The following is a 72,089-nucleotide window of genomic DNA, read 5'->3' on the forward strand; positions in this document are numbered from 1 at the left end:
ATCTTTTTTATTCCTCTATTTTTTAAATTAAACTTTTTATTTTGAGATCATTGTACACTCACATGCAGTTGTAAGAAATAATGCAGAGGGATTTTATGTACTCTTTACCCAGTTTTCCCAGTGATAATATCTTGCAAACTTGTAGCACAGTATCACAGTCAGAATGCTGATGTTGAGACAGTTAAAATGCAGAAGGTTTCCATCACTATAAGGATCCTTCATGTCATGCTTTTAATCACTTGATCATTCCCAGGGCCTCTTTTTAGCCCCTTATCTGTTATTTTTTTTGTCCACTTTTTGCCATTTCAAAAAAGTTAGATGAATAGAATCATATGGTATGTAAGTTTTGGGGACTGGCTTTTTTTCACTCAGCCTAATTCTCTGGAGATTCATCCAGGTTGTTACATTTATCAATAATCATTTCTTTTTATTCCAAGAGTAGTATTCCATGATACGGGTATACACAGTTTGTTTAGCCAGCTCTTTGAAAGGCATCTGGGTTGTTTTCACTTTGGGGGAATAATGAATCAAGCTGCCGTAAACATTCAGGCTTAGGTGTTTACATGAAGAGAACTTTGCTTTTCTCAAGAGATGTGCAATTGCTGGGTCATATGTTAGTTGCATGTTTAATTTTTTAGGAAACTGCGAAACTGTTTTCCACAGGGACTGAACCTTTTCACCCTCCAGCAGTGTAAGAGTGATGCGGTATTTCCTCACCCCCATCAACATTTGGTGTTGGCACTACTCTTATTTTAGTTATTCTGATAGGTGTATAGCGGTATCCCATTGTGGTTTTCATTTGCATTTCTCTAGTGGCTAATGATGTTGAATAATCTTCAGATCGTATTTTCCATCTGCATATTCTCTATGTTGAAATTCTTTTCATGCCTTTTACCATTTTCTATTTGGATAGCTTGATTTTTTACTATTGTATTTTTAAACACAGATATAAGTAATATATCATAAAATTCATCCTTTTAAGATGTACAATTTAGTAGTTTTAAGTATATTCAGAAGAGTGTACAACCATGACACTTTAGGTAATTCCAGGACATGGTAATCACCCATGTTTATTAGCAATCACTTTCCATTCTCTCCTTCCTCACCCCTGGCAACTTCTAATCTACTTTCTATTTCTCTGCATTTGGCTATTTGGGATATTTAATATAAATAAAATCATATATAACTTTACGTGACTGATTTGGGTATAAGGTGCTCAAGGTTCATCCATATTGTAGACGTATCAGTGATTCATTGCTATTTTTATTGCTGTACAATATTAAACTGCATGGATATATCATATTTTGCTTGGCTAGTCATCAGCTTTTGGACGCTGAAGCCATTTCTGCTTTTTGGTGAGTGTGGATAATGCAGCCATGTACATTTGTTTTGTGCACACATATTTTCAGTTCTTTGGCTATACACCTCGGTGCAGGATGGATGAGCAACATGCAGGTTCTATATGTAGCACTGTGTTACATTCCCGATAGCCATTCATGAGCATGTAGGAAATACAAAGGTTAAGCAAGAGGCTCTGCCATCGCAGACAAGCTATTTCACTGTGGGCAACTAATTATCCCTGAGCCGAGCTAACGATTCTGACCTAGCATTGCATCATTGCCGAGGAGCCGCATGTGAAGTGATATAAGTGACGGTCACTCAAGTGTCCTACACAGACAATGAGCAAGCGGGTATTTTTCACACTCTTCCCAGGAGCTGCTACCACACTTTTTAAATGTCCCTTGGAGCTAGTCCTCCTCCACAAGAATGCACATCAAATGCTCTCTCATTATCACATCTGACAAAGCAGATCCTAGCTGTTAATGACAAATTAGAGCATACCAGTTACCCTTCTTTCTAAGAAAGTGGTGCCCCTCAGCTCTGCAGGGAACACTTGTTTTTCGCAAGCTAGCTTTGGGATTTGGAGGAGTGAGCTGGGGAGGCGGATTCTGCAGAGGCCTGAGGAAGTACCCTTGCTTGCTCTCCTCTCCCAGATATCCAGAATCTTAGGCACAAGCAGACCAGGAAGAGGAGGGCACAGGAGGAGGCCTAGGGCCTCTGAGAAAAGACGTGATTGTCTCCTGTCTTCTCCTGGCCCTGAGAGAGGCACTAGGGAGGAGCCTAAGGAGACTTGGGAGCAGGGCACTTGGGGCCCTGCAGCAGCTACTGGTCAGCAGCGGGGCCCCCGGTGCCTCAGCTGAGCCGCGCCACAGGCCACCCTGATGGACAGCGTGCACACAGGGTGCTCCTCACGGAAGCCTCCGCCCTGGAACCTTCCCACACCGCGGCTACCATTTTTCAAAAGGAGCTGGGTCAGCCACAAACAAAGGTTCTTGTAAGAGGGCAATAGGGGTGGTGAAAGCTCCAGAAAACAGATCCCAAGGAAAATGCCTAAAGGAATAGAGGCAGTTCTGCCTGGAAGAGCAAAAGGCAGAGGAACAGGACGCGAAAGGCTGTTGTATGGAAGGAAAGAGCCCACTTAGTCTCTGTAGCACTGAGAACTCAGCTAGGACCAAAGGGTGGGTGGAAAGCAAAAGTGTTGGGCTCAAAAAGGTTCCAACTAGTTATTAAAGCTGCCCAACTTGAAGGACTCACAAATTAATGCATTCTTAAAATGCTCTATTCCATGAGGCTTTCACATAGCCACATGGGTCTCTCAGCAAAATCGCTGAACTGTCTATTAATGGCACTGTGTACTGTGAGAGGGAATAGACTGAGTGCGTATTGCCTCTATGTAGCTATGCTCAGAGGTAAGCCTAATGGACACACTCACGATAAAAGAAAAGAAGACCCTATTTTCTACTCTAATGTTCTATGGGCTTTTCTCCAGGGCTGCTGGGGTCCCAAGGACTCGAGGGTTGGAAGCCTGCTGTACAATCCCATTTCTCACCGACCTAGGTCCTCCTTTCCTGTGACCACTGATGCGGCTGGACAGAGTTATACTGAAGTGTTTAAAAGACTCTAGAAGAAAAGAATTATCACTAAAGAGTTTTGACCTTGAAAATCAAATGAATGAAGTAAAGGCTCTAAGAATAATTACCGACTTAATGAATTTGCAGCCCAGGAAGACCAGTCCCTGAGACCTTCCTCCTGTTTTCCTGTGCAGTCAGGGGCTCGGGGAACCACTTAGTCTCAGTCTTCCTTTCCTTTCCCCATCAAGATTCAGTCCTGTTGTGTTCCCTGGGAGCCTTGTTCCCTGAAGCGCACTAAGTTTATGGCCAGCAAATGTCGAAGCTTCTCCGTGCAGAATAATGGGAGAATTCAGGCATTGTGGCTGGGGGAGAAGTACTTCTGGCCAAAAGTGAGTTCCTCAAAGCCCAGGATAGAGGTGGTTATCTAGTTCAGAGATGTTAAAATATTTTTGTTCTTAAAAAAGAGAGACTCTTGAGATTTCCCTGGTGGCCTACTTGTTAGGAACTGGTGCTTTCGCTGGGGAGGCCTGAGTTCAATCCCTGGTCAGGGAACCATCCCACATGCTGTGCAGGGTGGCCAAAATGCAAAAAAATTAAAATAAAAAATTTGGAAAAGAGACTCTTAATAGAGTATTTCCATCATGCAATTTCTAAGTTAACAGTAAAGTTTTTCATCCTAAGTTTAAATACTTTCAAAGGTTATAATTTGAAACATTTCTAACATAAAAGTTGAATTTCTTTCATGAATGTATGCAATCAAGTCTAAACACCGTGGCAACTGATAATCCATAATTTCATTTTTTAAAACAATGTTTTAACTTGCAGAAATTTGATGTTTTTTTCATGAACTTAAATTTTTATTTCAGTTCCAAGTGTTGTAATTAATAAGATTTTTATAAGACTTTATTGATCACCCTATCACATTTATCTGCAGTAAAAAATGTATCTAAATTTAAAAACTTTTATGTTCCATGATCATAAAACTATAAGCATTAAAACAAGCTGGTTGTATGAATTAGTGTTATTAGCAATTCACTACTAAAACTATATTAATATATTTATTATTAAACACAAAAGTTTAAATTAGTATGAAAATACACCTTAATAAGATGATGAATTTTTTCAATTAGTTCAAGCATCTGTAGATGAATATTACTTAGTGCTAAAATGAGACACAGGTTCTCATCAATTCTATTTCTTTTGTATGTTTTTAAGCTGTAAACTGTGGGGACTGAAAATGTTTTATGATAGTAATGTAATTTAACTCTTTGAACTCCTTCCATGTTCTATGCCAAAATTCACATGATGATCTACTATCAAAACATATTTTCAATCTTCTTTCACCTGACAACTTGATTAGGCCCTTCTGCATTTTTTTAATAAGCAACGAATTGGAAAGCACCCTGACTTGCAAAGGGATTTGTTCTCATCATTAAAATCTAATTCACTTTCTCAATTTCTGGGAAGGAAGATCTTTGCTAAGATTTATCAAATGATTGTTAATTATGTTGTAATACTTTCACCTAAACCCACCTTTTAAAATCCCATGTCTTTAGAAATGAAAGGAATAATAGATGTTAATTTCATTACACTTTTGCCAAAACAATGTGTGTTGATAAAATATTTTTTTGTCATATTTCTTGCCTTAACCATATTATCATTACCTTAGAGTCACAGATTTAGCCCATTAACAGAACTTGTCCATCACAAACATCATTGGCAGAGCCAGTCTTCACTGTCAAGAGTATTAGTCAAATCAGATACACTCTCTGTAGAAAAAAACTTTGAATTCATTTTTCAATTCAGATAGTTATTTTGAGGATTATTATAAAAAATGAATGAGAATTAAAGTCTATATTGTGAAACTGACCACTGAAACCAATCATAATTAAAATGATATGAACCTAATATAATTAATTATTCCATGTTTAAATAAATTATAAAAACAAAATTATCCATACACTTTCTTCAATCAAATAAGAATGATGAAAGGCATGACATGTCTCTAGTAAAACTGAATGAGGCTATTGAATGCTGCTGCCTGACTTTGGAGGATAAATAAGAACTTGTGAAAAAATGGGAAGTGCCACAAATAATAGAAAGGTTTTAGGCTTCTAATCAGTCTAGCAGCACACTAATATTTTTGATGATGTTATAAAAAACATATTAAACATTTTACAAGATAGGATATGATGAGAATTGACTTGACTATAATTGAAACAAATTATATATATATATGTATATATATGTAATTGAAACAAGTATTTTATGCTATGGTTTGATGCCACAGGTTTTGACAGTTTTATTAACTAATGCACATCAAGGCTGAAAGAGATCATATGAAAATTTTTTAATCCTTGAATTTTACTCATTTTATCTTGTAAAAATTGAGTATTTTCAAAAGGCATCCTGATTACATTTAAAGTAATCAGCAGTGCAAACTTATACTGCTGTAGCTGTTATAGGCTACTTTCTTCCCAGGTAAGAAATATCCTAGGGATGAGTATGGAGACCAGTGGGGGAAAAGTGCTTAAAATCACATGAACAAGCCATTTTGGGTATTCAGTGTTTCCTACTGATTTTCTCTTTGCTTCCCTCTCTTAGGACTCTCCCTTAAGGGCGAGGCATTTTTTGACAAGAGTCAGGAGAAGAAAGCATTAAATAAAAATTGTCATTATTTCCGTCACTGCATTTTACCAGGTATCTGAATTCAGACGGTAAAGCGTCTGCCTGCAGTGCGGGAGACCCGGGTTCAACCCCTGGGTTGGGAAGATCCCTTGGAGAAGGAAATGGCAACCCACTCCAGTACTCTTGCCTGGAAAATTCCATGGACTGAGCGGCTCCTCAGAGCCTGGTAGGCTACAGTCCATGGGGTCGCAAAGAGTCAGACATGACTGAGCAACTTCACTCCACTTCTTCACTTCACTGAATTCTGAAATCCCATGAATCCAAACACCTCATTTCTGTGTTTTCTAATCTATCACTTTGAATGTGCATAAGAAGGGAAAGCCCAAAGCACCATGGATTTATGATTAATCATTAAAGGAACCTTCCTCTTTGCCACATCTGCGGTTTTTGCGTCATATTAAGAACAATGTATTGTATTAAGAATTGGGATGTATGAGACCTATATCTTTTTAAAAATCATGTGGAGAGGACTATTATAAACATAGGCTCATTCTCAGCAGAACAATCTTAGGAAAGAGTCCAGTATGCATAGAGGATCTAGAAATGAGTTTCCTTACTATCTATGAGCCCAGACTCCTGGGAAAGACTTCACATGCCCTGAGGTACACATACCCTGGTTTGAAGACCATGCTTTTTTCAAACCTATATGTAGTCTAACCTGACCCAGTCCACGGTGTTTTAGCCTGGGACTCTCAGTCACTGGGGGAGGGTAACTCAAAAGTTGAGGAGGGCCTGGAGATGCAGAGGTAACTGCAGGAGCCCTGTCTGGGGACCAGTAACAAGAAGCCTCTGTTTTCAGTCTGGTCTTCACAACTATCAAACAAAGATCTTAGAAGGTCCTCTGACCATTTGTGGGTGCAAATCAGCATCTATGAAATTAGAAGACTCCTGTTGCAAACTCACATGCCGACAAAATGAGACAGGAGAGATAAATGAACAAAGCAGACAGGGTACGAGAACCCAGCAGAGTGAGGACTGGATGTGTGAGGGGTCATGCCTCATCAGAGATGGAGGCTGCTACTCAGCTCTCATTTTTCAAGGGAAGCCCCAAACCTGAAATTTCATGTGAAATCTTCCAATTTGTAAACGGTGGAAATTAAATCAACAATTTTATAAAACACATTTTGCAGGCAAAACAAGTCTGCCAGTTATATCTAGTCCATGGTTTTTGGTTAGCAAGCTCTGCCCGAAGTCCACAAGGTAATATTTTTACCTCTAGAGAGAGGACTAAGCAGTCTTTAATCAGAGTTTGGGTCTCCTGCTCTGACTCTGGCTAGTGCTCCAGTTTCTTAGCTATACTTCAGCAGTTTATTCAGTTCGGTTCAGACACTCAGTCGTGTCCAACTCTTTGGGCCCCATGGATGGCAGCATGCCAGGCTTCCCTGTCCATCACCAACTCCTGGAGCTTACTGAAATTCATGTCCATCGAGTCGGTGATGCCATCCAACCATCTCATCTTCTGTCGTCCCCTAACTCTCCTGCCCTCAATCTTTCCCAGCATCGGGGTCTCTTTCAATAAGTCGCATCAGGTAGCCAAAGTATTGGAGTTTCAGTTTCAGCATCAGTCCTTCCAATGAATAATCAGGACTGATTTCTTTTAGGATGGACTGGTTGGATCTCCTTGCAGTCCAAGGGGCTCTCAAGAGACTTCTCTAACACCACAGTTCAAAAACATCAATTATTCGGTGCTAACTTTCTTTATAGTCCAACTCTCACATCCATACATGACTACTGGAAAAACCATAGCTTTATTAATCCTGAGCTGATTTTCACAACATGGATCCTGCAAATTTACGTTGAAATGCATGGTCAATTATCTAGTTTCAAGCTTCATAGGGAACGAGGGAGTTGTCATCATCAAACCCAAGCCATTCAGTTGGATGGAACTTTAAGCGTCATTTATTCTAGCATCCCTGTTTTGATAGCTTTCAATAGCAGTTTCTAAATATTCCTTTCAAAGTCAATAGCACTTGGGTTAAGAAACAGTATCATAGTTCCTGGATGCTCTCCTCTTCTGCCTTCAGTCTCTGGAGCTCCAAGGATTGCAAAACTTCTTCAATCAAAGAAATAACTATGAGTCTACTGTCAGCCGTGCTCACTTTCAGCCCCCGGCCTACAATTACCCTGAGGCTTTAACTTCAGATGGTGCGCTGGTTTTCAAATGTGTCCACAAATTTTTGGATACTCCTCCCTTCAGGAGGTACAGCTTAATTCCCTCTCCGTGACTGTGAGCTATACTTAGTGACTCGCTTCTAATGAATAGAGTATGATGGATGATGGTGACTTCTGAGAACAGGTCACAGGCATATGGCTTGCTCCCAGCTCTCTCTTAAATTACTCACTGTGGGGAAAGCCAGAGGTCATGAGCACACTTGAGTGGCCCTGTGGAGAAGCCCATGAGTGGGAGAACTGTATTCTCCTGCCAACAACCATGTGAGTGAGCCACACTGGGAGCTGACTCTCCAGCCCTGGTTAAGCCTTCAGATAATTGCAGCCTGCTGACCTCTTGACTGCAAACCCAGAAGAAATGCTGTGCCATAGCCACTAGCTCAGCTACTCCTGACCCCTGACCAATGGAATCCAGGAGACAATAAACTTCGATTGTTCCAAGGTATCAAGTGTGGTTGTTAAGATAGGTGGCAAAAGATTTAGATAGAGGGGCATAAAGCAACCCAGATGACCACCCCCTGGCCTGGCCTCATCATGTTTTCTGTTCTGAGTTTCACAAGAGCAAGAAGGCAAGATGTAACCCCTCACAGCTGTGATACACATACAAGGGATGGGAGCCTCCTGAGTGAGGAAAATGGTAACAGCGTAAAATGAAAGGTAATTGTATTTGAAGAGCACTTCTCTTACATTGGGTTTCACCAGAACAGGGGCTAAGGAGGAAGTAGTAACCTCGGGTGGGATTACCAAAACAGTGTAGCCCCATTTAAAAATTTTCTTCCAAGTTGAGCAAATTCCGATTATTTGGTAGGCAGTTGAAATTTTTTCTAGTAGGCAATTCTGCCCTAAAGCTCCTTTCTCTTAATAAGATTAAATGTTACGATAAAATAAGAATCTTAACCAAAATCTGAGATATGCATTAATTTCAAAAGCAACTCCCCAATTTAAAATCCCTCCTGACACAAACAGAGGTGTCAAGAACCAAGATTCCCCAGACAGCATCTGATCCCCTTTCTCCAAAGCCTGAACTCCCAGCTTGGGGCAATGCTACCCTTGGCTCCTCTCCTCATCCCAATGAGCTCTGGCTCTTAGAGATCTACTCCTTAGCCCCTGTTCTGGTGAAACACAAATAGCTAAACCCTACCAGTCAATTTAACAACTTGTTTTAATATGAAAACCCAACTGAAGTTTCACAGATAATAGATGAGGAGGGACCAGCTGGCATTTCTCATACATAGGGAGAGAATAAATTCCCTGAATCGTTGGGTTTCAGCATTCCAGGATACCTCCAGAAGGTTCTGGTGATGTTTATCTTATCATTTGCTAGATTACAGGTAGCTGGGTACATGTGAATTCACGACTTAAAATTCTATCTCAAAATTCTACCCACTTACAAGACTTTTCTTATACATTTATACATTTTTGTGTGTATGTGCAAATATTCCATGAAGAAGCAAGGTTGGGTATCTTTTGGTACAGGTAAAAAACACCACAGAGTAAGTCTTTATGGCAAGGGCAAAAAAGAATATTTTGAGGTGTGAGGGAGTGCACGGAAAGAGAAAAACAAAAGTACAGAAATAAAAGGGTCTTGGTTTAATCCTCCTTTGTATCCATAGGCAGCGCTACAAATACCATCCCAATGAGCCGTTGCCTAGGCCCTCATCTCATAAAACCCTCGGAAGGGAAAATGCATGAAAGACAGAGCTGATTCTATCTCTTTTGATATTTGCCCTTGGATCTACTCTTGGGTCTCTGAGAGCACACGAATTAACATGAGACAGTGAAAGTATTCCAAAGTAGGCCTTTCCAATGATGAGCCAAGCCAGTTACCATACAGCTTGCATATTTATTGAACAAATACTACTAAAATAGCTAAAATACATTGGGTACTTGTCGTGAGTGCATCAGTAAAGATCACATTGTTACAAAAGCCTGCATATTCAGCAGTACACAACTGCAACTCTACGTAAATGCCACAGATGCAGAATACTGTTTTCTTGCTCTATTTACACAGCGGAAATACCTACTCTAACAAAGGAGGTAGGGGGCAAATGCACAGGAAACTCAGGCCAATGGGGAGCGAGGAGAGAAGGAAGAAGTGCAGCGCATGCGTCAGTCGGCGTGTAACAGTCAGAAGCGGAACAGTTCAGAGCAAAGCCTGCCCTGTCAAAGGAAGAGCTAAAAGACAGTTATATAAAAATCAAGGTGGGCTTTCAGACTGGCTAACACAACAACATTCCATGAGTTGATGGTATTGTCTGATTGTATTTTTGTTTATCCATTTCATTGGGAGCAAGGACAAAAATGTAAAATCTACACCTTGCTTATCAGGACTGTTGAAAAAGAGTGCTCTGCCTTTTAAAAAAAATTTTTTTTTTTTTTTGTAAAGACATTTCCTTCAACCTAATTTTTGGGAAAGGTGTAACTTTCATGTTCCTACTGAAATGCTAATTTTTTTCCCCAGAGGGCTTTTATAAAAAGAAAAAAAAAAAATTTGCCCCTTTCCCCCTGAATATTTTTTCAAATGAAAGAACCAAAAGAGACACCTAAAAACGCCTGTCAAATTATTGCTTTTCGTTCACTAAGTGAGGCAGGCGAGGCTACCGAAAGGAAGGGATTTGGTAAGGAAATTACAGTTTTGTGATTGCTCCCGCTACAGTGACTGCGCGTCCGGGAGTGCCAGCCCGTGAGACGGGCGTCTCCTGCTCTGCGGCGGCACTCGCTCAACCTACAGCGCTGAAGAAGAAAGCCACACTGAAGACACAAGGACAAGTCAATCCAGTCTAGAGAACGACATTCAGGGAGACAGAGTACCAACACCTTCTTAGAACATGAAAATAAAAACTAACTCCATCAGAGCTACCTCGCCAAGGAGCATGTTGAAAGTCCAAAATAGCACCATTCATCAGTGTCTCGGGCCCTGTGGCAGCATCTCGGTCACTTACCACAAGGAAACAATGAGTTTCAAACTACTGCTATACATCAAAAGAGTACATGGATAAAATATAGAGATATACAGACAGTTGATGAACATAAACTACTAGGCTTGTTACATCTAAATGAAAAAAAAAAAAGGGGGGGACTCTCAGCCTCTGCAAGAGCAGTCAGGAGCTGTGTGAGTGAAAAGGCAGAAGTGGACCGGTTGTGTGAGAGCAGAGGGAGTTTGAGTTGTGGAAGACATCGTCGTAGCAAACCAGGCCTGAAGGCCCACCTGTAAGGGTTGTAAACGTGGATTCACAGTGTGAAATTCTGAGCGTTTTCACTTGAGTCAGAATGATTAAAAACTGGTTTGATGATACCTATTTGTCCACTGTACAATCTCTAAAGCAAGGCTCAGAGTCCCATAGTTTCTTCTTATACTTGATGATTTACACAGAAAAAAATCCCATATATGATACCATGACCTCATCAATACCCATACACCATATGTAATACAAATGGAGGTGATTAAAAAGAGTGGAGGTAACTGGTTCCTGGGGAGTGGAGTTCATTGCCGCCAAGTGGAGTCAGGGAGGCAGCCCCGATCCCGCCATCCTTCTTACGGTTCACCTCCTTGGGGACGGGAAGTCTTCCCTGAAGAGCACACAGACAGACACACACAGAAAGAATCACACTGAGTCGTGCTTTGAAAACCATTTGAACATTTTTGCTTCTTCCTCCCAGCTTTTATCCTTGAACTCCCAACAGTTTGCAGAGTTTACATATTAAACACAGTTCACCTGAATGTAAATATTAGGTCTGTGAGGGCATGAAGTAATTAAACACTAGCTACCTTGGCTGCAGTAGAATCAAGTGCTTTTCTAAGGGCTGAGCCCAGCCATGTGGGAGGCAGCATTCCCCAAAGTCAGGTTTCTAAAGACAGTTTCTGAGATCAAATATGGCCTGACAGAAGACTGGGTGAGAAGTGTACCTAGGAGTGTTAACACTTTGGGTTTTTTTTTTAAGAGTTGAATGGCTGTGGTGGAAAGGGATAATTGTTTTATAATACATAGTAAAAATATTTAAAGCATATCACAACTGCAACAAATATAATTTATGAACATTTTATTCTAGAAGCAAGTGGCCCAGGCCCTACAGGCCTTACAGTGAGGACCAAAAGTGGGCACTAAAGACAGGCGAGTGTTTGGGAGGGAAATCATGTGGGCGGGGGCTGGGGAGGCGACGAGAGGGAAACCAGGGCCAGAGAGCGGGAGACTCAGCTAGTTGGGACTGATGGCAGCTCTTCTAGTCTATCCTCACAATCCTGATGAGCGAGGATTTGTGTATCTGACTAGGAGAATCCAAATACACTGTGACTGAGGACCCACTGAGCGCCCACAGGGAGGCGATCCCCACCACAATCACACAGCAGGAGGACAGGACAAGGGGGCCCATCTGCCCAAGCGATGACACAAAATAAAGGTCTTATCAAAACCAGATGTTATGCCCCACTCAGGAATGAAAACACTGAACATATGGCAAGAGTCTCTTTTAGCCTAACCATTAAGTACAGGAATTTTCTTGAGAAAAAAAAAAAATCCATTATGGTTTTAAAAGATCTGTTGGGATTTGTTGTTGTTGTTGTTTTCTTTTTGTTAAGGCCACATGTTCTAAAAGGATAGTTATAATAAGCCAATTTGACTGGACATAGGTACTTGGGTTAAAGTGATAATCATGCTTTGTAATTTACAAATTACCATATTTGAATCTTTTTAAGAAACTCGACTTTCAAAAAACTAAGACCATGGCATTCGGTCCCATCACTTCATGGCAAATAGATGGGGAAACAATGGAAACAGTGACAGAATTTATTTTCTTGGGCTTCAAAATCACTGCAGACGGTAACTGCAGCCTTCAAATTAAAAGACACTTGCTCTTTGGAAGAAAAGCTATGACCAATGTAGACAGCATATTAAAAATCATAGATATTACTTTGCTGATAAAGGTCCATCTAATCAAAGCTATGGTTTTTCCAGTAGTCATGTATGGATGTGAGAGTTGGACCATAAAGAAAGCTGAGTACCAAAGAATTGATGCCTTTGAACTGTGGTGTTGGAAAAGACTCTTGAGAGTCCCTTGGACTGCAAGATCAAACCAGTCAATCCTAAAGGACATCAGTCCTGAAAATTCATTGGAAGGACTGATTATGAAGCTGAAGCTCCAATACTTTGGCCACCTGATTCAAAGAACTGACCATTGGAAAAGACCCCGCTGCTGGGAAAGATCGAAGGCAGGAGAAGAAGACGACAACAGAGGATGAGATGGTTGGACGGTATCACCAACTCAATGAGTTTGAGAAAGCTCCAGGAGTTGGTGATGAACAGGGAAGCCTGGCAAGGTTCAGTCCCTGGGGTTGCAAAGAGTTGGACATGACTGAGCAGCTGAACTGAAGAATTCAGAAATCAGAGACACACAAACAACTTGAAACCAAATTGTTCAGTTCACTCAGCAACCCCAGAGTGAACTAAATGTAACAGAGAATTCAGCTTTAAGAAGTTTTATTTACTGTACAGAGTTCTCATATTAAACATCTGTTTTATATAAATTTTTAAAAAAAAAATCTCAGACTTTTAGAGCATGTAACATTTTCAGAATGTATATAAAATCCACTCTGTATGTACTTTAATGTTCCAGTGTTAGTCTGTGATTTAGAGGTTGTTTGGTATCATTAAATGCCAAAAGGGCCAAACCAGAAAATTAAAATTTTATTCATCATTTACATGCCCTAAAGGATCCAGAAAAATATCCAAAAGCATTATATCAAGCCATTCCTTTCTTTTGTGAAAATAATTTCAATTTTGAAATTTTGGCATGCAATCCCACTATTTAAAAAAGAAATCCACTGAAACCCGATGTCTTTAAAATAACGTTTGCTTCTCTTCTTGTGTCAGCCAGTCAGCATCACAGTTCTGGACATGACAAACAAGTTTTAGACAGATGAAGAATTCAATGCTAACTGTCATAGGCCTAGAAAAGGAAATCAAAAGTTCCTAACACGCTTCACTTAACATCATGGCTGGCCTTAAAACTGCCTACTTCAGACTTACTCCCAAGTGAATGTACAGAACATCAGTTGGTCTTCATATGTGTCAGCCCTACTACTCTCATATTTCCATGAAAAAACAAAAATCAAAATGGATGGGAGCTGGGTGGGAGCTGGGTGGGATATGGGTAATTTGGAAAGAAGTTCTTCCAGGAAAACAAAATTCGAAGGAGATTCTATTTGAATTGACCATTTTTTAGTATTTATTTTCTCTCTTTCAAGACCCCCAAATATTCAGATGTATCCTGCCTTCATTATTCACATTCTGCATGCCTACTATGGACTGAACATTCTATTAGATTTTAAGGCAACAGAGACAAAAGCAGTCCCTCCAGCCTGACCTGAAATTAACATGCTATATGGGAGCCACCCAAGTGACTGGGGGTAACAAGAGCAGTGGTGACAAGCCTTGCAGGGAGTTCTGATATGAGACACCCTGGGGAGCTTCTGGGGAGCTAACGTTCTGTGCATCCTTCCTTTGGAGGCTGGAATTCACTCGATTTCAGTCCCTACCTCCTATTCATTAATAAAAAGAGAGAGAGAGAGAGAAAAAAAGATATCTTTGTGCCCATTGAAGGAATTTCAAGCTTCTGCAACAAGAGAAGGAGGTATTTCAAAGAGGAGACAGGAAGATGTCTTATTTCTACAGGTTAGACCTTGGAAGAATTTTATGCAAAAATTGTCCTATTTTCCTCCATCATCCTTCATATAATAGTCCCTACAGGACTGAGGAACTTGAATAAACCAAAAGGCTGGAGAAGGAGATACAGATACGTGTCCAGGGGCCCCCTGAGACTGTGCTCCTGGGTGGCTCTCCCTGCTGATGACTGTTAGTACATGAGTCCCCCCAGTTACTCAATAATGTGTTTTGGGCCAAGTAAGCCAGGGTTGTTTTTCTTATGATTATGCAAAGATGTACTTTTCCAGAAGGCAACAGCTAGAAAAAGGACAAATATATTATGCTTAAAATACTATTCATATATTTAGAGAGGAAAGAACTCAAAATAACAGAAGACCTGAATTCCAGGTTCCACCAGCCCCCTGGAGCATACCTCAATGCAGACAAGGCCCAGGACTCAGATGCCCTTTCAAGAGGAAAGGGAGGGATGCTGACTTCACTGAAGAATTTGGCCAATCTTGCTTGTCTGGTTGATGCTACCAGTATCAAAGACAAGAACTCTGGACTCCTGAATGGGGCAAAAACTAATGAAAAAGCTATACTCCCCCTCTTCCCTTCCACGATCACATCTTACCCTCAGCTACTCAGGGAAATTATGCCCTGAGGTGGTCCAGCAAAGAATGTCTAGACTACTGCAACCCTGGTGGTGCAGTGGTGGGGTGTGAGTGTGTTTTAAATAAAGCTCCTGTAGTTTTGCTCACTTCCACTCCAACTCTACAAGATCAGAAAAAGTCTAGCCCAGGCAGGGACCAAATCATTTAGTTCACATACTTTCTTGCCAATGATTTCGACCTTGACCTTCAGAAATTCTCTGAAAGATTAAAAGTGATTTAGGACTGTTTTCTTTCAATGCAAACTGCCAGTCAACATAATCTCTTTAACTAATGTCTGCCTGTCAGTAAAAGGTAGGGAACTGCTGAAACCATTAAGGGCAAGTAAGATAGTTTGGGCTTCCCTGGTGGCTCAGACGGTAAAGCATCTGCCTGCAATACAGGAGACCTGGGTTCGATCCCTGGGTCAAGAAGATCCGCTGGAGAAGGAAATGGCAACCCACTCCAGTATTCTTGCCTGGAAAATTCCATGGACTGGTAAGCTACAGTCCATGGGGTCGCAAAGAGTTGGACACGACTGAGTGACTTGACTTCAAGATAGTTTACCAAAGTTGAAATGACAGTAATAGTTGGGGAGTCCTTTCCACTGGTCAATTATACTTAAGAAATTTTTAAATGGAAATTGTATTTTCACTGGTCTCTATTTTTTTTAACTGCAGAATCAACAGGTCAGTGGTAAAAAATAGAGTCCTCCTTGCTTAAGGTCAAATGGAAATTTACCCTCACAAGCAAAGTTCAAAGGTATCTACAGTAAAAATTGGTAAATGTTTTTATTGTTGTTGTTTTGAAATGCTGCTGAAATCTAAAATGTAAATTTTACAAATTTTCTTACGGCAGAGAACTGTCACACTGCAAATGTCTGAGCAATGAAAGCATGTTTATAGAAAATACTTTGGTGCCTAAAACTTAGAAGAAAAAATATAGCAGCTTTTTAATATTCTTTCTGTTTTGTTTCATGGGTAATTTTATCAGATAGTCAGTTATTATTACCAAAAAAAAATTATCATCATCTATACTTTTAAGAGACCTTTTAGTTAGATATATTCATATTTGGATTTATCTACATCGGAATGGAACAAACAAATTAAAAAACCTGTAAAATGTATATTTGACAAATTGGTTCCACTGTTCTTAAATGAAAATTTGCTTTGGACTTCAGGCATCAAGAAAGAAAGCTAATATGAACTGTAAGAATCACAGGATATCAGGATATTTTCTTTTTTGTACTACATGTTATTTCCAAGATGATAATAGGTTATGGATTATGGTATCAGGTTAATGGATTATTATAGTAGACAGTAATGAGTATTAAAATGAGGAATAGCTGTTTTTGTTTGTTTCTATATTTAAAAAAAAAACAACACCACCATAACAAAATGTTAGCTGGAGATCTTACCTTAGGAAGCCTTCCCTCCATTTCCTTGTCTGGAAATGGTTCTTGACAGACCCAGACAGAAAGCTCTGGGTAATAAACCTAGAGAGACATAAAAGCATACACATTCAGATTAAAAAGAGGAGCCACTCTGAAACCTCTTGGGATCAGCTTAATGAGCTCAATTGTCCTCAATGGTCACTTATTTCCCAGTTGCAACTTAGAAAGCTGGGGAAGCCCATTCTCTCTTTCAATCAATGTGCATATTCCACACTCCGAGGAGAATTTTAGCTTAGTGTCTTCCAAGACTAAGTTCAAGAGAGCAGAGATATCAATCAGTGTTATCTTTAGCACGCAAACTGGTAGCATCACGGCCTGACTGGCTAAGCAAACGAAGGCACTGGGAGGCCCAAAGCAACCTGTGATTAGCATACTTGCAGAACTCCATGTTTATGAGATAAATGTGTCATGTACTCGCGCAACACTGTTAAGGGTTATCCTGATTCATTTATTAGAAGGCTCAATGATGCATAAAGCATAGGGAGGAGAGGAAGCTGCAGCCTGCCTCCTCCCCAGAGCCACAGGTCTGCCCAGCTGCTTGAAAGTAGCAAGGGTCTGACACGGACAGGGCGAGGGATGGCGGCATCGTCATGCATGATTCAGAGAATAGCTGATAAACGGGGAGCGGTGCAGGGGTGGATGAGATGGAGCGATTGAGTCCAACTGAGTAACTCTTTTTTCAATACTAAAAAGGGTTATTATCATAAGAAGGCTGCTGGCCAGCTGTTCTCTATCTCTGGTAAAGACAGGAGGAGGGAGATAAGGAAGCACTTTTACAAGTACAGATTTAGGTCAGCTGTAAGGAAGAACTTGGCATAAGAATTGTTAAATTACTGAAAGAATTTAGAGAGGAAAACTGTGAAATCTTCCTTAAGAAATTTAGAAACTGAATCCAATCACCATCTGTCAGGGCTAATTTACATTTGATACAGCCCTTCTTTAAGGGAGGGGAGAAAATTAGATGAGATCCCCTGCAGATCTGGCTCTATAAATGCTGTAAATAAGCTTTACATTTAATAAATGACATTCAGAATCTCAATTCATTAATCAGTTATCAAATACTTATGTGTCTTTTTTTGGTTTGTTTTTGAAAGCACTAGATGTGGTAGCCTAATCATTGGGTTCACTGCAACGATATCAATGTCCCAATGTCAGTCCATGTGGTCTGAGGCATGAAATGTGGATGGCTGTGCGGGTTCTGTGGGACAGTCTAACAGAAACTATCTTCGCTCAATTCCAGTAGCATTTATGGCACATGCCACTGAACAAAGGAATTTTGTGTACATTACCTAATTTATCCTGATTTTATAAGTTGTGAATAGGTCTTATCATTACAGAGAAAAGGAAATTGCAACTCAGAACGGTCACACAGTGTACAGGATAAGGCTCAAACTCAAGCCAGATTCCCAGTTCTAAAGCGGGATTTCAGTTATTGGCACCTTAACTGCTGCTGCTACTGCTAAGTCGCTTCAGTCGTGTCTGACTCTGTGCGACCCCAGAGACGGCAGCCCACCAGGTCCCCCGTCCCTGGGATTCTCCAGGCAAGAACACTAGAGTGGGTTGCCATTTCCTTCTCCAGTGCATGACAGTGAAAAGTGAAAGTGAAGTCGCTCAGTCGTGTCCAACTCTTAGCGACCCCATGGACTGCAGCCTACCAGGCTCCTCCGTCCATGGCATTTTCCAGGCAAGAGTACTGGAGTGGGTTGCCATTGCCTTCTCCAAAAGATGCCCTCAAATTATTCCAGAATGCAAACTGCCTACAACCTCTCTTTCAAAATTACACCAGCCCACAGCCACCATACACATTTAGGTCTTAAATATTGGAAAGCTCATCCTGCAAGAACTGGGCTTGTTTGCTGACTTTGGATTGGGCCTGCTTTCTGGGCCATGTGGTTCCCCCAGTCTCAAACTCCTTCCTCTTGCTCAGCTTTCCCCTCCTCTGCTCAGCTCCTTCTAGTAAAATTCCACCATCTGCCTCATTTGGGACAAACAGCCACTGCGACATTCTCTTTAACCAGGAATGGGTGAAGAAAACAAAACTGCAATCTTAGATACACTCGCTTTGCTTTGAGGCTTAAAAGAAAAGTCACAGTATACAAAATCCCACTCTGGGAAATTTTAGATCTCAGATTGGGATCCACTGTAAGTTCACTTAATATAAACAGATACAAGATGATGACATCTCTATATTACTGCTTTTAAAGGCATGCTTTAAGTATAATTAAAAACATGACAGGTATTAGCAAGAAAAAATATTTCACTGTAAACCAAAAATAGTGATAGAAATACATATATAAGCTTAGTAGGCATATGGATGCAATGAAAAGCAAAATCAATTAAATGTTATATATGTGTTCTTCTGCTTTTTTGTGATATACTATTTTAACAAAATGACACTACATTAGCATTTAACTTCTAGGTCCAAAACATCAATACTAAAGCATCCCAGGCTGGATTTGTAGGGGAAAATAGCTTGCCTCTCAGAAAGTCTTATACTTAGTCCCAATACTTATAATTTTTTCTAAGAACTTTCTTTTTTAAAAGCAAAACAGCTAATGATATTTGCCAATGAACTTAGGAACATGAGTATCTGTTAGCAACTCATGAGGAAGCAAACTTCCTTCCATACCTCAAATTTGCTCTTGCACAACATGTCAATTTAGCTATAAGGTGACCAAAGGCATTTCTAATTAGGCTTTTTTTTTTTTTTTTTTTTTAGTGTGTGAATCATAAAGTAATCATCATCGGTGTTAGGAAAGACAAATGTAATTTTGGCTTTGTGATAAATTCATATAGTCTTCTTCAGAGTCAGAATTTTAACCCCAAAATGGCAGAGACAGAAGAATCTCATTTACATTATTAACATCTGCCTGGCTGGTCTCTTAAGAACTCAGCAAATCCCTGGACACAGAAACCTTAAAGGGAATAAACTTTTTTTTTTGGTTTGGGGAAAGGATGGTAGATCATTGGAAATCCATGCTACCTACATAACAGCTTCATTCTTTCCTATATATGTGGTGTTTTGAAGACTCTAATCTGAATGACTTTTTTGAGCATTCTTTGGCATTTCCTTTCTTTGGGATTGCAGTGAAAACTGACTTTTTCCAGTCCTATGGCCACAGCTAAGTTTTCCAAATTTGCTGGCATATTGAGTGCAGCACTTTCACAGCAATATCTTTTAGGATTTGAAATAGCTCAACTGGTATTCCATCACCTCAATGAGCTTTGTTCATAGTGATGCTTCCTAAGGCTCACTTGACTTCACATTCCAGGATGTCTGGCTCTAGGTGAGTGATCACACCATCGTGATTATCTGGGTCGAGAAGATCTTTTTTGTAGAGTTCTTCTGTGTATTCTTGCCACCTCTTCGTAATATCTTCTGCTTCTGTCAGCTCCATACCATTTGTGTTCATTATTGAGCCCATCTTTGCGTGAAAGAGATACTTGATATCTCTAATTTTCTTGAAGAGATCTCTAGTCTTTCCCATTCTGTTGTTTCCCTCTATTTATTTGCGTTGATTGCTGAGGAAGGCTGTCTTATCTCTTCTTGCTATTCTGTGGACCTCTACATTCAAATACATATATCTTTATTTTTCGCCTTTGCTCTTGCTTCTCTTCTTTTCACAGCTATTTATAAGTTCTCCTCAGACAGCCATTTTGCTTTTTTGCAATTCTTCTTCTTGGGGATGGTCTCGATCCCTGTCTCCTGTACAAAGTCACAGTTCTTCAGGCACTCTATCAAATCTAGTCCCTTAAGTCTACTTCCCACTTCCACTGTATAGTCATAAGGGATTTGATTTAGGTCATACCTGAATGGTTTAGTGGTTTTCCCTACTTTCTTCAACTGAAGTCTGAATTTGGCAATAAGGAGTTCATGATCTGAGCCACAGTCCACTCCTGGTCTTGTTTTTGCTGACTATATAGAGCTCCATCCTTGGCTGCAAAGAATATAATCAATCTGATTTCGGTATTGACCATCTGGTGATGTCCATGTGTAGAGTCTTCTCTTGTGTTGTTGGAAGAGGGTGTTTGCTATGACCAGTGCACTCTCTGGGCAGAACTTTGCCCCACTTCATTCTGTACTCCAAGGGCAAATTTGCCTGTTACTCTAGGTGTTTCTAGACTTCTACTTTTGCATTTTAGTCCCCTATAATGAAAAGGACATCTACTGGGGGCGTTAGTTCTAGAAGGTCTTGTAGGTCTTCATAGAACCATTCAATTTCAGCTTCTTCAGCATTACTGGTCAGGGCATAGACTTGGATTACTCTGATATTCAATGGTTTGCCTTGGAAACAAACAGAGATCATTCTGTCGTTTTTGAGACTGCATCCAAGCACTGCAATTTGAATTCTTTTGTTGACTATGATGGCTTCTGCATTTCTTCTAAAGGATACCTGCCCACAGTAGTAGATATAATGGTCATCTGAGTTAAATTCACCCATCCCAGTCCATTTTAGTTCGCTGATTCCTAGAATGTCGACATTCACTCTTGCCATCTCCTGTTTGCCCACTTCCAATTTGCCTTGATTCATGGACCTAACATTCAGGTTCCTATGCAATATTGCTCTTTATACCATCAGACCTTGCTTCTATCACCAAAAATTCCAATTATTCCAATAACTCCAATATTCTATCACCAATATCATTCCAATCCCAAAGAAAGGCAATGCCAAAGACTGCTCAAACTACCGCACAATTGCACTCATCTCACACGCTAGTAAAGTAATGCTCAAAATTCTCCAAGCCAGGCTTCAGAAATATGTGAACTGTGAACTTCCAGATGTTCAAGCTGGATTTAGAAATGGCAGAGGAATCAGAGATCAAATTGCCAACATCTGCTGGATCATGGAAAAAGCAAAGAGTTCCAGAAAAACATCTATTTCTGCTTGATTGACTATGCCAAAGCCTTTGATCACAATAAACTGTGGAAAATTCTGAAAGAGATGGGAATACCAGACCACCTGACCTGCCTCTTGAGAAACCTATATGCAGGTCAGGAAGCAACAGTTCGAACTGGACATGGAACAACAGACTGGTTCCAAATAGGAAAAGGAGTACGTCAAGGCTGTATATTGTCACCCTGCTTATTTAACTTATATGCAGAGTACATCATGAGAAACACTGGGCTGGAAGAAGCACAAGCTGGAATCATTGCTGGGAGAAATATCTATAACCTCAGATATGCAGATGACACCACCCTTATGGCAGAAAGTGAAGAGGAACTAAAGAGCCTCTTGATGAAAGTGAAAGAGGAGAGTGAAAAAGTTGGCTTAAAGCTCAACATTCAGAAAACTAAGATCATGGCATTTGGTCCCATTACTTCATGGGAAATAGATGGGGAAACAGTGGAAACAGTGTCAGACTTGATTTTGGGGGCTCCAAAATCACTGCAGATGGTGATTGCAGCCATGAAATTAAAAGACATGTACTTTTTGGAAGGAAAGTTATGACCAATCTAGATAGCATATTAAAAAGCAGAGACATTATTTTGCCAACAAAGGTCTGTCTAGTCAAGGCTATGGTTTTTCCAGTAGTCAGGTATAGATGTGAGAGTTGGACTATGAAGAAAGCTGAGCACTGAAGAATTGATGCTTTTGAACTGTGGTGTTGGAGAAGACTCTTGAGAGTCCCTTGGACTGCAAGGAGATCCAACCCGTCCATTCTAAAGGAGATCAGTTCTGGGTGTTCATTGGAAGGACTCATGCTGAAGCTGAAACTCCAATACTTTGGCCACCTGATGCGAAGAGCTGACTCTTTTGAAAAGACCCTGATGCTGGGAAAGATTGAGGGCAGGAGGAGAAGGGGACGACAGAGGATGAGATGGTTCAATGGCATCACTGACTCAATGGACATTTGGGTAAACTCCGGGAGTTGGTGATGGCCAGGGAGGCCTGGGGTGCTGCAGGCCATGGGGTTGCAAAGAGTTGGACACGACTGAGTGACTGAACTGAACAGAGCCGAATATGAATGACTTAGAAAAAATATCAATGATAGACATTATCTTTACTATCAAATAACTCAGAATACCTCTGTCCATGCAGGCATTCATCAGGAGTTTTTGAAATACTTGCTGTGTGCTAGACAGTTAGACTCTGGATACCACCAGAAAAGAGACAGGGTTCCTGTCACCTAGGGGCTCACATCAAGGGTCAGGGGAGGGAGACAGTGGGGTGCTGGATCCTTTAAAAGACCATTTAAACGTGGTAGGGGCTGAGTTGTGCTCCCCCTAATGCCTGTATGTGAGCTCCTGGCCCCTAGTACTTCAAAGTGTATCTAGAGATAGGGTATATAAAGCGCAATTAAGTTAAAATAAGTTCATATGGGTGGACCCTAATCCATGCGACTGGTGTATTTATAAGAGGAGGAAATTAGTACACACATACACACACGGAAGACACTTGAGGACACTGGGAGATAGATGGCTATCTACAAACCAAGGGGAGAGGCCTCAGAAGAAGCCAACACTGACTGCAGACCTCAAGACTCCAGAACTGTGGAAAGTAAACTTCTGTTGTTTAAGTCATCTAGTCTGTGGTACTCTGTTTTGACAGCTCTAGGAAATGAGTCAGTTCAGTTCAGTTACTCAGTGGTGTCCGACTCTTTGTGACCCCATGGACTGCAGCATGCCAGGCTTCCCTGTCCATCACCAACTTCCAGAGATTGCTCAAACTCAAGTCCATCAAGTCGGTGATGCCATCCAACCATCTCATCCTCTGCCGTCCCCTTCTCCTTCTGCCTTCAACCTTTCCCAGCAGAAAGACTGACTCTCTTCCAGTGAGTCAGTTCTTTGCATTAGGTGTCCAAAGTATTGGAGCTTTAGCTTCAGCATCAGTCCTTCCAATAAATATTCAGGACTGATTTCCTTTAGGATTGACTGGCTTGATCTCCTTATACATGACTTTCAAAAGTCTTCTCCAACACCACAGTTCAAAAGCATCAATTCTTCAGCCTCAGCTTTCTTTATGGTCCAACTCTCACATCCATACTCGACTACTGGACAAACCATAGCTTTGACTAGAAATAAACAGTGTGCTTTAGATGCATTTTTTTTTTTTAAAGTATAGGTTACGTCAAATGTAATAGTTCTCAGAATAACTATCAATAGATTTAAAAAACAAAACAAACATTTAGCAAGACATCCAGTAGTGCTGTCAACAGAGGAAATGAGGGTGGCAGTGAGCAGATCTGCAAGGGTATATAAAGGCTTCCAGATGCAAGCCAAGGAAGATAGAAGGTTGAGGGGCTTTCAAGTGCTGATAACAAGTAGGTCAGAAAGAAGGATAAGCTGATCTATCTTTTTGGAGGTCACTTGTTCTTGCTGGACGCCAAAGCTGCTCATTCTTCTTGGTATATGTCAAATGATGCTCTGTAAGTGGACACGTGGCTTAAATTGTTTCCCATATATTCAGTTTTCTGGATTGAAGTTTGTGTTCTTCATAAACACCTATTAAACCAACTTCCTTTTTTAAGCTTCACCAAATTCTCTCTTGGTGGTGGTGGCGTGAGCATCTCAGAAATGCAAGCACATGGGAATATCTTGTAAGAAATAAACCAAAGTTTCGGGCTTCCCTGGCAGCTCAGTGGTAAAGAATCCGCCTGCCAATTCAGGAGATGTGGGTTCAGTCCCTGGGTCAGGAAGATCCCCTGGAGAAGGAAATGGAAACCCACTCCAGTATTCTTGTCTCAGAAATCCCATGGACAGAGGAGCTTGGTGAGCTACAGTCCATGGGGTAGAAAAGAGTTAGACACGACTTAGCAACTAAAGAATAACAACACAGTCCATATACAGAATCAACCTAATTGACATGCTTCCTATCACTTCTACTATACTGCATGAAAATTTTGAATTATATCTATTTATTACCTGTTTCTAAATCCATATTTCCCTCTACTCACTTACCATCTTTATCAGTATTTCTTTGGGGAGACTGTTAGATGAGAACAATCTTCAAAGGCAGGATCATGGCTTTGTTTGGAGCCTAAATGCACCACACACATGTATGTTGCTTACTTTAGTGAACATACCTTCTCAGAAAACTGTGATGAAGATGCCGCATGGCTTGGTTGTTAACAACCATAATTATAACATTATTTTCTACCCTTTGTGGGGTTCTATGTGCTTAAACAATGGCCCTTTTATGATTTATCAAAGAGAGGTGCCCACCCCCTGCAATTAGAAGAGTAAGCCAGAGCAGCAGATGTCCAACCTGCATAATTAATTCTTTGAGCAGCAAGGGAGTATATTTTATAATCTCTCTGCCAATTACTCTGTGTGTGAGTGTGTGTGTGTGTGTGTGTGTGTGTGTGCATGCATGTGTGTGTACATCTTTTATTCTGCCTAATTGGCTGGGAGGTTATGAAACCCAGTACTGTAAGACAGAATTTATGTGCACACACATGCACTTCATTTCTGCAAATACCCTTTGAAGTGGCCCTATTAAGAATCTCCCTCAAAAGCTGGTCTGCTCCCAGGTGTGACTGGTCATGTGAGAGGGCAGAATGTAAACTGAAACCATAAATGAGTTACAAGGATCATTTTCTCTGAACAGTATTACATCAAGGATTAGATGGTGCCAAAAGATGATGCGCTGAGCTGTCTCTCTAGAGACCAAGTCTTAGAGCTCTGCCTAACCCTGTGAATGCTGCTTGGAGATGGCGTGCACAGCAGGGAAAAGGCGCTGCAATTGGAGGCCAAAAAGGAAAACGGTGGGTCATTCACACACTGGACGTCATCTCTGCACATTCTAGAAAGTAAAATACATGTGATAGTTGGTCCCTAAGTTGGCAAACATTCTGGTTGGAGAACTAAGTGAAAAGTAGAGGGATCTAATTTAAGTGTGCGTGTGTGCATCACACACAAGCTGGCTGTGGTAACCAATGGATAATCGCAGAGAAAGCATTACAAACACTTGACTATTGCACTCAACCACAAATGCCCTCCTGCTAGAAAGGAAGGGATGATCTTTTAGGACACTGCTGCACTACAATACCTGCTGACACTCTTGGTTTTTCCATGGCCTGATAAGTTCTTAACCTGTAGAAATGGGGGTCGGGGAGACAACTGTGGTTCACAGCACACAAGGTGATTAAGCCCATCGAATTAACTTTGCTTTGGGTGCAGATGTTTACTGTGAGCTCAGAAACTGTCCACATTTTACTCTTATTATGCAGCAGATTATGTTACTGCCCATGATGACAGGTCAGGCAGGCAAAGGATTCATTTCTTTCCTTTGTGAGCTGGGGTGTTTGAAACAAGCGGTGTTCAGAGTTTAACAGTAGAATCCTCTAGATTCACTCTGCCTGTTGTGAAGCCATCTTGAGAGGCCGCTGATGAATATGTGGGAGCCTGACAGCTGTGGAATTTCATTTCTAGATTTCAACGAGGCAGAGAAAGGAAAAGGAAGTCTCCTCGCTGGCAACAAAATGAAAGTGTTTACAAGTGAAATTAATCGTCAGCACAAAGAGCTTTCGCAGTCACTCTGTACCACAATATAATATTCTGCCTGTTTGGCTGCTGAGTTTTTAAAAATTTGATTTCTAAGAATAAAAACAAAGACTTAAAGAGGAGCAAGGAATCAAGTCAGAAGCAAGCCACAAAAGGTTAACATTACCCGACTTTGCTTTGTCACCACTCTCTGAAACCGTTTGTGATGTGAGTTTGGGGCTTTGGATGGTGTGTGCTTCAAGGCAGGGTGCAGCAGCAGCTGGTGAACCCAGCACGCTGAACTGGAGGTCAGTTGCAAACATTTTGTGCTGGGCAAACTCCTCATCCCAGCCTCATTCCTTTCCAATAGGAAAATGCTTAGCACAAAGCAATCCACCTAAAGGCTCCATAAATCCAAAAAAGGGAGTTACTGATCGAGGAATTCTCAGATTTCTGCCAAGACACCCTCCCCTGTGCTGGAGGTCAGCCTGGTATGCTAAGCAGAGCCAAACTGCGGACTGGACTCAAGGAATTAAGTTCAACACTTCAAATCTAGACTTTTAATGGGCAATTTTTCTTTTCAGTGATGAAGACAAAACAAAGTACAAACAGCTGATAACAGCCCAAAGTAAACCAGGAGAAAAAGCACAAGAAGAAAGCTTGGAAACAAATCTCATACAGGATATCTAAGAAGAGATTTTCTGAACAAAGGAAAAAAATAAAGCAGCTTTTTAAAACTCTGGTTTGAGATTAAGCAGTTTGTGAGTGAACAATAAGAAAGTACAGGCCACAAAAATAAGACATTTGCTCTTTTCAGCGGGATAAAAAATACTGGCCTTTGTTAACTAGCAAGGAAAAAAAAAAAAGAAAGAAAGAAAAGGCCCCTCAGGCATTTAAGCACAGCATAAGCTTTTCCTTGCCCCATGACCTCAACAAATATGTTAATAAAATCTTTTACCTCCCTGGAGTGGAACCAGAGTAAATATTTACTTAACACATCTGAGTTCTAAGTCTGGACCACCTTATTCCCTTATATAAATTGGTTTTCATTTGCAACCAAGAAATTAGAAACACCACATTTTGCAATGTTTCTCCTGCTTTTATGGTAGGAGAAGGAAGGAAGGATGAAAGGGAAGGAAGGGAGGGAGGAGAGGAAGAAAGCAAGAAGGAGGCAGAAAGAAAGAGAGCAAAAGACGGAAAGACAGAATGAACACTGTAAGGAAGAAAAGAAAACCGTATTGGGCCTGAGTGCACCAAACTGCACTTGAGAATTTTTGAACGGTATTCTCTGCTACAAATGAGTCATGCTGTTGATACCCTTTCCAATACTAGACATCTGGAATTAGCAGGACCTTTTCCAAGCACATTCCAAGGTTAATAAGAAACATCTAGACTTGCTTTTATTAGCCAGTTTGAGTAATTTTAGGTATACTGAATTTCACCTTCATATAACTATAAGAAGTCTGATTTCTACTCACCAAGAATGCTAATTTTTCTTTCTTCTTGTTCTAAAGTTACTGTGCTATTCACTAAAATCTATGAAAGTTTTCACCAACAAGGTGAAAGAAAAAGTCCTCGAAACTCAAGGGTTTTTTTTTCCCCTAAACCCCTAAATTAAAAGCTAGTGAAATAAATATTTATCTGGACATATGGATTTGGGGTTTTTCTTGATCTGGGTGCATAATGAGATAGCCAGTTGCTTTTGATGAGCTTATGAACAATTTCAAAGCATTCCTATCGCTGACATATGCAAGACTGACTTTTCCAGAAAGTTTGCATTTTCTCCCAAAGCGCTCATTCCAAAAGAATTTATTCACTCTTTCCACCAATGCACCGTCTTCTGCTGGCAGCTGCAGACTGCTCAGCATTTAGCAAAAGTCATTTCACAGTTCAGTGCTTGTCAGGTACTGTCTTGGTCATTTGAAGACTAGATAACTCTCAACAGCAAACAGATCACCAAATTCGGAGGGCAAGTGGTTTCTATTATGGAGAGGATGTAATTAAACTTGGTTTAAATCAGACGCTAGTTGATTACCTTTTAAGAAGTTTGGCTTTAAAGAGGGGAACACAGCCAGACCTGTATCTGCACGTCCTAAGTGCTGGGGCACTGTGCAGCTTCTGGGGAACTGCCCTGTATGGAAACTGGCAAAAAACTGAAAGCAGAGAGGAGCAGAAGGTCAGGATGGATGTGCCCCTGCACACCACCTGGACTCTCGGCCCACTGAGTGCGGTCTGACTCAGAAGGCGGCTTCTCCCTGACAAAGGCCAGTCCAGCAGCGCCACAGGAAGCAGAGACGACCAAAGGCAGTGGCCGTCGACCCAAATGGACACGGTGTCTCGGGACCGGGAGTCATCAGTAAATACCTGGAGAGTCATGAAGATGACTGCAAAAGGAATGCCAAATTAGGAGGCTAAATTCTCTGGGAAAGGGATCACTTATATTCTAATTAGCATGAAAAAAACAGCATTGGAAACTCAGAACTTCATTCTAAATCCTGACTGCACTCTGAGACAAGAGAAGACACTGATATTGACATCTTTGGGGCTTTTCCCTTCGGTTCTTCTTCCATGGTAAACCAATCAGCAAAAGGAAGGGAACTGTGAGCAAGACATGAGAGTTGTTGGAACCCACACTGGCAGAGTATCTAACTTTGGAGAGCCACAGTTTTCCGTGGGAAATGCACACTGGAGTTCATTATAATTTCTTTTTTTAAATTTTAGGCACGTTTTCCAGGCACACCCCTTTAATCCTCAGAGTGCCGCTGAAAGGATGAAATGCATCAGCACATGTAAGGCCATGGCAACAGGGTCAGCACAGATGAACTAAGTGGGCCTGGGTCAGCTGTCATACCATCAGCCTCACCGTCCGACAGAGGAGGACGCTCCGCAGTCAGAGAGCTTGCCCAAGGTCACATAGCCAAGAAATGGAGAAGACGGGATGCACACCCAGCCTCTCTTCTCAGAGAACATGGTCTGTCCATAGCAGTCTTGTCTGCTATTTCCCTGGAGCCAGCTGCAGTGGCGCCATGAGGCCCTGAGAGCGGGGCCTGCTCTCAATCCCTCAGTAGGTGCTGAGCATCTCTACGCGGTGCCCTTTTGATGGAATTTAGTTGGATTGCTGACATCTACTATCAAGAGAAGTTTTCTCAAAAATATTTGTTTCTCTGCTAGCTGTATTTTCTTTCGTGTGTGTGTATGTTTGATAAATAGCTGCCCTTCAAAAATAACAGAGTGAAGTAAGCCAGAAAGAAAAACACCAATACAGTATACTAACGCATAAATATGGAATTTAGAAAGATGGTAACGATGACCCTATATGCGAGACAGCAAAAGAGACACAGATGTACAGAACAGTCTTTTGGACTCTGTGGGAGAGGGCGAGGGTGGGATGATTTGGGAGAATGGCATTGAAACATGTATAATATCAGATGTGAAACAGATCACCAGTCCATGCATGAAGCAGGGTGCTCAGGACTGGTGCACTGGGATGACCCTGAGGGATGGGGTGCAGAGGGAGGTCGGAGGGGGGTTCAGGATGGGGACACATGTACACCCATGGCTGATTCATGTTAATATGTGGCAAAAACCACCACAATAGTGTAAAGTAATTAGCCTCCAATTAAAATAAGTTAATTTTAAAAAATAACTTGCCTAAGACACTCAGCACTGTTGGAGGGCACACAGGGCATGCTCGCCAGTGTCCATTTGTTGCTACAGTCACTGGGGAAAGACAGCTTTTAGAGCAGCAACTCTCACTTGGCTACCTTAAGACTGTGGATCTAATTAAACCCAAGCAACACTGATCACCATAGTTTTGTCTTTTTTCAATTTTCCCTGGAAGGAAATGTTCACCACAATACAAATATCTAGCAAACACTGCAGCTAATTATAAAGGGTATTTGCTGAGAAGCCAAATTGTTTTAATATGACCCCTAAATAAACCCTCAAACAACTTCTCTGATGACCTGGCAATGGCCAATCTAATTCAGAATATCTTTCTTTCAACAAATACCATTAGAAATCATGTTCACTGTAACTCTGCTTTTCAAAAATTCAATTTCAAAACAAACCGTTTAATCAAAGGAGAATTAAACTCTTGATCAATAATACGCAGCTATGTAAACCATACACAACATATAAGTATCAAGTGATCCTAGTTGAAGAGGAAGCAAATAAATACTTATGAGAATAGAGAGGCATGTATAAACTATTAAGAATGGTAATTCAGAAAGAAAAATCTAACCTGATTCTAGTTGGGAACTTTTAATGAACATAGTCTAAGAAATGCAATCAGTTCTAATGACAAAATGGAAACACAGAGATGAGGGAACAAGCCAGCCATCAGTTATTACTATCATGAAGGTAACAAATAGCACATAACAAGAAAAGTGGTTTGTGATCCTCAAACCACATGTAGAATACTGTACTCATTCAGTCAAAGACATGACGAACCTCTGGTTTTGTCTAAACAACATAAGAACATTGATCAATCAGGGAAAAATTCACATTAATTATCAGATGAATTGTTTCTATGATGCCAAAAACCACATTTAATTGAATTTTTGATTGAATTGACTGTGACAGTGTAGACAGTTAATCCTGTATAATAAAATTTAAGTTTAAAAAGCAGTCCTCATGAAAAAAAAAAAAAAAAGAAAAAGGAATAGGCTTAATAAAGATGAAATGAAAAGATGTAGAGATTTGACTCCCAGACCTTGATAACAAGATCAGAATAATTTAAGACTCTATTATCAAGATGCGAGCAAAACATACAAGGGCCAGAGGCATTCCATGATGTATAATTAGAACCAAGTCTCCACAGGGCACTGTGAAATGGAACTTCAGTTATACAGCTTTTTTATAGGGTCCAGAGCATTCAGGCTTTGGAAACAATCAAATCTAGGTAATAAAGGATCAAAATTACAAAGATGAGAAGGGCTCCAAGATGTGGGCAGAATTTTTGCTGTATTAACTAAATTGGTTGAGTATACATATTAATTATCCAATCAATAAATCAAAAAATATTTACTAAATACTGATTTTCTATGAAATATTGAATATTTAGTAAGTAGCTTTCAACTCCAGAGAATGAACATCTTAGGAAAGACAATTCCCCATTAGTTGGGACTGCAAGTGCTGAAGTAGCAAAGGAAACACATTTAAAAAAAAAAGGTTTCTTTAGAGCTAAGCCACCAAATCTTGGGATATCTCTTCAGGAAAGGTGAGAGTTAATTAACGACTTCATCTTTTCAAATTCTAATTCTCATAACCATGCTGCCTCAGAAAGTCCATGAGATTGCATGTTTCAAATAGTAGGTCCATTCTCTGCCCAGTATTCCTTCTTTCAGTCAGTGTTAACTGAGTCCCCACAGCGCAGCAGGCACTAGGCTAAATGCTCAAACATGCCAAACCCACGTGGCACCACGGTACAGAGGCTCGGCAACTGCCTGCCGACGGCAGACTTCCCCAGCATGGTCTCAGTAAGCCTTTTGGTAACTTTCACTAGGATGCCTTACCGAAGGGCAAGAAATAGTCCTTCTTGGGAAAGTCCTTAATAACAATCCCTTACTTGGGTCATGTTTTTAAGTATCTTAGTCAGTAAGTTTAATTCATCTAACCACAGAATCCAGTTTTTCCTTGACAGTTTCGAATGTTGGCTGCCAAACACACAGTATCTTCTCCTAATTTCTACTATATCTGACACTGACTTCATTCAATGAAAGAGACCACAAAATGCCTGGATCCATTTTAAACATAACAACTTTTGTAAATTCCCCCTGTTCGGTCAGTAGACTGCAGTACTTTTCCCAGCTGGAATTGTATCAAACACAATTCAGACAGGAAAGCTGCTACCTGCCCTAGTAATCAAAGGACAGCGGCGTGTGATGGTGATCTGAGTAAGGGCTGGAGGGGAGAAGGGACAAGAGCTAGAACTGGGCAACCACACCAAAACTTTGTGCACATTATCAATCTCCCTCTTGTTTTAATTACGTATTGGTAGAGGTCCCTGGCTCATATTTTCACTGGCAACAACTATTCAGCTATTCTTCCTTTCTTCCCAATCAATGTCTCTGATTTCCAATTTCAGCATAAAAGGGGCAAACAGACCTTCCTTTCATTGACCGCATTCTCTTAAATATCTTTCCCTTCTCCTTTTCAAACAGGCATGATGCTTGTATTTTAGTCTATGAGAGTTAGGATGAATACTGAACAAGCATAGTTAAAATCAAGGGTTTAAAAATACCTCCAGCTACATAAATCTAGGGCTTCCCTGGTGGCTCAGACAGTAAACAATCTGCCTGCAATGCAGGAGACCTGGGTTTGATCCCTGGGTTGGGAAGATCTCCCAGAGAAGGGCATGGCAACCCACTTCACTATTCTCACCTGGAGAATTCCATGGACAAGGAAGCCTGGCAGACTACAGTCCATGGGGTGGCAAAGAGCTGGACATAACTGAGCGACTTCTTAGGCACAATGCTTAGATCGGAAACCATTCCGAGGTAACAACAGGCCATTGTTTTACTTGTAAAGAATTCATTACCTTGTGAAACCAGAGCAGATGATGCTCTACCATCATGACTGACTCAGTCAGATTGCTGAGAGGCAAACTGTGGACCGCTGGACAATACAACATCGATGACCTGAAGCACAGTGACATCCCCCAGCCAGAATTCCGGATGGACATGTGACTCCACCCTAAAGCTGAGAGTCCTCTTCCAGCAGACCACATCAAACTAAATTTCTGGACACTCTGAGGGCCTCTTCTGTCTAAACAGTGCAGAAGGCAGCGCAGAACTGAGGAGCTGGTTTTGTATCATGTTGACATTTCACTTAACTCTCCCCTCTTACCTCCCTAACACTGAGGCCTCTTTGTTCAGTGAGATGGTTTTCAGCAACAAATTCATCACCTGTGTGTAGTGATTTAATTTCCTGGGTCCTACATTTTATAATCAGAACTGTCACACCCCTGCAAAGTGTTGGGGCTACTACGAGTTGTAAATCTCAAGGTGAGCCACCTGATTCTGCCCAGAAGTAATAGATCTCCATGTATTCCTGAGCTCCCACTCGTTCATTTATTTCACAGACATTTATTGGTTACTAAGGATGTGCCAGTTCCCACAGGTATTGGAGCTGTGGTTAGACTGGCTCATGGAGGTGTAATCTATTTCAAGGTCCATGAAGGTTAGGGGTTCCTTTCACTTTGTAGGAAAAGAATGCCAGTCAATTTCACTACTGTTCTAGAGTTCCCTCTCAACTGTTCCCAAACTGAATTCATCATCCTGATACAGGAAAAGGGGAAAAAGAGGCATCACAGCTTCAACTGCACCATAAGAAGAGGTCTGATGTTCACTTACTAGTGGTCAGTGTTTGTGCTTCAAGTTTACAGTCTTGGAGGGTAGAAAGGCATGCAGAAAGAAGCCAGCCACAAGTAGAATATTGTGTGTGTGTTTAGTGTACCAGGGAGCAGATCATTCCTGCTAGATGTCCTGGGGAGAGTTTCATGGAGGTGTTGTTATTTAAATTCAGTCTGGAAGAAGAGCTTTATTTGTCCGGAGGAGCATTCTTTCTAGGACTGAGTAAGCAAAGGCACAGAGGGGAGGGCCTCCTGGGGCATGTTCAGAATAACAAGTAGCCTGTCCTTCTAAGAAAATAAATGCTATAGTAGCTAGAAATAAAACACGAGTTCACATAGTTCTGGAATGGCTCCTCAGCCACAGATATTCAGTTTATGACGGTTTAAAACACAGAAGTTGAAAAAAATATTTAAAAGTATGATGTGGGAGTAGGCATAAGGAATTTAAGGAAACAGTGCTTATGTATGTCACTTACTGTCTAGGGGATGAATCCAACCGCACCTGAAGGGTCCAGAAGAACTGGTAAAATCATTCATATTGAAAATCTTGCAGCTGATGCCTTCTGAGTCTGTCCTGTTTCCAGAAGAGATTCCAGAAAAATCCTTCTTGGTCTTGGCTTTCCCCAACTTCTGGGTATCATGTTATAAGATTCCCTTATGATGGTCACTAGACTACTGTCTAAATTAGTAACGGTCCGTAGGCCTCAAATTGTAAACAATTTTATTATGATGATGTAAGCGTTGGCTTGAATTCTGAATACGTACGTCTGGCTAATCAGGAAGAAGTAGAGAGAACCAGCTGGGTTTGTGCAGTTGCGACTGATTAGCACATGGCTAGCCGCAAAGAAGGGAAGAATGGGGTCTGCTCTCACAGGTGGCACAGAAGCAGCACCCTCTCTGGCCAAGTGGACACTAAGGAACCCCCTGGCATTTACCAGGGGAAGTGCAGCCACTTGCTCCCAAGAAAGAGGTTAAGTGTGCTCCCTTCCCTATTCCTTCCAACTAGGGACCTTCCTTCTTACCACTCTACCACAGCCCAAGGACAGCGAGAGGCAGCAGTAAATAAGCTGTATGTGAATGACCATGTGTGCTTTTTTCCTTGGGCACAATCAAAATGCAAAGAGCCTGAGACAGGCTGGAACCTGAGTGGGAGCCTGGGGCCATCTCCAAGATGCCTGCGCGGTGGCTGCCCCTAGCTCAGCACGTGGAGTTCTTGACTTCTAGGTCTAGTGTGTGAGGTCTGTCTTTGTGAGCACAGAGGCCTGAAATAGGGAGGAGGACATTCACTAATGCAGTAAACATGTATTATGCTCACTCCTGTAAGCATACCTTTCTAATAAATGTATTTCTTTTATCAGAAATATGCTTTTCTCTCATCTAAATCTACCCATTCTTCATTCACCCAATAGTTACTAAGGATAGATGCTAAGCCCTGAAAACGTGAAGAAGGCACAGTACCTGCTCTCAAGGACCTTCTAGGTTTCAAATTCTGTGCCGACTCCAATCAGTTGTTAATGTAACAAGACAGTGAAGATTTGGAAATCATATTCAGGATGAATAATAATAATAATGATGTGTGTTAAGACACTGATTCGCAATGTCTGACCCAAGTGGAGGAGGAGGCAGCGATAGCACACAAACCATGTATCTGTCATCTCTGGGTATAGGTGAATTTCTACCTCCTTAAAAGAAAGCATTCACCTCCAATCCCCAGTCTCCAGTGATACCACTCCTCTGCATCTTACAATTTGGCACTAGAGTATATCACAATTCATTAAGTCCATCATGCATATTAGTCTCCCTGCCACAAGTAAAATATAAATCTACATTCCATAATGCAACAAACTTAGCACAAAGAAAATACTAAAAAAAAAAAAATGCTTGTTCAGTCGACATAGGAATAGATGCACAAGCCTACTAACTCTTCTCAGGTTCTTCAGTGCTTCTATGCATGGCGACTTTGTTTTCTTGGGATCATTTACATGATAGCACAGAATGAGATCATACTGGAAATAAGCAAAGGCTTTAAAGTTCCAGTACTAGGAGCAAAGTTTCTCCTGGATCCCAGAGGGCATTTTTAGGACTCTAGGAAAAAGTTGCTGTCAGTTTTGAGTACCACAGCTGGATCAAACCTAGAGGGCGAGAATCACAGCAGGTTGTTCAGAGGATGGCTTTAAATGTTGATAAAGGTGAGCAACTGCAAGACACTCTTTTCTGACAAGCGGTTTTATGGCTTAATCATAATTTTTTTCTTCTCCTAGTAAATAATGGAAGATAATTTGCTGTGGAAGCTAACATTACATTCACTTCAAGTTCCTAGCTCTTTAGAAGAATAGTCCATCAAAACTAAACAAGATTAAGTCATTAAGGATGGATTTTTTAAAAGTTCAGCTTAACAGATATTAGTATGTATGGACCACATATTTACTGAGCTTCTAACATATATTTAATATTTCATTAAACACTGCATATGAAATTTTTAAACTTTCTGGAAGTCTATAATCTAGCTGGTCAGTGAAAGAAATGAATGTGATCCAACTAACAAATAATGCAGGAGAGTATAATCTAGTGTTACACCAGGTTAATATCATGTCATTGCTACTAATAACTGAACTGATATTTAGAATTTAGTTGAGAGCCATGCTAATGTTTAAATCCCAAACCATTAGAGCTGCTAATACTGTCATGCACTAACAGATCAATTTCAGGATCACTGCTGTTTTTTAAACCACTGAGATGAGAGATTCTTGAAGCTGTCCACAGGTGCAAAACATGTCCTGAAATACTCATTTCAGATAGATTTAGATCCAAGAAATAGGATTTTTAGGAACCATAATTTCTACAGATGTGGACTGAGACTTACGGTTAATTTTCCAGTATAAAGCAAAGGAGTGGTTTAAAGCCAGAATTTTTAAAACATATCTTTATCAACCAAGATGATACAGTCCAGCTACATCCATTACATTTTCCTTTGGTATATTCAAATTGGATTCACTGGTAAGATTTCCTTATTGCTAGTCTTTTTCCCATATAACAAAAGAATCATTCAGAGAATTCAGGCAAATCCCTTCCACTGCTGCCTCACTCCAGCAACATTTTGAATAAACCAAGATGAATCAGACAAAATCAAGTTATTTTGTATTAAGCGTAATTATTCAGATAATTATCTCAACCCTCCACTTCACTTGGGTTGTGAGGATAAGGTCCTAAAAGACTTACCAGCCACAAACAGCACTTGAAAACATACGCGCAGAGCAGGGAAGCCACAGTGCCTCTCTAAGGCTCCCAGTCAGTCTAGAGAAAGTGGGCACAATGTACGAAACTCATCATCTGGAGGTTATTCATTTGGATTAGTAAAGTGTTCATACTTCAGAAGGATAGTTTCCTAAAGTACTCATCTTAGACTGTGTGTGTTCTCAGTCATGTTTGACTCTTGGCGACCCCATGGACTCTAGACAGCCAGGCTCCTCCGTCCATGGAATTCTCCAGGCAAGAATACTGGAGTGGGTTGCCACTTCCTACTTCAGGGGATCTTCCCGACCCGGGGATTGAACCCGCGTCTCCTGCGTCTGCACTGGCAGGCGGATTCTTTACCACTGTGCCACCCGGGAAAACCATCCATCTTAGGGTGTAAAATAAAGAGAATTTGTCCAGTGTATTTATGAAGATCTGATTTACATGCCGGTTTTAAGAATTGCCATCAGTTTAAAATAGCACAAATAAAAAAATAGAATGATATTTTAAATGCCTGTTTATTCCAAGATTTCTGCTCAAATACCTTCTTCTGCCTGACCTATCTATTTAGCTCAAGAGGAAGAGGGCCTGGGGCTAAACCCAGATAGACCATCCCTACTGTCCTAATTCCCCAAACAATTCCCAATTCTCCCCTCACAATGCGCTAGAAGCGCTGGTAAAAGAGAAGACAGCACCATCTACAATTACTCTCCTAGGTACCTTTCAGCATCCCCACAGTCAAAAAATCACTGAGTAACTTGTAAATTTACATTCCAAAACCCAACGGCACAGCCACCAACAGTACCTCATCCCTTTGCAATCTTTCTCTTTTTCTTTAAACAAGAAAACCTTATGTTACTGAAGAGATGATTGAAAGAGTCTCCTTGTAAGTTCATGAATGCCCCTTCCCAGATGGTGCAGGAAGCAAAGCTCTAAGAACAGCACAATGGAGTCAACTCATCATCTGGAAAAGCTCAGCATCAGACTGAGAGAGAATCTAAAATTGTTCCAATTCCTAGGTCTCTGTTAAAACATAATAAGCCCAAGCTTGTGCCACTGTGAAGCCATGGCACGTTCATACTAGGAGGCAAGTTTACAGCACAAAGGGTAGTCATGTTGAAAATCAGGACTTAACTTTGACACTGAATTCAATTTATTTTTTCAAACTATTCAGTAAGAGCATCTGCTTATTTTTGAAATATTTTCTTCTCAGTCATGTATCCAAAGCAAGTACCTTTAAAATAAAACAACTAAGTAAATCCCAAGGACCAATATTAAATATAATCTTAGAAATTACATTTAACAAAAAGCCAAATATAAATTAAAGAAATGCTGAGGATTTCTGCAGACTCACAATATCTTGTTAATTGCAAAGACATGTCGGGGATGGAGTGCTAGAAAAAGTTATGCTTACCAGAAAATCGAAAACGCTGGGGGATGTTATTGAAAAGAACACTCTAGAAAATGAAGATAAGGCAAACCACACTCAAAATTAAAACCTGTAACAGTACTCCTAAAATGTACAACCCCAGATGCACTGTATCCTATGTAAATAATGCCTCGGGGAATTGTGCCCAAAGGGTCCCCTATATGGAATACAATGTGATTAGCGCCTCATAGATTAACAACGCAGTTGTATTTTTTTATAATGCAAAAAGTTATCATTGTGAAACACCATTTTAGGGTATGTCAAATGTCTAAATATTGAACCATTCTGTTTTGGATCCTAGAGCCTACTAGTTAATTTCTTACTCTGGAATGAGTTGATTATAAATTTGTATTTGGAATAAGCCCTTTACTAAACAGGTCAAAAACACTGAAATTAGACCCTTTTTAGTGTTTTAAAATATGGAAATCCATGTTTCTATATAAATGGAAAGATATGTTTCACAGCAAACATATGAAAGTTTATATATGTTCTAGAGGTGACCAGGTGTTAAGTTCACTGCTTCCCCAGCGCTAGTTTCTATCATATAAGAGGTTAAGTCTTTAAGTAAGCCAGTTACACAGGTCAGCAAAGTAATTCCTGTTTTAATCAAGTAAAGAAAATAACTTCATTTTTCCAAAAAGGAGAAAAGGAGGTATAAAACACCTCTAATTTCAGTTTAAAAAAAAAGACAATCAAAATTTATTTTTTTTTAATGAAAAGACTTTGAAGAGCTCAGAACTCCTGGAATAAGAAAATTGCTAGAAAGTTACTTGGAATCACCCACAGACAATAACTGTCGGTGGTTTCATTTCAGGCAATGGGCTTGTGCCAAAAGGGACTGACATCTTGATGAAAGGATCACCAAAAAGTCGTGAGAATTTTTCCATGACTAAAATTCCTTCCAAGAGCAACAAACTGATTTCTCATTCTGTCACCATAAATAGACGACAACTGTAAGAAATTGACAACATGTAACAATAATTCGAATTTGCTCTTCTGCATTCGAACTGTTCCAACTTTCAGTCTTGGCTTTGGCACACATGCTTTCCTTCCACAAAGCTTACTCCGCTCACTACTATGGAAACATGATATTTATTCTTTGAGCTTGAGCTATAGGACTAATTTTGGCAGAATCAGTGGTCAGATTGATGTTCAACCAAACTGGTCACCTGACATTACAACACACGTGAATCTTCACACCCTCTTTATTCCAGGGTAAGGTTCTGGGATAAAGAGCTACAGGACCAGGTGTCGTGGCCAATCACAGTAAAAGATAACGAAATAAAAACACTTTGCAGTAGGTTATTTTATTACCATCCTAGAACCCTATGACAATAGCTAGTTAGGAATTTAATATCGATTTAGAAACCATTTGCACAAAACCTACTGATTAATTTTGTTTATCCCTCTTGCCTTCTACCTTAAGTTACTTAATTTGGTCATTATCAACCTATGCCCAAGCAAAATCTATTTTATTTGATGCTTTGACACCCACCTGTTGAAATGATAAGTGAGGCACACACACAAAATAAACAGCTTACTTATTAACAGAATGCAAACAAAATTCATGTAACTGCTTCTGACTCACTTTTCTCCTTGGAAGCTTATACTTGGATTGCTCTCAAAGAAAACATCAAGTATATCGGATTCCATTTTGATTCATTAAATTCCTCCCTCTTTTAAAAGAAAAAACAAAAACTAAATTTGGAAACCACACACTCTAAGCAGCAAAGAGGTGTTTTAAAGAACATAAACGTCTGCAGTAGGACATGCTGTACTTAACAAGTTTCATGACATTTCTGTTCTTTTTTTCAGTTCAACTTCATTTCCATAGAGGAAATTTTTCAAAAAAGATTAATACATGTATTCAACTGTTTTTAATGTGTATTTCATCTATTTCTTTAACCCATCATCGAACACTAAGCTGCCTCCTCTGTTGGTCATAATGCTTGTCAGAAATAGTTACGCCTTCATTTAGAGGATAACACGCTTATCTTCTAAAACTGAGCAGATGTCCCTCATAAATGAAGTTATAAATCAATGACAACAATAAAACAGTAATTATATTTGGGAGACAATAGAGTGTATTAACATAGAAGTCCATGCTCTACATATATACCGCTTTAGCATATACTATAGCTGTTGGATTAGCTGGACACAACTCCTACTTTTGGGATAAGTTCTGGCTCTCTCTACTAGAAGACCCGTTGCTTTGTTTGAGCCCCATTGCTTGCCACCTCTTCCACGCATGTCACAATTTATCACTCTTCTTAAAGAATAGAACAGTTTCTGTTGTTCAAGTTAAAAATTTTTCACTTCTGAAAGGAATTTCAGTTTTCTATTCAAAATGATTGAAAATCAAAAGATCTTATTCCTAATTCATCACATCCAATAAATTGCTGTACTGCAGAAGCTCGCCAGGCTGGATAGGAACCTCTGAAAGGTCATATAGGGTAGAAACAATGAAGGGCTCAGAGGAGATGAAGGTGGGTGGTTGGTATTTTTATGGAATAAAGACTGGTAAGAAGTAATTGAGAGTCTCCTCTGATGACCAATTCTTACCATTTTGAGAATCCTTAACAGTCTTGGCCTTGCACCCTCCCTCTCTTCGGTCGAAGGAGACAAACCAACCTGCAAAATATGTTTAAATACAGTAGACAAATTGCCTTACCATAGGTCAGCAAATGAGAAATGCTTGTTTAGAGGTTACAGACAAATAATCATTTTCTGTGGTTAAGCTCAGTTACATGCAAATTATTGTAACCACTGAAGCTTCTGAAAGAGCTTTTCAAACGGTCTGCAGGCTTAAACGGGGGACAAAGGAATCCCTGGTACCTGGCTTTGCAGAGTCCTGGGCTATTCTTAGTGTTGGGTTCATCTTTAAATTGCAGGAGTTTAAAAGGCTTAATAACTTAAAAGTAGAACCAAGTGATAAAAATAGATTGTTTTCTGGCCGCTCTTTGTTCCCAGACATACTACTGGCAGTATATTTGCAATCAAGACAGCAGAATACGAATCAGCCTTCCACCGTGTAGTGTAATGCCTCAGAGTGGATATTTTTGGAAATGGCACTGCATTACATAACCTTCCGTGTTTAAAAAAAAAAACTACACTAAGGGGGAAAAGTCAGGAATATACACCATTATGCCCTTCTCCCTAAACCAAATAAACATTAATATACGTGCTGCGGTGATTTTCCTCCCAACCTCTGTGTCACAATACAGTTCTTTTGTTAACATAAGTTATGACAAAAATTAAGATGAATGGAGAAACAAAGTTCTCTAACAGGGTATTATGAGCTCTTCGAGTTTTCCTATAATGGTATTACAGACACACAGAAATGCAAATCAGATCATTATCATCATCAAGCAAAAAGCAGTCACTTATTTTTAAGCCATCCCTCCCCCAAAGTTCAGCTGCTTCATAAGAAAATGCAGGGGAAAAGTGTTGCAAGATCGAATGCCTGAAGAGACCCTTGGAGGCGCAGCAGCTTTGAAAGAGTAATAAAGACTAAGGATGAGGAACACAAATCCACTTTATAAAAGGGGAGGGGGGTGTGCATGCACCAAAGTGCATTTAATGCAAAGAAACAAAACAGTTCCTAACAATGCTTTATTAGCAGGAAGAACAGAAATTAATCACACCAACAAGCGAAAAACCCCACCCCTTCCCAACAGATTTCTCCCTCTTAACTTGTGCATTAGGGAAAAAAAAAAAAAACCACCCAAGTCAAATTCCAGCCTTAATGCAGCGGGACCAAAATGCCAGAATTTCTCTAAGTACAGGCTTCCGTTCTTTAAAATTTAGAGGGAAGAAGCATGAACTCTGCAGGGTTGGAGTCCAGCAAAGAGCAACGGCAAGAAATCGACACAAAAGAGAAAGCAGCGCTCCCGGCCGGGGATGGGAATGGCATATACTTACAGACAAAAGCCCCGTTCCCTGTTCACTCTCTCCTCTCTACACCTGAAACACAAATGTGGATGAAAAAGGGTATCATGCTAGAAAGACAGCTGGGGAAGGGGGGTGGGGGGAGGGGGCGGGGGGAGGGAAAAGGGGTGGAGGAAAAGGAGGGAGGAGGGGGAAGGGAAACAAAACCCAAACCGGCTTCACTTCCAAGAAGTGCAGCCTTGGAAAAAGGAGGGGGAAGGTCTCCCTGCCTCGCGCTCTCTCTCCAAGAGTGTGTGTGTCTCTTTCTCTAAGAGTCAGTTTCTCTCTCTCTCTCTCGGCTGCTAGTGTGCTAGTGAACAATGAGCTAATTCTGATGGGCTGGCGCCACGCCAGCACCCCAGCCTCGCTGCCACTGTGCGGCCGCGGCGGAGCCAGACTGCTTACTCGGCAGGAATCGGCGACTCGGGGCCCGGTCGGCGAGCGGCCAGCGCGCGCCCCGGCCCCCCGCACCCGGGAACCCCGAGCGCCGCGCCGCCCCCCTGCGCCCGCCGGGCCCGGGGACAAAGGGGCCCGCGGCCCCGCGCGCCGCCCGGCCCCGCCCCCGGAGCGCGGCGCGCACACACCCGGCCCGGCCTCCCCCTTGGCGGGCTTCTCCGCCTCGACGTGCGGTTGCTTTTCAGACAAATAAGGAGGCGGAGGAGGCGGTTTGGGGGCGCGCCAGGCGTGAAGGCGGCCAGGGCGCTGCACAGCCCGGCGGCTGGCCAGGGCCCCGGGGAGAGGCGGCGCGGCCCGTACTGTAATAATAAACCTGCAGCAGAGGGCATCTGAGGGAAAGAGGACGGCGACCGGCGGCAGCCGCCTTCCCTTTTATGTGCCTGTCCGGAGCAGAGCAGAAAATGGTGCCCGCGGCGGCGCGGAGCCGCACCGACACACAAAGAGCCGGCCTTGCCCGCGTTTGCGCACGGCCCGGGTCGGCCCCGCCGGGTACGCGCGCCCCGCTCGCGGCAGCGAAGAAGCCCGCAGCCCGAGCACCCCCGTGGCCCTGTGGCTGCGCGCTCTCGCGCACACACACACACAGGCGCACACACACACGCGTGCGTGCACAGACAGCAAGAGGCTGAGATCTGGTATGATCAGCACAAGACACCCTCCCCCAAGATTCAGTAAGTTCCCAGCACAAGACACCCTCCCAGAAGATTTAGTAGGTTCTCACTCTCAGCCCCACGGAAATCGTACTTTTGAAAACTAGAGATTGCATTTTAAAAGAGGTTCTTTGCATTTCTGATTTTTTAAAAACCTCATCTTTCTTACTTAAAATATGACTGTCTTTTTTTACAGTACTTTAAAAGCTCAAAATTTTGCTACAAATTCGAACAAACTGATTTTGACCAAACAGGATATAATTTTATGGTAATTGTCAGATGTTAGAGGGCAGGGCTATTTCCTAATTAAATTGCTTTGCCAAGAAAAAAGATATGAAGGATCATAACGTCTTTTAAATTTGCCATCAACGTTTTACTTCTGATCACTGAAAGCAATGTTTTCCATTATAACAATCAAAAGAAAGGGCGGATGGACTTACAAAAACTAAGTTCTTAAACATTTCACTACAAAAGTAGCAGCAAATACTGATTAGACTGCTAGTGGGTGTAATGTTTAAGGGGCCCACTTGGAGCCTTCCCTGAATCAATCTAAAACATCACAGATATTTTCCTAAGGACAGCAAGAAAACTTACCTTGGAAACATAACTAGGAACAAAGGGAAAAAACAAGTCTCAGTGAATGTCCCTAATGCCTTCAGGGCTAGTGTTCACCTGCCCGGAAAATGATGGAAGGCAGGTCTGGGGAGAAAATGCGGCAGTGGGATAGGGCAGAAGCCTGGGGGCTGCCTCTGTAGGTCTGAAAGGGCACCCCAACACTGAGATCTTAGGTAACCTCAGAGTCAGATTTGAAACCCAAGAGGGCACTGCCACATGGACCAAAAATCTATCCCAGGACAATATGTTCAAAAGTTATTTCTACAAGAAAGCATTTCTACAAACACACCCACACACACATTGACTGTTTTTTTAATTTATTTTAATTGGAGGCTAATTACTTTACACTATTGTGGTAGTTTTGCCATACATTGACATGAATCAGCCATGGGTGTACATGTGTTCCCCATCCTGAACCCCTCTACCACCTCCCTCCCCATCCCATCCCTCAGGGTCATCCCAGTGCATTAGCCCTGAGCACCCTGTCTCATGCACCAAACCTGGACTGGCAATCTGTTTCACATATGATAATATACATGTTTCAGTGCTATTCTCTCAAATCATCCCCCCCCCCACCTTCTCCCACAGAACCCAAAAGTCTGTTCTTTACATCTGTGTCTCTTGCTGTCTTGCATATAGGATCACTGTTACCATCTTCCTAAATTCCATATATATGTGTTAGTATACTGTATTGGTGTTTTTCTTTCTGGCTTACTTCACTCTGTATAAGAGGCTCCAGTTTCATCCACCTCATTAGAACTGATTCAAATGTATTCTTTTTAATGGCTGAGTAATACTCCATTGTGTATATGTACCACAGCTTTCTTATCCATTCATCTGCTGATGGACATCTAGGTTGCTTCCATGTCCTGGCTATTATAAACAGTGCTGCGATGAACACTGGGGTACACGTGTCTCTTTCAATTCTGGTTTCCTTGGACACACATTGACTTTAGTGTTTATGCAAAACTTACCTAAGATGACGTTCTTTCAAAACACAGGGAAATTTGGAAATTATAGTATGCTAATTTTTCTTCATGTCTAATCACAGACACCTAGGTGACACGGATTTTTTAGGAAATAAGAACAATGGGTCAGAATCATAATCTACTTGCTGTGTTCCAGAAAACCATTGCAAACCAACTATAGGAAACATTCTTGAGTCCTCTGAGTGTAGGAGACTACAGTAACCACTAGGGACATGCATAGGGGCACCCACCATGTCACCTCACCCAAGAAATGTAGCAACAGCTGTCTCACTTGCTCCTGGCTATCATGCTCTGTACCGCTCCCGTCTATCCTGTGGGTGACATGGTAGATCTGCTCTCCTGAAGTACTTTTTAATCCCTGCTCCATTATAGCACAAAGACCATGCATACTTGCTCTTCTATTAAAATTTGCCACAATGTGACCGCAATCTAACATTCTACTTTTATCACCCATTTCTTTCCCAGTCATGGTTTATCAGTCCTTTGCTTCTGTATGGTTCATTACTTAGGGCATATATTCATCCCGCCACCACTAACAGTTAGGAAACAAACTCATACAAACACTGACACACCAAAATGCCTCAACTTCAGGGATATTTTGACATCTGGAGCCAGATGACTCTTGGATGAGGCCAAGGGAACCAATGAGGAGGAGATACGGGGCCATACAGTTCACTGGGAAGAGAGCATGAACTAAGACATTTGATCTATCCATTCAGTCCAGTTCAGCTCCTCAGCAGTGACCGACTCTGCAGCCCCATAGATTGCAGCACGCCAGGCTTCCCTGTCCATTCATCAACTCCCGGAACTTACTGAAACTCATGTCCGTTCAGTCGGTGATGCCATCCAACCATCTCATCTTCTGTCACCTTCTTCTCCTCCCGCCTTCAATCTTTCCCAGGATCAGGATCTTTTCCAATGAGTCACTTCTTCCTAATAGGTGGTCAAATATTGGAGTTTCAGCTTCAGCATCAGTCCTTTCAATGAATATTCAGGACTGATTTCCTTTAGGATGGACTGGTTGGATCTCCTTGCTGTCCAAGGGACTCTCAAGAGTCTTCTCCAACACCACAGTTCAAAAGAATCAATACTTCAGTGCTCAGCTTTCTTTATAGTCCAAGTCTCACATCCATGCATGACTACTGGAAAAACCATAGCTTTGACTAGGCTGACTAGGCAAAGTAATGTCTCTGCTTTTTAATATGCTGTCTAGGTTGGGCATAGCTTTTCTTCCAAGGAGCAAGTGACTTTTAATTTCACAGCTGCAGTCATCATCTGCAGTGATTTTGGCGCCCCCCAAAATAAAATCTGTCACTGTTTCCATTATTTCCGCATCTATTTCCCATGAAGTGATTGGACCAGATGCCATGATCTTAGTTTTCTGAATGTTGAGATTTAAGCCAACTTTTTCACTCTCCTCTTTCACTTTCATCAAGAGGCTCTTTAATTCTTCTTTGCTTTCTGCCATAAGGATGGTGTCATCTGTGTATCTGAGGTTATTGATATTTCTCCCAGCAATCTTGATTCCAGCTTGTGCTTCATCCAGCCCAGCATTTTGCATGATGTACTCTGCATATCAGAGAAGGCAATGGCACCCCCACTCCAGTACTCTTGCCTGAAAAATCCCGTGGATGGAGGAGCCTGGTAGACTGCAGTCCATGGGGTCGCTAAGGGTCAGACATGACACTCTACATATAAGTTAAATAAGCAGGGTGACAACATACAAGCTTGACGTACTCCTTTTCCTATTTGGAACCAGTCTGTTGTTCCAGCTCTGGTTCTAACTGTTGCTTCTTTACCTGCATACAGATTTCTCAGGAGGCAGGTCAAGTGGTCCAGTATTGCAATCTCTTCAAGAATTTTACACAGTTTATTGTGATCCACACAGTCAAAGGCTTTGGCATAGTCAGTAAAGCAGAAGTAGATGCTTTTCTGGAACTCTCTTGCCTTTTCGATGATCCAGCAGATGTTGGCACTTTGATCTCTGGTTCTTATGCCTTTTCTAAATCCAGCTTGAACATCTGGAAGTTCACAGGTCACATACTGTTGAAGCCTGGCTTGGATAATTTTGAGAATTACTATGCTAGCATGTGAGATAAGTGCATTGCGCAGTAGTTTGAACATTCTTTGGCATTGCCTTTCTTTGGGATTGGAATGAAAACTGACTTTTTCCAGTCCTGTGGCCACTGCTGAGTTTTCCAAATTTGCTGGCATATTGAGTGCAGCACTTTCACAGTGTCGTCTTTTAGGATTTGAAATAGCTCAACGGGATTTCCATCACCTCCACTAGCTCTGCTCATAGTGATGCTTCCTAAGGCCCACTTGACTTCACATTCCAGGAGGTCTGGCTATAGGTGAGTGATGACACCATCATGGTTATCTTGGTCGTGAAGATCTTTTTTGTATAGTTCTTTCATGTATTCTTGCCACCTCTTCTTAATATCTTCTGCTTCTGTTAGGTCTATAATATTTCTGTCCTTTATTGAGCCCATCTTTGCATGAAATAATTCCCTTAGTATCTCTAATTTTCTTAAAGAGATCTCTAGTCTTTCCCATTCTATTATTTTCCTCTATTTCTTTGCATTGATCGCTGAGGAAGGCTTTCTTATCTCTCCTTGCTATTCTTTGGAACTGTGCATTCAGATGGGTATACCTTTCCTTTTCTCCTTTGCCTTTAGTTTCTCTTCTTTTCTCAGCTGTTTGTAAGACCTCCTCAGACACCATTTTGCCTGTTTTCATTTCTTTTTCTTGGGGATGGTCTTGACCCCTGCCTGCTGCACAAATCACGAATCTCTGTCCATAGTTCTTCAGGCTCTCTGGCTATCAGATCTAATCCCTTGAATCTATCTGTCACTTCCACTGTATAATCATAAGGGATTTGATTTAGGTCATAACTTAATGGTCTAGCGGTTTTCCTTACTTTCCTCAATTTAAGTCTGAATTTGGCAATAAGGAGCTCATGGTCTGAGCCACAGTCAGCTCCCAGTCTTGTTTTGGCTGACTGTATAGAGCTTCTCCATCTTTGGCTGCAAAGAATATAATCAATCTGATTTCGGTATTGACCATCTGATGATGTCCATGTGTAGAGTCTTCTTTTGTGTTGTTGGAAGAGGGTGTTTGCTAAGACCAGTGCGTTCTCTTGGAAAAACTCTGTTAACCTTTGGCTTGCTTTGTTTTGTACTCCAAGGCCAAATTTGCCTGTTACTCCAGGTTTCTCTTGACTTCCTTCTTTTGCATTCCAGTCCTCTATAATGTACAGGACATCTTTTTTGGATGTTAGTTCTAGAAGTTCTTGTAGGTCTTCATAGAACTGTTCAACTTCAGCTTCTTCAGTATTGCTGGTTGGGGCATAGACTTGGATCACCATGATATTGAATGGTTTGTCTTGGAAATGAACAGAGATCATTCTGTCATTTTTGAGATTGCATCCAAGTACTGCATTTCAGACTCTATTGTTGACCATGATGGCTACTCCATTTCTTCTAAGGGATCTTGCCCACAGTAGTAGATATAATGGTCATCTGAGTTAAATTCACCCATTCCAGTCCATTTTAGCTCACTGATTCCTGAAATGTCAATATTCACTCTTGCCACCTCCTGTATGACCACTTCCAATTTGCCTTGATTCATGGACCTAACATTCCGGGTTCCTGTTCAATATTGCTCTATGCAATATTTGATCGATGACTGTTGACAATCACTGACAGAAGAATCATGCATAAGAACCTGACTGCTGTATTGTATTTCTAATATGTATGCAAAAGAAGAGCCCATCAGAGGACTTGGTCAGAGGAGAAGATGTACTTTATATATAGGCTTTCCTTCAATCTCTCTTAGATATATGGTTCTTGAATGTATCTTCGTATATTCAAATGTATATTCCTGCAGGAAAACTATTTTTAAGCCTGCCATTGCTTTATGTAATAAGTTAGGTGAGTTTGAATTCTAAGTGAAAAGTTGTGTATAAAAGTGGTTACAGCCAAGCATATATGACCCTGGATAAATTGTTTAACCCTTTAGTCTGAGTTTCTTCATCTTTAAGTTCTATTCAGTTCAGTCACTCAGTCGTGTCCGACTCTTTGCAACCCCATGAATCGCAGCACACCAGGCCTCGCTGTCCATCACCAACTCCCGGAGTTCACTCAGACTCACATCTATTGAGTCAGTGATGCCATCCAGCCATCTCATCCTCTGTCGTCCCCTTCTCCTCCTGCCTCCAATCCCTCCCAGCATCAGAGTCTTTTCTAATGAGTCAACTCTGCATGAGGTGGCCAAAATACTGAAGTTTCAGCTTCAGCATCATTCCCTTCAAAGAAATCCCAGGGCTGATCTCCTTCAGAATGGACAGGTTGGATCTCCTTGCAGTCCGACGGACTCTCAAGAGTCTTCTCCAACACCACAGTTCAAAAGCATCAATTCTTCGGTGCTCAGCCTTCTTCACAGTCCAACTCTCACATCCATACATGACTACTGGAAAAACCATAGCCTTGACTAGACGAACCTTAGTCGGCAAAGTAATGTCTCTGCTTTTGAATATGCTATCTAGGTTGGTCATAACTTTTCTTCCAAGGAGTAAGCGTCTTTTAATTTCATGGCTGCAGTCACCATCTGCAGTGATTTTGGAGCCCAAAAAAATAAAGTCTGACACTGTTTCCACTGTTTCCCCATCTATTTGCCATGAAGTGGTGGGACCAGATGCCATGATCTTTGTTTTCTGAATGTTGAGCTTTCAGTTGAGGTTTACATTCTAAACCCGGTGTGCTATATCAAGTAGAACTGCATACCATGTTTAGCATTTAGTTAGCATTACATACACAGTAGCTTTATAGACTATAATAGAAGTATTATAGGTAACCTTATAAAATAAAACTTACATGACATATAGTGATTTGTCCCACCTCTCCTTCTGGCCTGTCTCTAGTTCCTCTCTGGTCAACCCAAATGATGCCCCCCAGTGAGTACTGCATGAGTCCAGTGAGTACTGCATGAGTCCAGTGAGTACTGCATGAGTCCAGTGAGTACTGCATGAGTCCAGTGAGTACTGCATGAGTCTTTAGTCTCTTCACTTGTGGTTCCTGCTGCCACAGTGCCTCTTCCCTCTTCTTTACTGTGTTAACTCTTGCTCATTTTTCACAAATTTGGGTTGTGTATCTCCTCCTTTAGGAAATCTTCTTTGAAGCCCTGGTTTAATTTAGAAAGGAACCTTCATGCTCAATGTGCACCCCATGCAAAACCCTATTAATCCTTCTTATCATACTGCCCTGTAAATTTACTTTATTTTTCTGTCTTCACCACTAGGCTGCAAATTCCATGAAGGGACAGACTAAAGACATTTTTTATCACCTGCCTCACACCCATTGTCTCTTTCCTCTTCCACATTGTTAATGAAATCCTGATTTTGTCCTGGTCCCCATTCTTCTCCCATACAGGCCATGATTCCAGGGAGTCCAGTCGCTCAGATTCCAGGGAAGGTGACCCTAAGGAGTAGATACTAATTATTTTAGCCAATCAGTGTATCGAATTGCCTGGATATAATAATGCTCACCCAGATGTGAGCATGTGACCATCAGACTGAAGGGAAAGAATTAGATTGCATATTAGAACTAAGAAATTTGAATTCCATGCTTAAAGTTATATAGCACCATTGAAGAAATTTAATCTAAAATTGACATGACCAGGTTTTTTCTCTTAGTTCAATTCAGTTCAGAAGTGTCCAACTCTTTGCGACCCCATGGACTGCAGCACACCAGGCTTCCTTGTCTATCACCAACACCCAGAGTTTGCTCAAACTCATGTCCATCAAGTCAGTGATGCCATCCAACCATCTCACCCTCTGTCATCCCCTTCTCCTCCTGTCTTCAATCTTTTCCAGCACCAAGGTCTTTTCCAATAAGTCAGTTCTTGCATATGGTGGCCAAAGTATTGGAGCTTCAGCTTCAGCATCTGATTTCCTTTAGGATTGGATCTCCTTAAAGTCCAAGGGACTCTCAAGAGTCTTTTCCAACACCACAATTCAAAAGCATCAGTTTTTCAGTGCTCAGCTTTCTTTATGGGCCAACTCTCACATCCATAGCTTTGACTATATAGACCTTTGTTGGTTTAAAGTATTAGAGCAATTTGGAGGATAAATTTTAGTAGGGAGAAAGGGCAGAATTGAGAAAATAAGATAAATTAGGGGATTTAGTATTCCAGGTGACTATTTATAAATATCCCCAATTAAGAGACCATGGGAAAGGATATGAGGGCAGAAGTCAAATTACATTCCAAGGCAGAATCGCACAACTCATGAGGGGTTTAACAGAGTAATGGGGATTAGCTGGAGAAAAGAATCCAAGATAATTCCAGGTTTCTAGCTCTATGACTGCTTAGATGACAATGGTCCCTCCTGAAATAGGAAACACAAGAAGAGTGGATCTGGGAAGAGAAGGAAGTGAAATGAGCTCATCTCTGTACCTGTTGAGCATAGAACTCATACATTCAATATCCCAACAGTAAGCTTTGAATAATTTTCTTACCATGACCTCCCTTTTTCTCATGCAGTCTTCCTATGATGTGCTATGTCCTATGATGGTGTAACCTCCAAAATTCAGATATTGAAGTCCTGACCCCTCGTATGTCATAATGTGACTATATTTGGTGGCAGGGTCTTTAAAGAGATGATGAAGGTGAAATGGGGCTTCCCTGGTTGCTCAGTGGTATAGAATCTGCCTGCCAACCCATGAGACTCAGAAGACATGGCTTCAACCCCTGGGTCGGGAAGACACGAAATGGCAACCCACTCCAGTATTCTTGCCTGGGAAATCTCGTGGACAGAGGAGCCTGGTGGACTACAGTCCATGGGGTTGCAAAAAGTCAGTCATGACTTAATGCCTGAGCATGTATGATAAAATGCCTCACGAGAGTAGGCCCTAATCCAGTGTGACTTGCATCCTTATAAGAAGGAAATTAAGACCCTGTGAACCAGTGAACTAGCTCAGTAGTGTCCAGCTCTTTGTGACCCCATGGACTGTGGCCTATCAGGCTCTTCCATCCATGGAATTTCCCAGGCAAGAGTACTGGAGTGGGTTGCCATTTCCTTCTCCAGGGGATCTTCCTGACCCAGGGATCGAACCCAGGTCTCCCGCCTTGCAGGCGAACGCTTTACTGTCTGAGCCACCAGGGAAGCCCTCAGACCCAGCTGCACACGCAAAATAAAGTCCATGTACAGATGCTGGGAGAAGACTCTCCATCTGTGAGTCAAGGAGATCATCTTGAAAGAAACCAACTCTGCTGACACCTTGATCGCCAGATTTGTGAGAAAATAACCTGCTGTTGTTTAAGCCACCCTGTCTGTGGTATTTTGTTATTGCAGCGCTAACAGACTAGTACACCCGCATGATACCGAGCAACCAGGAGAGTAAAGGATTTGCAAGGTTTCTATTTGTTATCAGTTTCAGGATATTGTAAAATATCAATAGAAAATCCAAGAAGAAGCCTAGGCCTAATGAATAACATGTCTACTAAGGGCAAGGCTTTGTCCAAACCCAGAGAGTTACACTAAATACGTATCTGAAAGTTGCAGCTGTGAGGCTCATCTGAAATCGCGGGCTCGTGGTTCTTGGAACAGCATTCCCAAACACATAAGGGAACCAACTCACAATCAAAACTGTCCACTGGCAAGTTTCCAGCTGTATTTACACAGCTGCTGAAGGCAGCACAGATGAGGATCCTGCGCTCCACCACTGACAAATCCACACTGAAAGCAAGTTCAGAAAAGCGCCTTCATATCTGAGAATCCAGTAAGTCTCAGGAAGGAACACAAGAGAAGAGCTGAGCCATCGATGCTGGGGACATTGGCAATGAAAGGAAGAAAAATAGATTTACATTTTGGGAAATGTGAAATCTGAATGTAAAAGTAGATACAGGATAACGTCTAATTTACATCACTCTATCAAACATAATGATGAACATAGCATTTGAGAGATAAAAGGCAAATGCAAGAGATGAATAACTTTTGAAGATCATGGTTCTCTCAATCTTGTATGTTGTCCAACATCTGGAAATAATTGAAAATCCCTGGAAAAGTTGTTATCCCTCCTGTAGGTGAAGAACAAGCTGGCTGTTGTAGAAACAAGAGAGATAAATGAAAGGAATGTCTCAAAGGAAGATTTATTCAGATTATCCTGCTAAGCAAAACAGACCCATATAAAACATATTTTAAAATTAGCCTTCTGCTTGCCTTCAAACTTATCTGAATGGTGGTGTAAAACCTTAAAAATAATATGAGTGGTAAATGCTGTTCCAAAACAAGTATAGGGAATTTATTTTCAAGATCCCAGTGTACATGTGTGCGTGTTAGCTAATTAACCTTAACAAAGAAGAATGTTTTTTTTTCCCATGGGAAATTGTGAATTTTAACATTGATTGGAGTAATCAATGGATACTCTGTAACACTGGGAAAATGCAGAAAAGTGCTCTAAAAAGCTGAAAGAACATATACTATCATATGAAGGTAGCACTCATCTTATTTAAGACATGGAGTAACAAGAAAAGGTCTCCAGACTTAAATATCCCTTGCTATTGTACCATGGTTAAAACAAAATTCTATACATACTAAATCTAGTTTTGAAATTAAGTGCCTCGATAGCTAAACCAAGTTCTGTCATTTCATGGTGGGATGGTCGCCCTCAGACTTCAGGATTCAACAGCACCTGAGATACCCAGGGCTGTAGTTTGGGGCACCTTCCTCGCCTCATCACCTTCTCACCTGACCATGCATGAAGAGTGGAGATGGAAGGACGAGGCTGACCAAAGAGAGACAGAGCTGACTGGAAGCCCGAAGACTTTTTGTCTTTAGTATGAGGTTCTTCTTTTTAAAAAATTGGAGTGATTTCCTTCCTCTCCTTGTGGAGATACTCAAGAGGGTAAACTCCTGCCACAGCTTTCAGACATCAGATGTTGCGGTGCCCTGGAATACATGGGGATACACATGCAAAGCAGGATGGAAGTGTTTGAACTTAAAAATAACACTTTCACATATTTTGTTGTTCTTTATTATCTCGTGAAAATCTTCCAAAATATATCTTATAAGGTTCAAGAAACAGATTGTATTATTCCTATTTAACATGAGAAAGAAGGCAAAAATATTGGAAGAAGTCACTGAGTAGCACTGGACTATCTAAATCAGGACTAGACTGCATTACTTTTCACCGAAAAGCCTCCATTACTCAGAGACTAGCACTTGGAAGCAAGCATTCCCCACGGGCAGGGAGTCAGCTTACAGAGACTTTGTGTCAGCTCTGGAACATCAGTATCCTCACTTCACAGATGAAAAACTGAGGTGGAGAGAAAGTCAGCCAACTCCTTAACGTACTGTAAAGAGTAGAGCTGGGATTTGAACTCAAGAAGTCTGACTCTAGAGTTCTGTCTCTTAATCATCCTGCTCTTGTACTTCCTCTGCTGGGTGCAGAGGCCTAGAAATTTCCAGACTCAATGGACACTGGTTAGTCCTTCACTTAATGACTCTCCTTAATTTCTTAGCCCTACTTTCTGGCTTCTTTTGATCTTTACACCAACTCATCTTCTTTCTTCTGCCCTGTATATTCTGGCAATTTACAGAAACGAGATGGTTCTGCAGGCAGGATAACTTGTAAAAAAGACACGTAAACTGGCCCTAAAACAGTCTGAGATTCTCTGAAATGATTAACTTATTTTGCAAATGGTTTTGAATGACATCATGTGCCAGTTACTCCACCAAATACTGATAATAACATATTGGCAGAAAACAGAACTGAAAAACTAAGGTTCTCTTCCCCAGCTCCCCACCCATACCACACACATATATTCATTTACATACCTATTGTTGTAAAAGTACACAGATTTCATAAGCTCAGGTTCATCTTGGTTTTGGTACTGTGTATTTTTGTTCTTTCATTCTAAATTAAACACCTTGTTAGAGTTGAAAAACATGTTCTAATCATTTTTTAAAAGTGTAAAGTTTTATTTTTGTTGATTCTGGAAGGCATCATAATAAAACAGTGAGAATTTGACTATGTGATTGGGAAATCCCGTGAGACTCTCCTGAGACTTCTGCGAATGTGCATATTAGGAAGCTGAAATATGAAGAGTCCAAGAAAAACTGCAAGGTCTTCATTTGCATCCTTGCCTCATTTTGCACCAAAAGATCAGAGCCTTAAGGCATCCAGCTGTAATCCCTTAACTATACCCTGAAGGGCTGGCTGAAAGGGTTAAACACTCAGTAGAGAGAATTCTTAGGTTTAGACAATCAAGATCACAAGTGCAGAGGGTTGTGCAAGGTGGTTGTCCATCGTGTAACTTCAGTTGCCTCCTACACACTGAATCCCCCTAGACGGACATCTGAAAGCCTCTCTGCCTGGGTCTCCCCCTCTTCTCTTGTCTAGGAGGCACTCTTAACTCTTGGCCTCTCCTGCTCCTCCTCCTTTTGTCCCCCTTGGAGTTCTGGTGCTCCCTCCTCACAACCTCAAGTTCAGATGACAGGCTACTGATTTCTCCTCCAAGGCGTCCTTCCCAGTGGGAGAGAAGAGCTGAAGGTCCAGGTAACGGGTGGGGAAGGGCTTTTTCCCTCAAAGAGCTGGACAAGGGAAGAAAATTTCTTTCTGTCACAAATCATACAAATGGTAATTCTTCATTGATTGCTAAGTTCAGAAACTTCTTTGTTCCTTCTGTCAACAAATTTACTTTTGTAGTTTAAAATGTCCTGAATTTTTTTTGTCAAATTTTCATGAGTTTCAATAAACTTCAAACTTCTCCCCTACCCCAGGGATTCCAGGACATACATGAACAAAGTCTAAGCTGATGATATATAAATGGAATCCATGCAGTCAGGAATTTTGATGCTTCAACTTGAGTTAGGCTTAAAATATATGAATATAAAATAAATGAGAACATATGAATAAACTTTAGTTAGGCTAAAAATATATGAATATATTTTTATAAGACAAGTTAATGAGATAAACAAAAGTTAAGCTTTTAAAACTCTAGCTTTATATTTCAAAGATTGGCTTCACCGTATTTTCAGTAATTTTCACAAAATGTGTTGCTAATTATAGAAAAATTATTAAAGCAGTCCCTGAAAGATTTATGCTTAGGAGTAGTTCTGTTCTGAGTAGCTTTACAAGGTAAAAAGTAGCAGAAACCTCTGTCTCCAAGACAGATCTTTGCTCCTTTGTCTAAGTGTCCATGGCACATCCCTACCTGAATGACTCATAGGCATCATAAACTCACCTTATCCAAAACTGAAGTTATTGTCTTGGAAGTATGAGACCATCTTCTGTTCTGTTTATGCAAATGGTCACAGTTCCAGAAATCCCTCTTCTAAACAGTCCCCAATTTGGGTGTTAATCCCATATTTTAAATATGATCTTTCAAGCCTCAAGCATTACCCTCTGTGTGAAGTTTGCCTGATGGCCCCAGTTACTCCTCATGACACCCTTCATTTGATTCAATAAATATTTATTGAGTATCTGCTTACTATGAGCAAGGTAAAGGGCTAAGCACAGGAGATAGAGCCGTGAACAAGATAGACCAGGAACTGTCTTATGGAATTTAATTCTACAATTACAATTACATATTCAAAATATAAATAAAAAATTAGTAAGCAAGGCATTTTTAAAGAATTAAAAAATGATGTGGTAAAGATTGACTGGGGACAAAGTTGACACTTGAGCTAAGACCTGAATAATGAAATAGAGCCAGCAATTGAAAGACATGGAGAATACACATTCCTATGGGGGGTGGGGAGGGCAGTGCAAAGGTACTGAGAACATAGATCAGTGGGTGTGTTCAAGAGAGGAAAAGTGTGATTGAGATAACTAGAGGGTAGTGCGGTAGAGGAAAGAGTAATAAAGATGAGACCAGAAAGGCAGGATTTTTCTAATTTAGTAAATGGCAACCCCACTCCAGTACTTTTGCCTGGAAAATCCCATGGACGGAGGAGCCTGGTGGGCTGCAGTCCATGCGGTTGCTAAGAGTCAGACATGACTGGGCGACTTCACTTTCACTTTTCATTTTCATGCATTGGAGAAGGAAATGGCAGCCCACTCCAGTGTGCTTGCCTGGAGAGTCCCAGGGATGGGGGAACCTGGTGGGCTCCCGTCTCTGGGGTTGCACAGAGTCGGACATGACTGGAGCGACTTGGCAGCAGCAGCAGCAGCAGCAGCAGCAAGTTGTATTGTAAGACCACCATGTCTGCTTGTCTTATCACCAGACTAGGGATTATTACTTTTGATTTTTGGATCCCTGATGTCTGACATAAAGCCATAAAAAGTAAGTAAAATATCTGCTTAATGTATAAATACAAAATAGCACACGTTTTCTTCAAAAATAGAGTTTTAAGTGGTCAACTGGTTCAACAAAATGAAGTTTTACTAAATGTTTCATAAATTACCAATATTCACCTTCAAATATGCACAGAACCTGTGGAGAGTTACAAAAGCAAACTAGTTTCTTTCTTTAGGCTGTAAAGGCAGCTCTTAGCTTTATAATTCATTTGAGGTGTTAAAATTACTTTTCTTACTCCTTAACCGTATCAAGCTCAAGTTTGATTTAGTGCCAAAGTTGAAATGAAGTTGATATTAATATGCCTAGACTTCAGGAAGGAAAAATAATGAATTATTCCCAATTATCCCCTCTCCCTGGGCAAGCAACAGAAAAAAGTCCTACTGTGTGACTTGAATGAGTACTTTCAAAGTATTCTCCAAAACTCATGCATGGCAACTTTTTCTTCTGCCAAGAAAGAAATATTTAATATAGAAAAATCTGTTTTCACCTAAAGAACAAAAGTATTTAAATTTATTTTTCTTATCCAAGTTAATGTTAAAAAATGTGTTTCCTATAGCTATTAGGGAGCTTCTCTTGTGGCTCACATGGTAAAGAATCCACCTGCAATGCGGAAGACCTGGGTTTGATCCCCGGGTTGGGAAGATCCCCTGGAGAAGGGAACGGCTACCCACTCCAGTATTTTGGCCTGGAGACTTCCATGGACATAGGAGCCTGGAAGGCTGCAGTCCATGGGGTCACAAAGAGTCAGACATGACTGAGCATTAGAAGGTATAGCTATTAGGAGAGTAGGACTAATTCATTTAGAAACCATGAAATGATGCAGAATGTGCTTAAATAGTAGGTAAAGACAGGTAAATGATTGTGGAGGGAAGGAATGAAAGAAGCAGCTATTAAGCTCTATGTTTTGAGAGGTACTGTGTTAGGTACATTCTCCTGCATAATTCCCCTTAAACTTCACAAAATTCTTTGAGTCAGGCATTTTTAACTCATTTTAACAGATCTAGGATTACTGAGTAAATAATTTGCTGGGATCACACACAGTTACTACATGACAGAGACAGCATTTGAAAGCAGGACTGTCTGACTAGAGGCTTCACACTCTTTTATGTGTATATGTAATACATACATATTTAAAGCAGTTGGACATGTCAGAGGCAGGATTTCACTGTGCCATCAATATTTAATATTTCCCTAACCTTCTTTATGAATCAAAATTATGTCAAAATATCTAAAAACGTTCTTCATGACCAGTTTTAGCTAAAAAATTAAAGCAAAAGACTCATGATTACAGAATGATTTAAAAATAAATTATCAGCTGTTAAAATAGTTTAATTTATAGGTTGTTATAAATGCCACTATAAAATACTGTAATTAGAAAAAGTTTTAGAGGTCTGGCAGCTCAGTTGGTAAAGAATCCGCCTGCAATGCAGGAGACCCTGGTTCGATTCCTGGGTCAGGAAGATCCCCTGGAGAAGGGACAGGCTGCCCACTCCAGTATTCTGGCCTGGAGAATTCCATGGGGTCACAAAGAGTCAGAGAAGACTGAGCGACTTTCACTTCGCTTCCCTTCAGGAATTCCATGACCTATAACACAAGGGATTTGGACTGGAAACTACTCCAAATCCCTTCCAGTTCCAACACTCTAAGGGCCTTGGGCTTTAAAGCTTAAAATGTAACTATTATATGAAAATCTATAAGTGGAGTCTTCTGTTTAAATGAAATACTTTCTTTGCCTTCTGTGATGATTTGTAAAATTATTATCTCAATCACACTATTTGGTCATTTCCTCATTTCTGCATTTCTGATAAGCAATCAGAGATGACAGGATGGAGGGTTTTTTATTTTTTAATTTTTCAGTAGTTTGAAATACTATTCCTTTGTCATTTTTGTCAGTGCTTGTTTCACTGAATTTTAGAAATGATTCTGAGATGTCTATCATTAATATGCAAAGCTTTATTTAAAAGGGCAATCTCTACCTGAGAAATATTCTTAGTTCCAAAACTCTGGAAGTTCAGCGGCCATAAGCAAATCATCATTCGGTTTGGGAGAACTTCTTTATGTACTTGGTGAGCATACTTAGTCTGCTCCCGCACAGAGAGCTGCAAAACCAAGTCACCTCATCCAGTTTCTCACTAAAGACTGACATGGATGCCCCTGGCTCTTCATGGAAATTATAATCACATCCTCTGAGCAGGGGCTTGCTATGATTCCCAAGAAGAACCTAACTGGAATAACTTCTGACTCAGAACTTGAAAGATGTTACTTTCCTAAAATGTCCCTTTTCATGAATCTTTCTTGTTACATGTTATTAATCATTGAGGTAGGACACAGAGGATGTTGAGTTTCATTACATGCCAGTCTTGGATTAGGTAATGTTACCTTGTTACTAATGGTTCCTGCTGCTTATTTTCTCTTCAATAGCAGAGTGATAATATTCAGATGATCTATTTTAGGTTCCATGTTTATCTGTATTCAACTGAAGTCAACATAGTGTTGATAATTCCAGAATTTTACCGCACAGTAGCACATTTTCTTTCAGTTATCATTTATGTTTATACATCATCCATATGTCTCTGGTTATGGGACCCAACAGACAGTAGTGTGTGCAAGGTACAGTGCAAATAACTTTCATTTGATTCTCTGAGCCTTTATTTTTTTAAAAAATAAGAAACTATTATATGCCCAACACTGTACTATATTCTTGGGTTAAAGATGAATCCTTTGCTCACGGAAGGTGCAGCCTAGGGGAAGACTGTGTTGTAAACATACATAAAAACTCTAGTAGATATCTAATTCTCTAAAATAAATATAAATAGTATTTTAAAGTAACTAAAGGACTACAAGGAGATCAAACCAGTCAATTGTAAAGGAAACCAGTCCTGAATATTCATTGGAAGGACTGATGCTGAAGCTGAAGCTCCAATATCTTGGCCACCTGATGTGAAGAACTGACTCATTGGAAAAGACCCTGTTGCTGGGAAAGATTGAAGACAGAAGGAGAAGGGGATGACAGAGGATGAGATGGTTGGATGGCATCACTGATTCAATAGACATGAGTCTGAGTGAGCTCCGGGAGTTGGTGATGGACAGGGAAGCCTGGCATGCTGCAGTCCACGGGGTTGCAAAGAGTCGGACACGAGTGAGCAACTGAACTGAACTGAACTGAACTGAACTGAAATTAGTCTTTGACCATTGCGAAAATACAAAAGCAATAATGATATAGTGCTTTTACTTTATACCAACCAAGAGGTGGGAGCTAAAGTATTAGTCAAAATCACTTTGCTCAAGAAATTTGGAGATGCTTATTCATTCCACTGAGAATATATAACCACAAGGATTTATCTTTAGTGAAATTTGCTGGGGAACGGTGAGAATTTATCTTTCCCAGTTGCCTCTGTGTAGATTGTGATCAAATTCTCATCCAAAGATATCTCTGCTCTCTGCCAAGAAGACCCCATAACCAAAGATAAGGTAACAATGATCTAAAGTTTTTCCTCTATCACAGTACTTCTTTGTTCCAAAATACAGTGCTTTCTATCGAGTGCCTAATATTCTTCTCTGTTTTTCTAAAAACCCTGGTGAGTCCAATTTTGGCTTGTGTCATCGCAGAGTTCTACCTGTTCTGTCCCCAGAGCCCCGCATAGCACAAACAACCCTAAGTGTTTTCTTAGATCAAGAAACACAAAGCCACCCTCCTGGACCAGGCAGGCCCTCCATCCCTGGTTGCAGGAGAAAGATAATGAGAAGCCCCTTGTGCTTTTTTCTACTCTGATATTCTGGCAGTTTATAAACCAGCTGACAAATTCTGGATTCAGTATATATTCTGAGAATTTAGACTAACGCCTCAAGATGAAGAATTCTGAAAAGATCATTCAACTAGTCAATATTCACTCTCTTACATTATGAACCCAGCATTGTGCTAGATGCTGTGAATAGAGAATAAAGAGAAGGAAAGAGAGAAATAAAAGGGAGGAGGGAGAGAGGAGGAAAAAGCACAATATGTAAGGTAAGCATATTAATGGTCCCCCAAAGATGTCTGTGTCCTCTCCCTACAACCTCTGAATATGTGACCTTACATGGCAAAAGGGATTTTGCAGGCATAATTAAAGTTACAGACCTTAAAAGGGAAGATGATTTTATATTATCCAGTTGTGTCCACCTAATCACATAGGCCTTTAAAAGCAGAGAAACGCTTTTAGATGCAACAAGGTATCACAGAAGGGGAAATTCAGAGAGATTCAAACTATGAGAAGGAGTCAGTCCCTGCTGTGGGTCTGAAGATGGGGGACGGCAACTAAACAGGAAAGCAGCTGGCCTGAAGGAACTGCAAGGAGCTCCTCACTGATAGCCAGAGAGGAAACAGCAACCTCTGCATTCTCAAGGAACTGAATTCTGCCAGCCACCTGAATGAGCTTGGAAACTGATTCACCTCCAAAGGCTCCAGAAAAATGATATTCCTGCTGGCACCCTGATTTCTGTCTTACAATACTTAAAGCAGAGGAATCAGCCAAGCTATGGTGACCTGGACTTTTAGCCTGCAGAACTACAGGATTTTTTAAAAATGGGTATTGTTTTAACTGCTAAATGTGTGGCAATTTGTTATGGCAGCAATAGGAAACTGATACAAATAATAAGTGGTACTTGGCCGCAAAGAATCTAATGGAGAAGAAAGTGAGTGCACTGTAAGGTTATGATGCTTCGATTTTAATGGAAGAGGTCAGTAGGGGTGAGAAATCATCCTGAGGAATGAGACTAATCGTTTTGAAGCATCTCACTGATACAACTATTTAGAATAACGCCTCATTTTGAGGGCATTTTATGAGATACTCTAAATTGACCAAGGATTTGGGAGCAGCGTGCTGTGACCATCAATCTCTGTTACTTTGGGCTGCTCTAAAGGAAGCATAAGGCATCTGATTACCACATATAAACAGTTTTCAAAGCAGAACAAGTAACCCTAACACAGAATCTTTCTAGATTGCAACTTGTCTTAAAATTGTTAAGATAGCAGCCATGCTCATGTTCTGTGTGTCTGCTAATTGCTTTTTTTGTATACAGGCTTCCTTTCAGTTTTCTGGAGTGTGCATTAGGGAATGATTATTTTTAATAATCCATAGAATGCATTGAGAGCATAAATGAGAATAAACTTTTTATTCACTAATAATATCAAGACCCATCTTGTGGGAGGTGAAAGAAAGGGTAGGCTAAAGCTTTGTAGTATGCTTTAGAAACTGATATAAAGGATATTTCAAAATGCTCTTTCAGTTATTAACAGTAATGGCAGACAAGCAACAATCTGAGGGGAAATATTTGTAATGCATATCACAGAGAAAAGACTAATTTCTTTAGTGTATGAAAAGAATTGCCCTAAGTCAATACAAGACCAGCAACTCAAGAGAATACTTAGTATATTGTAAAAGAAGTCACAGAAAAGGAAATTCTATGCTTTTTAAACTTATAAAAGTACACTCAATATCACTTATCATAAGGAACACTAAAATGAAATCCACAAATAATTTATAATTTATACCCATTGGACAGAGAAGCTCAAAACAGTTAATGATATACTATATCTGTGAGTATGCAGTGAGACAATGTCCAATATTGCCAGCTGACTAGTTGAAACACTTTAGGGACAATCAGTTCATATTTACGAACATTAAAAATGCATGTATCCTTGGATCCAGTATATATTCTTCTTACAATTTTTCCTATAGATAAATTTGTATATGTGAAAATGATTTATGTAAAAGGACAATATCTGAAACATGCTGTGATAGCAACTGTTTGGAAACAACTTATATTTCTACTAAGTGGGGGTAGTTTAAAGAAATCATGGAAAAATCATATAATACTATTCATCTGTTAAAAAGAATAAACAAAGTTGGGACAACCATTTAGGAAAACTGTTGGGTAATGTTTACTAATGCTAGACACAGGCCTATCTTATGACCCAGTCTGTTCCCAGGTGTTTCCCCATAACCATCAAAAGACACTTGTAAATCTGTTCCTAAGCAGCTTTATTCAAAATAGCCGCAAGTGGAAACTATCCAAATGTCCATCAACAGGTGAATCCATTAACATAATGAAATAATACTCAGCAATAAAAACAATAACTGATATGCTCAACAACATGGAAAATCTCCCTGATATGGTGAGGGAAAGAAGGCAAATATAAATATGGTCTTGTTTATATAAAGTTTCAAAACAGGCAGGATGAATTGTAGCGACAGAACTAGAGGTTGACTCTGAGGGTGTGAAACTGATATAAATGCTCTATGTCATCATCTGAATGGTGGTCACGTGGGTGTACACAAATACAAGACTCTTCATGCTGTATACTGAAGACAGGTGCACTGTATACAGTTTCTAACTTATGTTATAACTCAGTAAAAGATAAAGAAAAAAGTACAAGAGGAAGCGTATGGAAATGGATGAGAACGGGCAGGAGGAAGACAGCAGCTCTATGTGTATCCATGTATATAATCTGCAAACTAGATTGTCCAATCAAAGCATTTCTCAGCTAGAGTTCCTTATCTGAAACACAGCACACAGAAAATTATTTGTAATTATTTCTTCAATTCTCCCTAGGATGGTACATAATACCCTTCCTGATGCCTAAGGAGAAAAGTTAATTTACTACACACAACTGATGCCTTAGAGAGGTTAATTCTCTCCAGAAAATTTGGCTGAGAATAGTTATGTATGCTATATTGTGTGTTTAAGTGTATATTTTACACAAGAAACTAACTGATTATCTGTGAGGGGGAGGTGGGCAGCCCACTTTTAGTTTTATGACCTGTTGTACCATTTGAATTGTATGCTATTTCCTGTAAACCCACACATTTCTCTTTAAAGGAGAGAGTAGAAATGTAAGAGGTGGGGACACTCAGGTAAATGCAACCATGCTTCACCATAGTTGCATGGTAACCAAGATACGTATGCTAGTGGTATTTCGCAACAAAAATGTTTTAGGCTCAGCTTTTAAGTTCAAATGCTGATCGTATTGCTCCGAGTAATCTAAAAAAAGAAAAGTAAACATACTGAGGGAAAGCTGTGTGATTTTAAGACTGTCCAAGTTCCAAAACTGTCAGGGGCATAGTTAAAGTATGGCAAGACTCCAGAAATATCTGCCAGCTGGTTGGGTCACCTTTTTCCATCTAGTCCAACCGATGCCTGATTCGCTGTGTAATGTCTGACATGAAATACTTTGATGACTGAGACAAATTAAGGGAGGTACAAAAATATGATTGCTTTGCTGGGAATTTTAAAGGGTCAGTTCACTTCATTTCAGTCGCTCATTCGTGTCCGATTCTTTGCAAATGGACTGAAGACACAAGGCTTCCCTGTCCATCACCAACTCCTGGGCCTTACTCAAACTCATGTCCATAGAGTCGGTGATGCCATCCAACCGTCTCATTCCTTCTCCTCCCGTCTTCAGTCCTTCCTAGCATCAGGGTCTTTTCCAATGAGTCAGTTCTTAACATTAGGTGGCTAAAGTAGAGGAGTTTCAGCTTCAACATCAGTCCTTCCAATGAACACTCAGGACTGATCTCCTTTAGGATTGACTGGTTGCATCTCCTTGCAGTCCAAGGGACTCTCAAGAGTCTTCTCCAACACCACAGTTCAAAAGCATCAATTCTTCGGTGCTCAGCTTTCTTTATAGTCCAGCTCTCACATCCATACATGACCACTGGAAAAACCATAGCTTTGACCGTACAGACCTTTGTTGGGAAAGTAATATCTCTGCTTTTTAATATGCTGCCTAGGTTGGTCATAACTTTCCTTCCAAGGAGCAAACATCTTTTAATTTAATGGCTGCAATCATCATCTGCAGTGATTTTGGAGCCCAAGAAAATAGTCTGTCACTGTTTCCATTGTTTCCCCATCTATTAGCCATGAAGGGATGGGACCCGATGCCATGATCTTAGTTTTCTGAATGTTGAGTTTTAAGCCAACTTTTTCACTCTCCTCTTTAATTTTCATCAAGAGACTCTTTAGTTCTTCTTCACTTTCTGTCATAAGGGTGGTATTATCTGCATATCTGAGGTTACTGATATTTCTCTTGGCAATCTTGATTCCAGCTTGGGGTTCTTCCAGCCCAGCGTTTCTCATGATGTACTCTGCATAGAAGTTAAATAAGCAGGGTGACAACATACAAGCTTGACGTACTCCTTTCCCTAATTGGAACCAGTCTGTTGTTCCATGTCCAGTTCTAACTGTTGCTTCTTTACCTGCATACAGATTTCTCAGGAGGCAGGTCAGGTGGTCTGGTATTTCCATCTCTTGAAGAATTTTCCACAGTTTATTGTGATCCACACAGTCAAAGGCTTTGGCATAGTCAGTAAAGCAGAAGTAGATGCTTTTCTGGAACTCTCTTGCTTTTTCGATGATCCAGCAGATGTTGGCACTTCGATCTCTGGTTCCTCTGCCTTTTTTAAATCCAGCGTGAACATCTGGAAGTTCATGGTTCACATACTGTTGAAGCCTGCCTTGGAGAATTTTGAGATTTACTATGCTAGCGTGTGAGATAAGCGCAGTTGCGCAGTAGTATGAACATTCTTTGGCATTGCCTTTCTTTGGGATTGGAATGAAAACTGACTTTTTCCAGTCCTGTGGCCACTGCTGAGTTTTCCAAATTTGCTGGCATATTGAGTGCAGCACTTTCACAGCACTGTCTTTTAGGATTTGAAATAGTTCAACGGGATTTCCGTCACCTCCACTAGCTTTGTTCATAGTGATGCTTCCTAAGGCCCACTTGACTTCACATTCCAGGATGTCTGGCTCTAGGTGAGTGATAACAGCATTGTGGTTGCCTGGGTCATGAAGATCTTCTTTGTATAGTTCTTCCATGTATTCTTGCCACCTCTTCTTAATATCTTCTGCTTCTGTTAGGTCCCTACTATTTCTGTCCTTTATTGTGCCCATCTTTGCATGAAATGTTTCCTTGGTATCTCTAATTTTCTTGAAGACATCTCTAGACTTTTCCATTCTATTGTTTTCCATTTTCTTTGTATTGATCGCTGAGGAAGGCTTTCTTATCTCTCCTTGCTATTCTTTGGAACTCTGTGTTCAGATGGGTATATCTTTCCTTTTCTCCTTTGCCTTTAGTTTCTCTTCTTTTCTCAGCTATTTGTAAGGTCTCCTCAGACATCATTTTGCCTTTTTGCATTTTTCTTGGGGATGGTCTTGATCCCTGCCTCCTGCCCAATGTCACGAACCTCTGTCCATAGTTCTTGAGTCACTCTATCAGATCTTATCCCTTGAATCTATCTGTCACTTGCACTGTATAATCATAAGGGATTTGATTTAGGTCGTAACTGAATGGTCTAGCGGTTTTCCCTACTTTCTTCAATTTAAGTCTGAATTTGGCAATAAGGAATTCATGGTCTGAGCCACAGTCAGCTCCCGGTCTTGTTTTTGCTGGCTGTGTAGAGCTTCTCCATCTTTGGCTGCAAAGATTATAATCAATCTGATTTCAGTGTTGACCATCTGGTGATGTCCATGTGTAGTCTTCTCTTGTGTTCTTAGAAGAGGGTGTTTGCTATGACCAGTGTGTTCTCTTGGCAAAACTCTGTTAACCTTTGCCCTACTTCATTCTGTACTCCAAGGCCAAATTTGCCTGTTACTTAAGGTATCTCTTGACTTCCTACTTTTGTATTCCAGTCCCCTATAATGAAAAGAACATCTTTTTTGGATGTTAGTTCTGGAAGGTCTTGTAGGTCTTCCTAGAACCATTCAACTTCAGCTTCTTCGGCATTACTGGTTGGGGCACAGACTTGGATTACTGTGATATTCAGTGGTTTGCCTTGGAAACAAACAGAGATCATTCTGTCTAGACACTGCATCCAAGTACTGCATTTCAGATTCTTTTGTTAACTATGATGGCTACTCCATTTCTTCTAAGGGGTTCTTGCTCACAGTAGTAGATATAATGGTTATCTGAGTTAAGTTCACCCATTCCAGTCCATTTTAGTTCTCTGATTCCTAAAATATCAATGTTCACTTTTGCCATCTCCTATTTGACCACTTCCAATTTGCCTTGATTCATGGACCTAACATTCCAGGTTCCTATGCAATATTGCTCTTTGCACATAGGACTTTACTTCCATCACCAGTCACACCCACAACTGGGTGTTGTTTTTGCTTTGGCTCTGTCTCTTCATTCTTTCTGGAATTAATTCTCCACTGATCTTCAGTAGCATATTGGGCACCTACTGTCCTGGGGAGTTCATCTTTCAGTGTCCTATCTTTTTGCCTTTTCAGACTGTTCATGGCATTCGCAAGGCAAAAATACTGAAGTGGTTTGCCATCCCTTTTCCAGTGGATCACGTTTTGTCAGAACTTTCCACCATAATTTTAAAGGTTAGACAGCAAAAATATTAAAACAGCTTCTCTGTTTTGCCCATGAATAAAGCAAGGTAAAGAAAGCCAAAGAAACTGAAGCTTGATGGCAGAAACTATTGAATTAAGCAAAGACCAATTTAGCATGTGTGCACACACACACACATACAAGCACCAGAAACCAGAGTGGTCTGGGTGAGCAGAGGCAAGGGGCTTGCTAGTCTCTAGCCAGCCTATTGGGCAGTCTGTATGCCAAGAAAATTGCACCAGAATTTCCAGATAGAGTTGTAGCAAGTATTAGGAAATTTACTGATCACATCGATGCATGTGCCAAGTGCTTAATGTGTACTATATTGTTAAACCCTCAAGTATCCCATTGAAGTCAATAATACTGTTCTCCTCGGGTTACACGTGAGGAAACAGGCTCAATGAGCTAAGCAGCCTGCTTAGCAGTTAGCGAGCGTACCACCCACTTCCTTTCCTCTGAACCATGTCCTGTTTGTACATTACATGGTCCATTGTCAGTCAGTGGGAAAAATTCCATACATAAAGAATTACACATGCAGCTTCATAAAGAGTGCAAGTCCTTATTTAATTGTGACTTCGCTTTCCCTCAGACCCATTATGTTTCTTAATTTACTAATGCATTTGACCTCATTTCTTCAAATGGGCACACATTTCTCAGAAATGCTTTACAAATTTTTTTTTCTTTGTTTGCTTGTTCGTTTCTTGTTGCTGTGACGCTCACCCTAAGGAAGTGATAGAGATTTCTTGAGAAAATTGTCGAGTAGCATATTCTTTAGCATCTTGCAAAGCCCTCCTATGGGGTCCCTTCAAATAAAGTCCAGTATCTAAGGGTTAATTCATGCAAAATATCTTCAGAGCTACTCCAGTAGGTACTTCAGCTACCAGTGTTTGAGAAATTTCTTTGATTACCTGGGATAAATTCACAAGGACATTTCATTCAGTATTAAAGTGTGTCTTACCCTTTTAAATATCCTAGAATGCCAAAGGGAACATCAATCACACTTTCTTGAAACTCCTTGATTTATAATTCTTCACTACTGATAACATATATATGCCCAGAAGACAGTAAGTGAATTCATGAAAATAAAAATATCATTCTATTTTCTTTCTCATATTTTATGTAGAATAATCTGTTCACTTGATTATAAAGTGGTTGAAGCACTAAGGTAAGTTTATGGTTTCATTTTGGCAACATCTCAGCCAACCCATGGGCAAGAACAAGAGTCGGATGTAATCAAGGCCTAGAAGCAGGAACTAGATGGTTCTGGGGAACCAGATTTCTTCCTGTAGTTCTGGAAGCCAAATGGTTTGCATCCATATGATATCTCTCAGCATCTGCTTTGCGCTCTGCTGCTGTTGAGAGGTTTGCTCTGCCTGGCTCAGGCCATTTTAGCTACTATCTTTTAGTCCTATCCTGTTGTCCTGGAAAAACCATCTGGTTAGATGAGTTTGAGCCAGTTATCCACTGTAATCCCTTACGCTGTAGGCAAGTGTGTGGAATCACATGGTACGCTCCCTCTCAGCAGGGCTGTGGAGATGGAAAGGAGAGGGTCTGGGCAGATTTGCTAAGAAGAGGGTTATGGAAGTGGTGAGGACATAACTGTGGAGAAAACAGTTAGAATTTGTATTATAGCTGCCATATGGAAAGCAATATTCTTCCAGAATCTGGCTAGTAAGAAATTATTCAGAGAGCATCTCCATCATATTTAGATATTGCCTTTCCTGAGTCAATCAATTTCTAAAAGCTCTTAAGATGAAGGGATAGACTCTGGAAAGGGAACCCAAACAGACCCAGCATTGTGCTCTAGCAGAGAGGACAAAAGTGAATATACCTAGTTGGTTTTGTTCTAAACAGGGACTGGAGACTCTGTCTTGACTGAATGGTGATTTTTGCCTCAGAAGCTCTGTTCTGGGGCATATTCATAAAGTCTGAGCCTGAAGCTTTTCCTGAATGTTTTGGAAATTAGAGATGGAAAACTTAAGTGGATAGTGCTGGCTGCAATTCAATGCATGCTAGTGCAACACAGAGGGGGAAAATGTTATTTAAAACCACAAATGAATGTGGCAACTTCTGCCTTTCCATGGAGAAGCTAGGAGTGGAAGTAGGGAGTAATTCATATATATAAAGGACTAAATCTCTTTCACTTTTCCTTTTGCAGAAAGAGGTGGAGGAGGCAAGGGTGAGGCTTAGAATTAGATGCCCTGTGTGGTTTTAGCAGAATATATTAGTGGGTCTTTGTACACACAGAGAGAGTCTATGTACTGAGTACAGAGTCTAGAGATTCAACAGAGCTAACGTGAATTAATTTTTATAAGAAAATGGAAGACATTTAAAGTTTTTACTCCTGAGAGAGAAGGGGTAGATAAGAAAGCAGAAGAAACCGTGGAGGGGAGCCCTGGAACATAGGAAAGAGTCCAGAGGGCTCTTCATATTAGGGGTTTCCAATATGCTAAGTTGTTTGGCTGCATTGTAAATTTCATCCACTGTTGCAAGCCTCAGTCAAGTCGGCTACATGGAAAATATTTTAATGAGTGTTTTTGTTTGTGAATATTTATTTGATAGGATAGCTCGGTTGGTAAAGAAACTGCAATGCAGGAGACCCCAGTTTGATTCCTGGCTTGGGAAGCTCCCCTGGAGAAGGGATAGGCTACCCACTCCAGTATTCTTTGGCTTCCCTTGTGGTTCAGCTGGTAAAGAATCCACTTGCAATGCAAGACACCTGGGTTTGATCCCAGGATTGGGAAGATCCCCTGGAGAAGGGAAAGGCTACCCCCTCCAGTATTCTGGCCTAGAGAATTTCATGAACTGCATAGCCCATGGAGTCACGAAGAGTTGGATATGAATAAGCAAATTTCACATTATTTTGCAAAGAAGTCCCCAACAGTGTATACTTCTTCCCTCATTCTCTTTTTACAATGTGACATTGATACATATCCATCAAGAAATTGAGTCTATGCTCCTCCTCCTTGAGCCTGATGGATGGCTTATAAGTGTCTCACCCAGTAGAACGTGACAGAAGGAATGCTACATGAATTCTGAAGCTAGGTCCAGAATGGCAATATGGCTTCCATCTGGCTCTTGCTTTCTCTCAGGAGCTCCATGGAACCATATCATCATTTTGTGAGAAAGTTCATGCATCATGGAAAGGTCATGTGTGTGTGTATTCTGAGCAACGGTCTCAACTAAGTAACGAGCAAGCATCAACCCCTAAAAATGTGGGCACACAAGCCTGATGATTCCTGTTATTAATTTTCCCATTTTCCAGGGCAGAGTCCAGACACTGGGTAGCAGAGGCAAGCCATTGCCACCATGTCATAACTGACTCAAAGAAACTATCAGTTCAGTTCAGTTCAGTCACTCAGTCATGTCTGACTCTTTGCAACCCCATGAATCGCAGCATACCAGGCTCCCTGTCCATCACCAACTCCCAGAATTCACCCAAACTCATGTCCATCGAGTCAATGATGCCATCCAGCCATCTCATCCTCTGTCGTCCCCTTCTCCTCCTGCCTCCAATCCCTCCCAGCATCAGGGTCTTTTCCAATGAGTCAACTCTTCGCATGAGGTGGCCAAAGTATTGGAGTTTCAGCCTCAGCATTATTCCTTCCAGTGAACACCCAGGGCTGGTCTCCTTTAGGATTGACTGGTTGCATCTCCTTGCAGTCCAAGGGACTCTCAAGAGTCTTCTCCAACACCACAGTTCAAAAGCATCAATTCTTCAGCGCTCAGCTTTCTTCACAGTCCAACTCTCACATCCATACATGACCACTGGAAAAACCATAGCCTTGACTAGACAGACCTTTGTTGGCAAAGTAATGTCTCTGCTTTTGAATATGCTATGTAGCTTGGTCATAACTTTCCTTCCAAGGAGTAAGCATCTTTTGATTTCATGGCTGCAATCACCATCTGCCGTGATTTTGGAGCCCCCCAAAATAAGGTCTGACACTGTTTCCCCATCTATTTCCCATGAAGTAATAGGACCAGATGCCATGATCTTAGTTTTCTGAATGTTGAGCTTTAAGCCAACGTTTTCACTCTCCTCTTTCACTTTCATCAAGAGGGTTTTTAGTTCTTCTTCACTTTCTGCCATAAGGGTGATGTCATCTGCATATCTGAGGTTATTGATATTTCTCCTGGCAATCTTGATTCCAGCTTGTGCTTCTTCCAGCCCAGCATTTCTCATGTTTTCCGCATATAAGTTAAATAAGCAGGGTGACAAAATACAGCCTTGATGTACTCCAAACTTTGGGAAATAGTTAATGATTATTATTATTTTAAGCCATTAATTTTGGGGGAATTTGCTATGCTGCAATAGATAAATAAAACAGCCTCACTTCCAGGGTCTCCAGAAAAAAAATTAAAGAACTTTGTAATGGAATTTGGACTAATTCCTCTTAAGCTTAAAGAATTGGGTCATATCTGTTTTCATGGAACTTGTTAGAACCCAAGTACTATTCTTTGAACTTTAAGAGTTCTGTAGCCTGAAAGACAAAGGCTACCAGTGCAAGGAAGGATGAGAGGTGCTCTGGTCTGAATGTTTGAGTGCCCACAAAATCCATAAGTTGAAATCCTAGCTCTTCAAGATGATGATATTAGGAGCTGAGGCTTTGGGGAGGTGCTTAAGTCATGAAGGTGCAGTCCTCCAGAATGGAATTCACATCTTATAAGCAAGGCTTCAGAGACCCCTGGCCCCTTCCACTGTCTGACAGTGACAAGTCTGCTTTCCAGAAGAGGGTCTTCACACAATCATGCTGGCAGCCTGCCCTCACATTTCAGAACTGTGAGGGATACATTCCTGCTGTTTATAAGTCCATGGTATTTTGTTATCGCAG

The 72,089-nt window shown here is 40.9% G+C and overlaps 1 protein-coding gene across 2 annotated transcripts; it reads right to left on the reverse strand.

The window, feature by feature from the left end:
* NREP (neuronal regeneration related protein) lies at positions 9,593–42,385 on the reverse strand. 2 transcript variants are annotated; one of them, XM_018053735.1, is made up of 5 exons: positions 42,284–42,385; positions 41,873–41,914; positions 40,514–40,582; positions 16,475–16,552; positions 9,593–11,339 (listed from the first exon to the last, which is right to left on the reverse strand). In XM_018053735.1, the coding sequence occupies exons 3-5, from the start codon at positions 40,514–40,516 to the stop codon at positions 11,214–11,216; spliced, it is 207 nt and encodes a 68-aa protein (XP_017909224.1). In that variant the 5' UTR covers positions 40,517–40,582; positions 41,873–41,914; positions 42,284–42,385; the 3' UTR covers positions 9,593–11,213. The 2 variants fall into 2 exon arrangements, with proteins under 2 accessions (XP_017909224.1, XP_005685087.1); XM_005685030.3 differs by lacking the exon at positions 42,284–42,385 and having other exon boundaries at positions 41,873–41,988.

Source organism: Capra hircus, chromosome 10, assembly GCF_001704415.2.
Source record: "Capra hircus breed San Clemente chromosome 10, ASM170441v1, whole genome shotgun sequence".
NCBI classification, from domain to species: Eukaryota; Metazoa; Chordata; class Mammalia; order Artiodactyla; family Bovidae; genus Capra; species Capra hircus.

Coding starts and splice junctions, on each gene's coding strand:
- NREP (XM_018053735.1), bottom strand. Junction 11,340..16,474: donor TGGAGGGAAGGCTTCCTAAG/GTAAGATCTCCA, acceptor TGTGCTCTTCAG/GGAAGACTTCCCGTCCCCAA.